General features: G+C 42.0%; 4 protein-coding genes across 5 annotated transcripts in view; 2 read left to right on the top strand and 2 right to left on the bottom strand.

The window, feature by feature from the left end:
* The window catches only part of LOC144708530 (ruBisCO large subunit-binding protein subunit alpha-like), a 6,310-nt gene extending 595 nt beyond the window's left edge, over positions 1–5,715 (top strand). Inside the window, exons 3-9 of the mRNA XM_078581903.1 lie at positions 1,726–1,847; positions 1,953–2,160; positions 2,794–2,939; positions 3,010–3,316; positions 4,328–4,578; positions 5,006–5,206; positions 5,295–5,715. Of these exons, the coding sequence (XP_078438029.1) occupies positions 1,726–1,847; positions 1,953–2,160; positions 2,794–2,939; positions 3,010–3,316; positions 4,328–4,578; positions 5,006–5,206; positions 5,295–5,582 (1,523 nt within the window). The 3' untranslated portion in view covers positions 5,583–5,715. The remainder of the gene's footprint in view (positions 1–1,725; positions 1,848–1,952; positions 2,161–2,793; positions 2,940–3,009; positions 3,317–4,327; positions 4,579–5,005; positions 5,207–5,294) is intronic.
* A 24,926-nt stretch (positions 5,716–30,641) lies between these two features.
* LOC144708225 (fanconi anemia group D2 protein) lies at positions 30,642–54,222 on the top strand. 2 transcript variants are annotated; one of them, XM_078581451.1, is made up of 31 exons: positions 30,642–31,072; positions 31,143–31,590; positions 31,665–31,919; positions 32,000–32,212; positions 32,316–32,447; positions 32,625–32,754; positions 32,829–32,875; positions 32,951–33,052; positions 33,356–33,442; positions 33,780–33,922; positions 34,031–34,125; positions 34,230–34,314; positions 34,410–34,461; positions 34,551–34,631; positions 36,888–36,983; positions 37,084–37,187; positions 38,461–38,923; positions 39,395–39,433; positions 39,594–39,774; positions 39,875–40,011; positions 40,093–40,279; positions 51,527–51,756; positions 51,837–51,932; positions 52,010–52,099; positions 52,180–52,212; positions 52,296–52,427; positions 52,945–53,005; positions 53,072–53,127; positions 53,182–53,238; positions 53,318–53,441; positions 54,046–54,222. In XM_078581451.1, exons 1-31 carry the CDS (start codon positions 30,666–30,668, stop codon positions 54,123–54,125), a joined length of 4,443 nt encoding a protein of 1,480 aa, XP_078437577.1. In that variant the 5' UTR covers positions 30,642–30,665; the 3' UTR covers positions 54,126–54,222. The 2 variants fall into 2 exon arrangements, with proteins under 2 accessions (XP_078437577.1, XP_078437576.1); XM_078581450.1 differs by having other exon boundaries at positions 39,329–39,433.
* Positions 54,223–54,732: 510 nt separating this feature from the next.
* On the bottom strand, positions 54,733–55,015 carry LOC144708226 (outer envelope membrane protein 7-like). Its single transcript, XM_078581452.1, has one exon. The coding sequence runs from the start codon at positions 55,013–55,015 to the stop codon at positions 54,833–54,835; it is 183 nt and encodes a 60-aa protein (XP_078437578.1). The 3' UTR covers positions 54,733–54,832.
* Positions 55,016–70,718: 15,703 nt separating this feature from the next.
* Positions 70,719–71,926, bottom strand: part of LOC144708737 (Transducin/WD40 repeat-like superfamily protein) — a 2,495-nt gene continuing 1,287 nt past the window's right edge. The window contains exons 2-3 of the mRNA XM_078582171.1: positions 71,373–71,658; positions 70,719–70,949 (exon numbers count right to left, since the gene is read on the bottom strand). Of these exons, the coding sequence (XP_078438297.1) occupies positions 70,948–70,949; positions 71,373–71,658 (288 nt within the window). The 3' untranslated portion in view covers positions 70,719–70,947. The remainder of the gene's footprint in view (positions 70,950–71,372; positions 71,659–71,926) is intronic.

The following is a 71,926-nucleotide window of genomic DNA, read 5'->3' as shown; positions in this document are numbered from 1 at the left end:
TTCTTGGTTTTTTTACTTTTTTTTTCTCGTAAAAAATTGAACTATTCTGGTGTCTTGGTTTTCTTGTTTTTTTTTTGGTTTTTTTTCTGCTTAAAGGATTGAATTATGCCTAGAGTGCAGTATTTTCGTGGTATTCATAGACTTTTCATTATTTTTGGGTAGAATTATGGCTATAATTTTTTCTCAATCCATCAGGGATAGTGGATGTCTTAGGAATTAAGGCTTCTATGATTTTTCTTCTCTATGAATTGAGATGAACCTTGATGTTTAAGCAAGTCCCTTTTTACCCCGAAGGTATAAAATATTTTGCCTGGTTGAATATTTGAAGTGATACTGGTGGACTTCCAATGGTTTTCGATTAGAAATGCTGGTAATGGATACTGTTTCAATCCATCATAGGCGTTTAGTCTTTAATAAATTAGGGTCTCATTAACTTACCTCTAAGTGTCAGCATGAGTTTTTTTTTGTTTTATTCGGGCGAAACACTTTCTCATTGTCTCTTTTTAGGCCCCACGTTATGAACCATGATCTCCCATTGAAATCTTCTGGTGATATTTGTGGTCTTACCATGATTTTTTGGCATAAATCTGGGGCGAGGTTATGTTCCAACTAATTTGGGCCATTTGTATTTTTCTGTAAATTGGAAAATTGTGAGGTTATTTACTCCCTCTGAATTTAAGTATACCTCGAAGTGCCGGCCACCATCATTCTATAATCGTATACATCAAAACAGTTCCTTTTTCACTTTCTGGGGATATCGTGTTTTCTTGTAAATCAAGGTGTGAACTATTGTCTCTGGTTGAAATCCTCTGGTGATTTGGTGTGCGTCTGATGATTATTTGACATTAAATCTGTTGCAAGATTCTGTCTGAATCCATTGCGGTCATTTATTTTGTAAATTGAGGAAATTCTGAAGTTATTTGTTCCTCACGAGCTAGATGTATTTTTTGCTGTTAGCATGTCATCTTTTCAATGTTGTGTAAATCAGTATCTGTTAATCGTGTTAATCAAAATTATATTTTTTTGTATTGTGAATCAAAAATACTTTAATTTTTTGCTTTACGCTGAAGGCATGAATTTTCCATATTTTAATGCATACTTTCCTTTATTTTTGGGCAGAAATTATGTTGCTTGCCTGTCTTTCAATCCATCATTTCCATATTTTATTTCATAAAATTAGGCTTCATAAGCAATTTATTCCTTCTTGGAGCGTCAGCATGACACCACTCTGATATCGTGTAAATCTGAAATGATTTTCTTTTACTATCTCTGGGCTAACTAATTTCCTATTCTCTGGTATTGTGTAAACCTAAAACGAGTTAATATTATTCTCTTTAAGCTATCTAATTTCTCACTCTCCTTTTTGCACCGAATGTATGAACTGTTATCTCTGGTTGTAATATTATGGTGCCATTATTGGACTTGATTCTTTGGAAGAAATTTCTGGCGCTTAATTGTGTTTTAATCCTTAAATGCAATTTTCCTTCACATTCTATTGCTTTTGCGTAACTATTATATTGTTGCTTTTGCTTTTCCTTTTGCGTTCCTTAATCACAAGTCATTTTTTTTAGTTTTTTGGTCACAGATTTGATTCCGTTGGTATGGATTTTTCAAAAATTTTTTATGGTTAAATCTGCAGTTCGACGTAGAAAAATCTAAATAAGAATTATGTTTATATGTTTTCTAAAGAATCAACACCCTACTTATCTAGATATTTATTTTCAGGAAGGAATGTTGTTCTGGATGAAGCAGATGTGCCCAAGGTGATAAATGATGGGGTCTCCATTGCCAGAGCAATTTCCTTGTCCGATCCTGTTCAGAACGCTGGAGTCTCGCTTCTTCAAGAGGTTACTTGTTGGTATATATTACTTGGTTAAAATTGTATTTTCCTCATTTTTCTACAGTTCTTCCTCCCTCTTTTCTACTAACCGTTTATGAGTAATCTGTTTTAGGTAGCGAGTCGGACAAATGATGTGGCTGGTGACGGCACTTCAACAGCAATTGTCTTGTCTAGGGAGATGATAAGGCTTGGCCTGTTAGCAGTGGACTCTGGAGCAAACCCTGTTGCTCTGAAAAGAGGAATTGATAAAGCTGTTTCAGAGCTTGTAAAGCGCCTCAAGAATATGTGCACACCTATCAATGGATCATCTGATATAAAAGGTAAATATAGAGCTTATTTTTCTATATTAAAGGTTTTTTATGCCCTTTGTTGGGAGAGATGTTTTTGCGAAAAAGAGTGATGGACATAACTGCTAGTTGGAAAATTCTGATGATTCAGGAACTGTAAATCTATCTCCTATATCCAATACAATCCTCGAACCACTTATCAGGGTTATCTTCATCATTTTACAACGCTTATCAAGATCTTAACTCGTTAGATTATAGAGAAGATTTAATTCTTTCTTTGCAAAAGTTAATGGACCCTCTTCTCAAACAGTCACTCATCGTTCTTGTTTTAATTACCTCCAAATGAGCTGATTGCCGGAGTGATTGCCAACATCCTGCCTAAAACTCGAATGCCTTGTGCACGTGCGTGGTGAAATATGTTAATAAATAAAGTAGCACATTTGCCATCAGGTATAGATTCTAGCACGGCAGTAAGCAACATTTACCGTTTATCGAGACCTATTACTTCCTAATTTATGCCTCTCTTTTTAACTGTCATTATAAGTATATCTAGATTGGGCTAAGCTTGAAGATGAAGGGCACTGCTCCATGCCTCGGTTTCTATTCTATGATGTTCTGTCTCTTGAATAGAACACTTCCAGAATCACATTTTTGGTGTTATTTTAGCTATAGCATCGATTTCTGCTGGGAACGACGACTTTGTTGGTGAGCTGATTGCCAAAGCAATTGATCAGATTGGCCCAGATGGAGTAATCATGATTGAATCATCACCAACATCAGAAACCACGATTGAGATCCAAGAAGGAATGAGGGTAACGTCTCCAGATTCCATAACATACAAAAAAGATACTTTTTTCTGATAAATTTTTGGATCCTCTACAGATTGACAAGGGCTACATGTCACCACATTTCATAACAAACCAAGAAAGAGCCACCGTAGAGTTTCAAGATGCCAAGGTGCTGGTTACTGATCAGAAAATTGGGAATGTGAAGCAACTTGTGCCACTTCTGGAGAAGTCTTCACAGTTGGGTGCTCAGCTACTGATAATTGCTGAAGACATTTCCAGTGATGTATTGACTACTCTGGTTACGAACAAACTACGCGGTGTTCTTAATGTTGCAGTCATAAAATGCCCTGGTTTTGGAGAAGGAAAGAAAGCCCTCCTCCAAGATATTGCTCTCATGACAGGCAAGTCTTAAAAGCTTTGTCTTTCTTTTCCACAGATTACTTGTGAATCTTCACAGATAGGTCTTAACTTTGTTGTTTTCTGTGTGCTTTAATTGTGTCAATTTCACGAATAATACATGGATAAAAACCTAGGAGAAATCTTAGAAATATTTTAATTTTAGTCCTGAGATCTTTAGAGATTTTGTTCATTTTCCTTTTTATGCTTATAATTAGCTTGTTATTTTATTTACATTTCTTTCTTTTGGTTTTTTGTAAGTGGGCCGCGTGTTACAAGTGGCTGACATGACTTGTTTTACTTTGTGCCAGTGGACCACACGATACGTGGCCCACGGGTGTTATGCGGGTCCTGGTCATACCTTTGTAAGCTTGTATTTAACCAGCTGATTCGAGATTGAAAGGTAGGATTTTCTTTTTGTTTCTTTTATCTGCCCAACCCTAACAGGACAGGCGGCGGCGACTGCAAACTAGGAGGAAATATCTATCTAATTTTACTGATGAAACTTTTGACTAGTTGGAGGAGAGAGATAGGAGGCAAGGCGACACGAGGAGCCCACTGTACTGGGAGCAGGGGGAATGAAACCCTAAAAATGCACGAGAAGTTCTCAATGTCATTCAAGTTCTGTCTACCTTAGACGGGCAGCTAGAGTATTTAGGGTGTGACCATTTAACCCTGCAGTCTAACTGTTGTCGTTCTAGGGCTCTTTAAATCTTTGAACCCCTATCCTGCTGCTACTATCTTGATGTGAAATATTGCAAGGCCTGCCTGAAGCCCTGTAGAAATTGAATTACTCGAAAGAAGGGCAATATTCAAAGAGTAAAGTTTATGGTTTTTCTAGGTCCTTATCTTCCTTAGAGAAGCTCCTCTGAGAACCAGAGTCTTTTCCCTGAATATGCAACCATCAGGTTCTACTAGCACACTTTCATCTTACAGGCAGGCTTATAACCAGATAACACGATTTAATGAAATATTATCGGTTACTTATGCCTTTGTATCATGTTCCTGATGAACAGGGGCAGATTTTCTAGCCGGTGATTTAGGTTTGACTCTAGAGGGTGCTACCTCTGATCAGCTTGGCTTGGCCCGGAAGATAACCGTCACAAGCAATTACACGACTATAGTTGCAGACCCTTCCATGAAGGCAGAAATTCAAGCTAGAATTGCTCAAATAAAGAAGGATTTATCAGAAACCGACAGCGCTTACCACTCTAGAAAGCTTTCTGAAAGAATTGCCAAGCTTTCAGGCGGAGTTGCGGTGATCAAGGTGCAGAAAAGTCTTCTTTTCCCTCATAATCTGCGTAATGTTCTAAATTCCAATATCTCTGCTCTGATATACTAACCCGTATAACCCCTCCTTCTCAAGATCATCTGTCTTTATAAATTTTGGGTCCCAAAATCCTCTCTTTTCCCCAACATATATCTCAACTCCTAGATCCCATTACTTTTCCGTGAAGTAAATTCTTTCAACTTCTCCCTCTGAATCTTTACATCCCTCAATTTCTCCCGCAAGTTTTGCCTCAATATTTTCTACCTCCCTCCCAAGATAGGAAAATGTTTAGTTCCACAGTGGAAGAAAACCTAATTCACCTTTTTCGGTTTTTTTGGAAGCTTCAATACCCAAAATTCATTTTTTTTTATGGCTTGAAGCTCTGTTCATTTGCTTATCCGTATTTTCCGACTGCTGGATTCAGGTTGGAGCATCGACTGAGGCAGAGTACGAGGACCGAAAGCTCAGAATTGAGGACGCGAAGAACGCTACCTTTGCTGCCATCGAAGAAGGAATAGCGCCGGGTGGGGGAGCAACCTATGTCCACCTCTCACAGCAGATTCCATCCATCAAGGAATCCATCAAAGATCCAGAGGAGCAAATCGGCGCCGACATCGTGGCGAAGGCAAAACTCAATTTAAAAATGCTAATACCAATAAAATAGAAACAGATCAAACTTGCCAATTTGAACCTTGACTTATTGAATTCTTCAGGCTCTCCTTGCGCCGGCATCTTTGATCGCATCGAATGCAGGAGCTGAGGGAAGCGCAGTGGTGGATAAGATCTTGTCCAGGGAGTGGCAAGTTGGATACAATGCCATGACCGCACAGTTCGAAGACCTTCTCATTGCTGGTGTCATAGATCCTTGCAAGGTCTCGCGGTGCGCACTCCAGAATGCGGCTTCGATCGCTGGGATTGTCCTCACAACCCAGGCCGTGATGGTAGAGAAGATAAACAAGCCCAAGCCCCCCGTTCCTCTTGTTCCTGGTATAACCCCATAGTGTGGGCATAAATGATCATACAATTCCCAGCCAAAACAATTGGTTGGAATTCTACTTGGGCATGGGAAGTTGGGGCATATACATGTAAAAGCTTGATCCAGAATAAAGATTGTGGGTATGATTTTCTTTCGTACATTGTTTGAATGTTAGAGTGGGTCTTGTACTTATGGCAGGACGCAGTCCGGTTTTAGCAATAACCTAAACCTAGACCTGAAGTTCGAATGACAGTGAGACAGGGAGCAACAGCAGGAGAAAATGAGAGAGGGAGAGGGGCAAAATGAGGGAGTAATAGAGGGAGAGTGTGATATGTAGAGGGGGAGAGTGAGAGAATGTGAAAGGGAGACAGGAATAGAGGGAGAGAATGAGATTGTGAGAGTAGAAAGTGGTAATGTGAGAAGGAATGAAGGGGCGAGAGAGGGAGAGTGTGAAACAGGGAGGGAGTGAGAGAGTGGGAGAGAGAGAGAGGGGAGAGCATTAGAGAGAGTGAGAATGAGAGAGTGGTAAGAATTTGAAGACCTAGAGACTGAGAAATAAAGTGAGAAGAGAGAGAATGTGAGAGGGAGAGAGTGTGAGTCTAAGAATGAATGATATGAGTGAGAGAGTGAGAGGGAGATAATTAGAGAGTGAGGGAGAAAGTGTGACTGTGAGAATGAACAGAAGAGCAACAAAGAGAGATAGATCATCGGAGAGAGAGGAAAACTGCGGGAGAGTGAGAGATAGGTATACAGAGAGAGAGAGAGCAAAAAGGAGGTAGAAAGAGAGATAGATCCACAAGGAGAGAGAGAGTTAGAGAGAAAAACAGAGGGATCAAGAGAGGTATAGAGAGAGAGGAAGACAGAAGCCTCACCAAGTTGGGGTGCAGTGGTGGCCGAGCGATGAGTGTTCATTGCAACAATGTCGGCAGTGATGGCACAGGGATTCCTTTCCCAGTATCAATAATATTATAAATGTATTTTATTTTAATAAGATATACTTATTTACATTTTGTCTTTGGTCTTGATCGACAAGCACTGGACTAAACGTTAGGTGAGCCCTAAAAATCCTGACTGACAGTCCACTTTGGTCCGGTTTGAATAAACTTCGTTCAGACCATGGCCTTCTTTAGTTGTAGTTGACCTTCTGGTAACAAAATGGTTCGGAATATTATCTGCTGTGAGGATCCTAGCTAAGGTTCATGTGGGAATTGTGGGCTCAATACGTCACCAATGGTATGCCACCCACAATGGGTGTGCATAGAGTGCATGCACATGCAGGTCTGCATTGGGGTGGTGATGCTCAACCTGGTCCATGATGATAGCATATGTGGTGTTCGTGTGGATCATTTGTGCAGCAATTGTTGACCCCTCTTGTGTGTGTGAAAATATTATGAAGGGAAACTGATGGAGCGTGCCAGCCCACACCATCGGTGATGTTTTCAGAACCATCATCGTCATTGTCGACGGCCCTGCCGGTTCACGTTCAGCCCGACCAGCACGCTGAGGCGAAGGTGAAGACACCCGGGTTCAAAGACCCTGGGTAAAGCACTTCCGTGTATTCGATTGTTTTAATTTTTGTTGGCACGTGCTTGTTATGATTCATCATTTTTACTGTGTTCGTCGTGTTCGCATTCATCATGTTCGTATTCGTGTTCATCTTGTCTCGTATTGTTTTCATGTCACCTTGTATGTGTCATAGTGTTGTTTCTTTATTTTGGTTTTACAGGGGGCCCCCATGTATAAGGGTCCCCCCATGTAAGACCCCTTTGTAAGGGCCCATCATGACCCCTTTATAAGGGCATGGTGGCACCCTATCTAGTTAGACTTGGGATTTTCTTTGTGTTGTGATATCGTGCAAACCCTAGGTCTCATGAGGGGAGAAGAAGAGAGAGGAGGAAGAGGGAAGAAGAAGAGAGAGAAGAAGAGAGGAAGGAAGAAGAAGGGAAGGGCAAGCGAAGAAGAAGCCCTCCTGCCAAGGCCGCCGTGCCACCCTCCGGCTATCGTGATGCACGCGTGCGTTCAGTCAACGTCACATTCCACGACCCGCACTGCGCCGCCTGCACCGTGCGAGCTGCCAGCGCCGATCGGGTGCGGGCCCGATACGGCCATTAGCGACGCCGGACGCGCTCACCACCTGTGCATCAGCGACGCCAATTCACCATTGGTCGTGCGTTGCATCGTGCACGCCCCCTGCTCATGCATGCAACCCACTGTTTGACGTGCAGCCCACATGCCGCGACCTTCAGCCGCTCGCGCCCGTACCCGTGTCACGCTCCGCATCGCTCGCCGCCGCTGCTGCCACCGCTCGAGGCCGCCGCTACCCATGCACGCCACTTGCGTTGCACCGCGCTGTTGTCTCCGTCGTGTGTGTCGTGCCCGCCGACCATCCCGCCCCATCCAAGCTCTGTGCTACCGACGACACTGTTCGCGGCGCCCCGCACGGCGCCGACGAGCGCCGCCACCACACTTTGTGTGCACCAATCCGCTACTTGGTCGCGCCGCTGAGTTCTGCCATTTGCCGTGCTGTCCTGCCATTGCCCTCCCTTGTTCCTCTCCCCCCCCCGCCTTCGCTCTTCGACTCATGCTCCAGCGCTGCGCCCCACTGCCTGTCATGCTCGTGGCACGCCTCTGTGATAGGCCTAAAATTGATGTGTAATTACGTCGTTGTTTGAGCTTTTAAAGTTATGCAATAAAATTTATAATAACCCTTAATCACTAAATATTGTGTATAGAGCAAGCAAGGGATCGAGGGATCGAACCACAGGGAGGCACTAAGCAAGAATTTTTATCCAATTTTAAATAATTTAATTCAAGAATGAACTAAATTTGCACTTAATAAACTTTAATTATGTTTATAATTAATCAAAATTAAGTAGAAACTTAATTTTGATTTTAATATATTTTCAAGACACTCAATATAGGATAATTTTAATTATAATATCAGATTAATTCGGATTACTAATTTCCCAATTATGATACAATTTTAATACAATTTTATGTATTAAAATTGGGAATTAATAATCAAGAAAGGGATTTTGAAATTGGACTTAAAGATGGATGAATTTTTGGATGAAATTTTATATTTAGATTTTTTATATATTGAATTAAATTTCCAAACAATCAATTTCTAAATCTAGTGAGATAAACTAGACAAATTAACCTAGAGAGAGAAAGTAGAAGAATTTGGGGAAAAGTGAAATTCAACCCTAATCAATGTAGAACTAAAGATTAAAAATCATATCTTGTATCAAAATCAAAATGCAATGCTAATTTCATTTCAAAAAAATTTCAAGGGCATGTACATTTTGCCCATGCCATGGCGTTTTAGAATCTTTCAACAAGAAGTTCAAAATACAAATTAGAAACTTACAACTTTTAATGATGAATCAGGATATATCGATTTCCAAAGCAACTCCTGTGTCCTTCTTGGCCAAATCCTCGAGGAGAGCTTCAAAAATAAAATTTTGCCTTCTTCCCTACGTCTATTTAAAAATGCAACTGTATGGATCGTCGAGGGAAAAAAGACAAACATATCCTCAAAATTTCAGCTCAATCATACAGCTAGATCTCAAGATATCACCATTTTACTAGCGTTAATCTCAACTGTTGGATCATTTTATTATTTAAGAAACACAGATTTTTCTTATTGGATGACACCTCTTTTTCGTTGTTTTCACTGCCTTGGATCTCGTTCTGACACGTGTTTGAGCGCTTCCACAGGCCCAATCATTGAAAAAATGATGCTCCATTTAAATAGTTAAGAAAATGCCACGTCGCCCTCATTAGCGCCCTTTTGAATAAAAATAATAATAAAGAGGTAAGCTTACTACAATCTTTTAATACGTGCAGTGTCGATTTCCGTGTGCATTTAATGCACACGAAAAATCCCTGCGCGTGTATTAAAAAATGAGTCCTTTGATTTGTATAAATGCACGCGTGTCAGTAGCCGCGTGCAATCAATGCACGTAGCTACCCAACTGAGCGTAGGAGGAATAATCGTATGTCATAAATGCACGCGGAGATTGATTCTCCGCGTGCATTTATTACACGAAAATAATCAATAAAAAAATGAGTACCTTTTTTTTCTCGCCGACCGCGCCCATTGTAATTTCTGAAACTATCATTTGCTCATTATGGCATCGCGCTTTGCGATGCCATAATTATCCAATAACGCTATAGAATTTTAATTCATCCACTCATTCGCCCAAATTTTGGGCGAGTGACGTGGATGCCACGTGGGATATATATAATGCTTTTAAAATGATAAATAAATAATATATATATATATTCTTTAAATTCGTAAACTCATTTCATGGCTTAATAATTGTCAAAAAATTATAAAAAAATATGGAAAAATTCCATAAAATTAAAAAGATCCTTACCAACCATTAGCCAAGTATTTTAAAACCTGTAAAAATCTTTATCCAATGTAAAGAGGTTAAATACAATGTAAAAAAATACTAAAAATTTAAAACAATAATAAAATCAAGGTGTAAGATATTTATCTCCATTTATATATGATAACATGCAAATATGGCCATGAAGACACATAAATTTAATGTAATATTCATCAATTAAACATTATAATTTTTAAGTTATCACTCCGCCATACCTGCCCGCGGCCATTGCACCGAAGACATAATGACGATGAATGACACCACAGATAAGGTACGCCGTTGGCTTTGCTCATCATTTATATTATCTTCTTCAGTATATTTTCAGCTGCACTCCAGCACCCTTGGGTTAGATCAGGTGAGAGTTCATATTTGGAAAACTACAACTTGAGTGAGTTCTTAGGAATGGGTTGATCCCGTCCATTACATGTGAGCGCCTACAGAACTATTATGTTCCGCGCCGTCGTCGCCATCGTCGCTCTGACGAGAGTCATAAGATCACCGTCACCGTCAGCGGTCACCCCCTCTGGAGCTTGGAGCTTGGCGAAACCCCACGAGTCGGGGCCTGCATATACATCCACCTAGGACCACTACATCACATAGTTCATCACCGTAGGAAATTTATCTGTTGGACGATGTCACCGATGACGTCTGACATCAGAAGCCTAGTCTCTAGCAGAAAAATCATGATTTGTATTTAGGGCTGAGATCAGAGGCACACGGTGTGGCAGTTAGTGTAGGTGCACAATGCATCTTACTCCAAGTGGATGGGATCAGTTGTTTGGCTCCGAATAAAAGGGGGAAATCCAGTTAGGGCTCACATGTTATTATTGTTATTATCATCTCATTTATCCATTGTCTTAAAAATAAACATTATCATTACAATGATAATGTGTAAACAACATCAGTTAGGATGAAAATTTCTGAATAATGATATACAATATCTAAATGATACTGATAATAGTAGCATTGGTGATGCAACTGATGTCATTATAAAGTTACAATAAGTTTAAAATTTTAATCAATAGTATTTTTTTAAAAAATATTTTTATTTTTTAGGAAAATAAAATAAAATGACTCAACAGAGACTAAATATTTCAAATGCAATTCTTACTCAGCAGTATTGATCACTGAAATAATTCCTCAATAATCCCTAACTGTCAATTTGCCACTCATTCAAAGGGAGACCAAGAGATCTTGATTTTGAAGAGGGAGAGGGAGAGAGAGATAATTAATAGTATAATGCTTTAGAGTTTATGATTAAGACTTATCATGGGGGCTGGACGCAAAAGGGACAAGCTATTATTTCAATTTCAGTCCCAATTTTGGCATTATACCCTTAACACTTATAAGTGTCAATGTCATTGTTAATGATCCTAAATAATTATAAGTATACTGTATAATGCTATCGATAACATCATGTGTTACTTATGGTATAGGATGATGATAATGTTGAACATTGTCACTATAAGTCATATTTTACATGTGATGCATTTTTATCATCGTAATTTCTGATGGAAAATCCTTGCATATTACATGTTGGGAGTATGTAGCTCTGTCTCCCTGATAACACATTGTTATACCATATAATTACATCACAAAAGTAGTATACATGTAGGTAATTACCGATTTAATATGTGCATTATCATATGTTTTGATCGTGGAACATGCATTTTGAGTGTATGTCCTAATTACTATAATTTTATTTGAATGTGGTTTATACTAATACAATTGAATTCTTAGAACTCAAGTGGATTATTTTCCAATGATATTTTGAATTCAATGACACGAAGGAATTGGCTATTGAGCTTATCAATTGATGATGCAAATGGAGGAAATACCCAATATTTGAGTTTCCACCAAGGCCTAAGGGGTCAAGGAAGGATATGATCCCATAGAAAAACTCCTGTTAGATTTTTTAGAAAAATATTTATGTTTTCCCTGGCCAAAGAGTCCCCAATTTCTCCTAAAAAGGAGGTGCAAAAGTCAACATAAAGCAAGCTTGATTTTGTAATGATTTAGGATGAGAGATAGGGTTGCATTTTGGAGCCGTGTAAGCCCAATAAATAAACCCTCTGTTGTTTCCTCTCCCCTCAATTTTGGAGATATTCTCAGAACTTGTTGGCTGAATGAACCAGTTCTATGATGAGGCCAGCAAGATGTTTTTAAAATATATATTTTTTGAATCCTTTCTGCTCAAGCACCCTTTCTTGTTTGATGTAAGGTGTCCAGTCAGAGTGGTAGATACAGACTTATGTGAGTGGTTCTTGTAAATAATCACTAGTATTTCACTTCATACACCTATTAAAATATCAACAAAATCCTCTTACCTCCTATTATTCCAGTATTTTTCACATCCCTATGTCATTTCTGTGTTGGGCATTCATCAACCCTTCTTTAAGCAAAACTATGCTCTCACTTCTCCATATCCTCCTCTAATCATTTACATCAAGAAACTTAACTAAACCTTTCATCTCTATCCATAGCATTTTTTAAAACTTCACGCAATTTTAAAACATGTCATCAGTCTTGTTGCATACCCGCCCTCTTCGTGTCCATCTCTTAAACCCTATCCTCAACTTCCTTGCCTATGCTCAGATCAGATTTCAATTTCTCACTCCTTGAGGGTGGAACACTTGTTTTTCATATATGTTGAGTTCTAAAAATCATTTTCATTTGCAAAATATCATTGCATTAGTTATGAGTCTGTTATTAATCATTTAACATAATACAATAAACAGTTCTTGTGTATGGCAGATTTTATAAATACAAATTTTCAGAAGGTGCTACAACAAAACTGTCACACAGACCTATAGCAAAAGCAAATTACCCCCAGCTTCACTAGGCGAACCATGGAGGAATTGTTGTGCCAACTAGCAACAAATCAGCAACCACCGAACACGTCATTTTAGCAACATTCATCTCACCAAGCTATAGAGTATTAGAGTTAACACACATCTCATTCTACACTCCTATCTCCAATGTGGTTGCCCAAAAGGCATTTCAAACTCTGTAATTTAACTGTCATATCAATGGGAAAAATGTAAACCCTATTTTTGGCCTTATCACTATCAAAATAAGATGTAAAGGAGAATGCATGTATGTTGATGGTTGACTGACTGGTCAGTCAAACCAAACTGACACAAAAAAAAAACAATAGTTATAATTTTAAATCCACATCACTCGTGCTTTGTCATGATTGAGAGCATAGAACAAAATTTGTCAATACAATTTGTGCCAAAACTATATGATCCGTTTGGATGTAAATATGAAATTTGGAGTAAATTTAAGGGGTTATATTAAAAGCTAGCTGCAATATCAAACTGAAATCTTCATATGCATACCAAATTATGATGGGGGGAACAAAAATTATTCCCCTCAATTTGATAAATCCACTGGTTTCCTTTGATCAATCCACCTGCGAGATGGACTCAACATAAAGGGAAAAATGGAATTGTACCCTGATTTTGGCAACAAAATGTCTGCTTCTTTGGAACCTGCATGAACAAAATGACATGTTCCTACGGGTAACAGAACGTATGCTAATGCTTATGCATACCCACCGCACAAGCATGAGGTTCACTGATACAGTAAACATCATGATATGTGTAGTAAATGCACATTGCATGGAATGATGTAATGAATAATACATGTTGACTGAATAAAAAATATGTGAACTTTTAAAAAGAATACATAAATTATTCACTCTTAAAACACTATGTCAACTCTGAAAACTTAAATGTGATAAATGAAATCTCCAACATAGATAGTAAAGAAAATGAAACTAAAAGGAAGATTATATAGTTGGATGGCAATAACTAAAGGAAAACGTAATAAAAAATTCCTTCATTCAGTTTAATAAAAATTGAAAGTATTGGCTGAAAAAATTTTAAAAATTATTCTAGAAATACAAAATACAAACAAACATGAGCCCACGATGGCAATTTTTGGTATTCACCCTCTTCCACATATTTAACATTGTGTTTTGAGCCTCATTCTCCTCGTGAAGCAAGAAATTTGTTCTCACTAACATAGAATTTTTATTTCCCTTCAATGAATCTCAATTAAATGTTATGACGGACCTTCCAAATGAGAACACAACTAAAACGCTGCAGTCGTGTTACAATTAGACATGGTTGTTCTGTTCTCTTCTTTTGAAACAAACAAAAAATTTGCACAAAAGAACCGCGCAGGGTATTGTTCTTTGTTCTGTTCTTTTTTTGTGTGAAAATTTGAACAGCTTTTTGCACATCTAGAACAATTTGAACAAAATTTGCACAATTCGAAAAAAAATTGCACAATTTGTAAAAATTGCACAAATTGCTATAAATTTGCATAGAATTTGCACAATTCACACAAATTCGCAGAAAAAAAAATGTTTAGAGTATTTTTTTCTTACCAAGTGTGGATGTATTATTAAAGAAATAATCTTAGTTATTCAAATGATCCTAATAATAAGATTAAGTTAAGGCGATTCTTGAAAATGAAGAAAGGAAATCACCGAGCTGCCGAGGGAGAGAGGAAATCCCTGAGGAACTGAGGAAGAGAGGAAACAGCTGAGCTGTCGAGGGAGAGAGGAAATCGTCGAGGAACTGGGGAAGAAAGGAAATTGCTGAGCGAGAGAGGAACCGTTGAGGGAGAGCATCCTTCGAAAGTTCAAAACCAAACAAAGTAACAATTGTGTATATATTTTATATGTTTTTAAAGAATACACATATGTATAATAATAAACATATGTTTATTCTTTAAAAACGGATAAATGTTTTTGCACAAATCGAAAAATTTGAACCGCACACGGGTGTGTGCGATGATCTGTGCGAATTTGTTGATGTTCTGTTCAGAAAACCTAACAGAATGAACAAATCGCACAGATTCGCACATAATGAACCGAACAACCATGTCTAGTTACAATCAATGTTTTTTAGGGAAATGATACTGGCTGGACTTTTTCCATCAAGATAGGGAATTGATGATGATGAAATCATTGTTGAAGTATTCTTCTACTTCATTAACAGACACGACTTTTGCTCAGTTTTCAGATTTCCTCATGAGCCTACTACGACAATAGTGTTTATTTTTGGATTTCTATGGCAATAGTGTTTAGTGTTTATTATTTCATGGTGATGTATTTTCCTAGATCATCCCATGCAAGAAGTTTGACTTTTGGGGATGCTTTCTTGAGCCTAAAAGAATGGATCGAGGGCTATCACCATGAAATAATGTCATTTTACTTATTTAACTTTTCATTCGTTGCTTTGTATGCATACCTCAAGGATTCCAAATTATAATTTTATAAATGTCAATCTTTTGGGGTTCTTATCAGTCCCTAAAAAAGTTCATTTTCTTATACCATGTCTATGAGGATATCAACTATGTATAAGACCCCTGAAATAGAAAAATTGAGACAAAGTGACATCATCAAATGGAAAATTAATGTTCCAGTGAGGAATGCGTAACTGACAAAAATTAGTAAACCACCTGAAATGGAGACTGCTATCAACTCACTAAGTAGATCTGTAGAATTGGAAAAACTCCAAAACACTTGAGCAAGTATTTCCTCCCAATCCCACCTCTCACTTGTCAATGAATACATTTTACTGGTCTTGTACTATAAATCAAGATACATCAGGTCCAACTCTCTATTCACTACAATTTTTCCAATGAACATATCCAATATAGAGATTTATCTTGAGGGGTGTCCACCTACAGCTTGTTTTAATGTTTTCTGAGATAACTCGGGTTTTGTGGAAACTTCCTTATCACATCAGTTGTTCTAAAATAGGAAAGAAATTGCATAAGGTGCTTGTACCAGTAACATCTCTCATCACCTATATTCCATACTCTATTAATATAGTAGTCGTAATGCTGAGTTATTTTAGATGTTTTGACATCTTAATTGAGGGTGTACAATTAAGTGGTTATGATGTGCTCTGGTCTGGTAAATGTGCTGTTGTTGTCCTGTAAGGTTAGTAAAGTATGTCTAAGCATTGCCATTATATTTCTTGCATTATCAGTTATCACGACATGAATATGCATAACATTAAAAACATAGTAATATTATATTAGAACAAATCTATTTGTATAAAAAATACAACACGAAAGTCTCACCTAGTCCACAATTTCAAAGGAATTTAAAATTTTCACAAAGTTCTTCCAATATCAACACATGCTGAAGCATAATCCATTAATTTCCAATCCAATGGATAGTGAACCCAAAAAGAGGAATCTAGTTTTTTAGGTCCAGACATGACGGACCAGAGAAAAAATTTGTACATGATATAGTATGCTAATTTTTTCCCTATTTTTTAGAGGAAAAACAAGGTATCACATGTCATTATGAAATAGTGGTATTCGTTTAACAGTCACAGCAGTTAATTGAATATTGCTTTCCACCATAGTAGGTATTATGCTTATAATCAAATGATGAGTAATAGTGGTAGGAACACCTGAAGCTATGACTTATTGGGCAGGATGATAGTTGTTTAAATGATGACATCTCTTTAATGTGCATCCTTGCTTTTCTCTCAAAGTGATCACATATTTTGGCCGTGAAGTGATAATTTGAAATAGCTCATAATTCAGCATCTAATATTTACCTCATCTTCCAACATTGGTTCAATGAAGTGGTTATGGGTCACAAAGAGTAAGGAAACAATTTCAGATAGACCGATGCACTCTAATAACTTTTGGAGCATAAATATAAATCAAACAGTACAAACATAAAAATTTATCATGATACATGATTAATTTGATGAAAATTTTTAACCTAAGCTAAAACTTATAAATAAAGAGAAAACATGCATCATAAAGAAAGAATAAATTTAATAGCATGCGCACAACAGTAAGTTGCACAAAAAAGTTAGACAAACAACTGAACATTAAAATTGAGAAATACAAATTTTATATAAAAATAAATCTAGATTAAGTAAAAAAGAGGTAAGATTTTAAATACATATTTGAATGTTAAAAATGAGAAATATAAAATGTAAATAGAAATAAAATAATTCCAAAAATGAAGCCTACAATAATAAGTCAAAAGGAAAATAAATCAGAATATGTTGGTGAAGTGATTGATATTATCCATCCCATTCTGGCTGAAGAGCTTGAATTTTGAGCTTGAGCTATCGTTCAAGTAGCTACTGAAACTGTTTGAATATGGTGAGTAGATCACTTTTCTTCTTGAGCGGATATGGTCAGGTGTCACTATTGTAGGCCTCTATAAAAGAGACATAATAAAAGAAGCCAAGGGGGGAGATAACTGGAGAAGGGCCCCAAAGGTCTAGGGGCTTTGAGAAAACCTTGTTAGATAAAGAAAATGGAAGATGTTTGGCCTTAGAAACAAAACATGATTCACACACATGCTTCAAATAATTCAGCAAAAGGAAGACGAAAATGTCAATCTGGTGGTGCCACACTTCGGATGACGCCATTGCGCTAACGTGAGCCGACAGCCATCGCCCCTTAAGGCAGTAAAGACCTTGATAAGTGTTACCCTTGATAAGTGTCACTCCAGTCATGTGATCCTTGACAAAGCACATATGAGGCTGCAATTCAAAAGGAAGACGAAAATGTGAATTTATAGGTTTCAAAATCCCAAAGGAGGGATGTTTTGTAAGAGCTATACTTTGATGACTGATAGATAATAAAGTATTTATGTTAGAGAACTAGGCAAAACTCATAGCTTTCCAACATACAACTTATGTGGTTCATTGTAGGGATTTTGTAGATGAAGAAGATGGACATGTAGTGTGACATGATCAAATGCTCCACTATTTGGATACCAGTGAGGTGTTACTGGGAATGACTTACATGTTGGAATCATGGAACCATTTGTGTTGGAATAGTCTGCCTGCAAACGTGGTGGCTAAGTAGTAAACTGTGGACTTTGAGGTATGACACTCTCTCTTTGTGATGGGAGACCATCCCACTACCAGGACAACGGTTTGTAAACGACCTCGTCGTGAAGATTGAGCTGACGCCCATGACTCAACTTCAAGTACACAGCCTAGCAAGGGGTCATAATGGTTGATATTATTTTCATGTATTTCATTTTTCTGAATTATTGGATGGGCCATCGTGTTCGGGCCTCATCCGTTGATATTTTACATTTACAAGTATTTTTGTACGTTTAGGGGAAATCTCTCATTATGAGACAGCTTCCCCTATCTCTGCCTACTTGGACATCCTCCTTACCCTATGTAAAGGGAGGCATGACCAAGGAGCCAAGTGGAGTTCACTTGGAATTAAAAAGAGTTTTCTCATCTGGGTTCCCGCCTCTTCCTTTGGGAAGTTATTTTACAGTTTTTTTTCTAGAGGTAGAAAGTGGAAGCCGCACATCACGCGTTGTTAGATTCACCACTTGAGCCTATCCCGCTGGAAGAATGTCACCGTTGCCACTACCGGCTCGTGGTTTGTTGCTTTGTTTTCTTGGAGCTTCCTCCACGATTTGCTTTCTTCGATGCCCACTCGCCTTCAAGAACCCACGAATTTGATTCTTGCAAACCCATGTTGCCCTGCATCATCGCCCATGGGAATGCCTTGCTTGGCCAGCGCCCATTGCATCTCCAAGAACTCAGTTCTTGAAATTGTCTCCAACCTCTACACATTGTGCCCGTGCAGGATTCGTTGGGCTCGACCGTGTCTTTGGCACTCGCCCGCTGTGCGCACCTCCACATTCATGCCCCATTGCTCAGCGTCATGCGCACAACATCAGCGCCTCATGCCTTTCCGCGTGCACAGTGCCAACGCCCCATGTCTTTCCGCGTGCACAGAGTCAGTGCCCCATGCCTTGGTGCATGTTGTGCCAGTGCTCCGCACCTTGCCACGTGCATGGCACCAACGCACGCCCCAGGGACAGAGAAGTGTGCGCTGACTGCCAGCCATGGTTGCATTTGCCCAGCCGTCAATCACTGCCTCCACCTGCTAGTCGTTCAACCCGGGCTCGCAGAGCACGCGGGGGACCCAGGCGACACGCTACGCGCATCCTGTTGCATCTGCCTACAGCACCGTCCACACCACTGACATCACGGGTTTCGACCCTTCCAGGTTCCTTCGTTCCCCCTTATTTTGTAGTATTGTTATTCCTTCCGGTGCCATTATCGAATTGCTCCTCTGCCTAGGGAATTACACAATATTAGGACTAGCCACCACTTCTCGAGTGGTATGAATTTCATTGGGATATCAGCTAGGATCATTAGCAGTGGAGGTTGAGGACGCCATTTGACACCTCATTGTCCCTCACTTCATAGGTCATCTAGTTGGTCGAATCGGGTCATTAAGAGTCTGATTGTTATTTAGCCCACTCTGACCATTAATTGATTGTCAAACTATTCAGCAAATGGCGCATATTTCCCATTGAATTTTAACGCTTTCCCTCCATTCATACGTAATTTTTGCATTCATATCACCATTCTCCCCTGTGGTGTAACACGAGTCGACCAATCCCAACAGTCGTGTTACCTCACTTTGCTGATTTTGTCGAGGTCCAAAGTGATCACAGCATACATCGACTTGGTGTTTGATCCTGAAGCATATTTGACACTTCAGACCTCTATGATTTTGTTGCCCCAAGTTGTTGAAGCTGTGTCCTCTATTGCCTCAGCCTTTTCCACGACCTATACGATCATGTTGAGTGCCATCTTCTCTATCCTATGCTTGGTTTGTTGTTGGGGGAAGCTCTTCATCCTCCTATTCTCCAACGAAAAGCATGTTCTCTCTAAACATATCATGGAAATGATGGAAGTGAAAGAAATGAGACCTGTGTGGGTATTCACACTTGTTTTAAAGGCTTGATATTTTGGACTAAGTCCTTTGAGCAGGACATACTTTAGACGTCATTCATTCAATGAGCATACAACATAACCTAGACAATTGGCTATATTTCATATATCTTGAACAAATTCATCTATGGTTCTTGTTCATTTTTTAATATTGTGGACTTTGTTCTTTAACACCAATTCCGAACTCAGAACTGGAGGAGAGTTCCCTGTTTAGAGTAAGCCACACTTTGTGGGCTTTTATATAGTCTTGAATAATGGGTAATACTTTGTCCATCATGGATGACACGATGGTGGCCCTGACAGCTGATAAATGCAAAATTAGGGTAAAACTACATCGTTGAGAATTGAGTTTAATCGATAAAATTTATAAACCTATACTCGTAAATAATTTAGTTAGCTAGTGACAAGTAAGGGTCGTCTCCATAGGGAAGGGATGTTAGGGAAGGAACGACCTCAATTGGGTGAAGTCACAAAGATGAGAAGAGTTATGTATATCATTCACGGTAGTGAATGGTAACAATAATTATCACGATAGTGATAGTAATGATGTAAGAAGAGGGACAAGTATCATGTTAATACTAGTAGTGAAAGGTAGAGAAAGACGAGAGGATGAAGGTAGATGTGAGCGCTAGCATGAAATAAGATTTGAGCGAACAATAAGATGAGAGAGGGCTAATTAGGGTTTTATTAGTTGGGGTTTATGATAGATGAAGATGGATAGACTAGATGGGATCGTGGTGGCGGCGGTGTAGTGACGTGGAAAATAGTGGATACGGTAATGGAGGTAGTGAGAATGAGGTAGAATGAGAGAGGTGGTGATATGTTTTAGCCCAAATGGGAAGGAGAGAGGTAGGCGACGAGATCATCAAGAAGTAGGAGACGACATGAAATGGATGAGAGTGGATGATAATTGGTGATGACGGAGTTGTATGAATGATGGTAATGGATGATGGTGAATATGTTTAAACTAACTGAATGTGTTGGAGAAAACTCAATGTAAGGAAAGATGCTAACCTTAGATCCCTATATTCCGCAAGGATCAAGGCGTCTTCCTGCCACAAGTCAACCTCCTCACTTCTCTATTAAACCTCTCCAAGCGCTAGAGACACCAAAGAACACTTGATGGACCTTCAAAACTTTACTTTCTTTCAATCTTCATGTGTGTGCCACGTATACATGTGCACCAGGTGATGGAAATATGACATATGTGCATCACGTGTACACGTATGCACCACGTGTACACGTGGCGACATGTGGCATGTGACAACTCAATGGGTGCTGGAATGTTTGACCATTCCAAGGAAAGAAAGGAAAAAATCATCATTTTTTAATTTATTTTCTCCTCGGCCCACACACACATTTATTGCGAAAAAATGCTCTTTTTTCTGCTGATTGGTCCATATCACCTGTGCCAAGAAAAAGTAAAAGATAATTCAGTTAGCATTACATGTAATTATGGCATTGCTATTCGTGATGCCATAATTGCTTAGCTAAATCATTGGCTGATGTGACTCATTAAGCGGGCGAATGATTGGCTATTGCCAATCATTATTGCTAACTCTGATTTGTTGCTGTTTGATAAATCAAATGAGGGCGCATTGAGTCACGAAATAAAAGATTTAAAATAAGTTCTAAAATTTATATTTAATAAAATAAATACATATTTTGACTTGGAAAAATCATATCTTTACGAAGTACATGTCAAAAAATTCTAGAAAATTATATTCTGACTTAAAAAATTATCAAATTCTTTTAGAATTTGATGTCAGAAAAATCCCTAAAATATGTAAAATGCTGAAAATCAGAATATCATTCTAAAAATAAATTTATCATTTTAAAGCTTGATAACAAACATAAATAATTAATTTAATGTAAATAAGCATTTAAATATGGTCATATTAAACTACAAAAATGCATGTTATCAACGACCATATCTTTTTTCCATCACGAGTCTTCAAAATTTGAAAACATGGCCACATACGCTGGTTTTTCATGAGTAAGATGCTTACCTAGACAGAACGTTTCGACATAGGATGATTGAGCTTGGTGAGCTTGATTCTCACTGGTGGGATGTGCTTGGACGACCAATCCGGTGACTTTATTCTTCGTCGTCTGGGATGTTGCATAAAGAAATGGCCTGACTCTAAATTTTCTTGTGCATCAAAGAGTGGCTCTGATACCATGATGAGAAATATATCACATAGCAATAGACATTGTTGAAGATATTCAAATCTTTGAGAAGGTGAAGCAGGAGGAGGAAGCGAATATACTTGAATAATGGGGATACAAAAGCTGAGAGAATGTGTAGATATAATCTTAACACTGATGACCTATTTATAGGGTAGGATATGAAACGAGGATTGGAATCTGGACATTGGCATCCACGAGGTTAGAATGTTCAAGAGGGAGAAAGGACAGAATGACAAAGGTTGCCAATGCGGCCTTATCAAGTAATCATGAGATTTTCTGCCTAAATGTGTTCTGCATCTCTACAACAGTTAAATCCCCAAATGGGACGCATCTGATGGTGGCAGGTAAGACAAACTGTCATATTGTCGTTAACATCTCTATCTCCCTCTTATCTCTCTCAGTTTCTCTTTCTCCTCTTCTCTCTATCTTCCCTCTTATTTGTCTTAGTCACTCTCTCTCTCCCTCATATCTCTCTCAGTCTCTCGCTTTCCCTCTTATCTCTCTTTCCCCCACTTCTCTCTTGGCCTCTCTCTTTCCCTCTTATCTCTCTTGGTCGCTCTCTCTCCCTCTCCCTCCTCTCCCTCAGTCCCTCTTTCTGTCCTCTCTCTCTCTAGGTCTCTCTCTTTCTATGCTCTCCTTCTCTTGGTCTTGCTTTCTGTCCTCTCCCTCTCTTGGTCTCTCTCTTTCTATTCTCTCGCTCTCCCCCCTCTTCTCTCTGGTCCCTCTCTTATTCTCTTATATCTCCCAATCTCACTCTTTCCCTCTTATTTCTCACGGTTTCTCTCCCATTTTTCTCTCTTGGTCTCTCTCTCTCTCTCCCATTTTTGTCTCTCTATCTCCCTTTTTTCTCTCTAGGTCTCTCTTTGTCTCTCTCTCTCTCTCTCTCTCTCCCATTTTTATCTCTCTGTCTCTCTTCCTCTCTTTATCTCCTCTTCTCTTTCTCAGTCTCTGTCTCTTTCTCTCTGTCAGCCTATCTCTCCCTCTTCTCTCTCTCGGTCTCTCTTTGTCTTTCTTTCTCTCCCATTTTTCTCTCTCGGCCTCTCTTTCTCTCTCTATCTCCCTGTTCTCTCTCTCAGTCTCTCTTTGTCTCTCTCTCTCTCTCCAATTTTTCTTTCTCAGTCTCTATTTCTCTCTCTGTCTCCCTCTTCTCTCTCTCGGTCTCTCTTTGTCTCTCTCTCTCTCTCCAATTTTTCTTTCTCAGTCTCTATTTCTCTCTCTGTCTCCCTCTTCTCTCTCTCGGTCTCTCTTTGTCTCTCTCTCTCCAATTTTTCTTTGGGCAAATACTACGAAAGAGCATGAACTTTCGTTATTGTCAGCCAGGCAGCATGAACTTTCATGCTTGTCTAAAAAATAGCAAGAACCAATAAGAAGACGCTAAGTGGCGTCTTCTTTTTTTCCCCCAGTGGCGGTCAACTCATGACGTGGCTTCCACCATGGCAGCCAGGTGGACTCCACAGTGGCATCCACGTCTCCGGCCGCCGCGGACGCCACCCATCTCCGTCCGCCGACGCCGCCGCCCGTCTCCGTTCCCCGCCGCTGCCCGTCTCCGTCCGCCGCCGCCGCGCGTCTCCGGCCGCCGACGCCGCCGCCATCCTCTCCGCCCATCTCCGCCGCTACGCCGCCCACGCCCACCTCCGCCCCGCCGCCTCCGCCTTCTCCGAGCTCCCCTTCCCTCCTCCCCCCCTCGCCTGGAACCTCATGCTCCATGCCCTCACCCTCGCCGGCCGCCCCGCCGACGCCCTCCGCTGCAACGCCGTCACCTTTTCTTCTTCTTCTTCTTCTTCCGGCAGCCGGATATGGGCGGCGTCGGCGGCCAGAGACGGGGGGCATCGGCGGACGGAGACGGGCAGCGGCGGGGGACGGAGACGGGCGGCGGCGTGAGCGGCGGCCGGAGACGTGGATGCCACCGTGGAGTCCACCTGGCTGCCATGGTGGAAGCCACGTCATGAGTTGACCGCCACTGGGGGGAAAAAAAGAAGACGCCACTTGGCGTCTTCTTATTGGTTCTTGCTATTTTTTAGACAAGCATGAAAGTTCATGCTGCCCGGCTGACAAAAACGAAAGTTCATGCTCTTTCGTAGTATTTGCCCTTTTTCTTTCTGAGTCTCTATTTTTTCTCTCTATCTTCCTCTTCTCTCTCTCGGTCTCTCTTTATCTCTCTCTCTCTCCAATTTTTCTTTCTCAGTCTCTATTTCTCTCTCTATCTCCCTCTTCTCTCTCTCTCGGTGTCAGTCTCTCTCTCTCTCTCCCATTTCTCTCTCTCGATCTCTCTATCTCCCTCTTCTCTCTCTCGGTCTCTCTATGTCTCTCTCGGTCTCTCCGTCTCTTTCTCTCTGTCAATTTATCTCCATCTTCTCTCTCTCGGTCTCTTTGTCTTTCTCTCTCTCTCCCCTTCTCTCTCTGCCTCTCTTTCTCTTTCTCTCTATCTCCCTCTTCTCTCTCTGTCTCTCTGGTTATCTATCTCCCTCTTTTCTCTCTCGGTCTCTCTGGTTATCTATCTATCTCCCTCTTTTCTCTCTCGGTCTCTCTGGTTATCTATCTATCTCCCTCTTTTCTCTCAGTCTCTCTCTCTCTCTCTCAATCTCTCTTTCTCCCCCTATCTCCCTCTTCTCTCTCTCAGTCCCTCTCTGTCTCTCTGTCCTATTTTTCTCTCTCTGTCTCTCTTTGTCTTTCTCTCTATGTCCCTCTTCTCTCTCAGTCTCTCTTTCTCTTTCTCTCTGTTAATCTATCTATGTCCCTCTTCTCTCTCTCTTTCTTCCTCTTAATCTATCTATCTCCCTCTTCTCTCTCTCGGTCTCTCTTTGTTTCTCTTTATCTCTCCCATTTTTCTCTCTCGGTCTCTCTCCCTCCCTGTCTCCCTCTTCTCTCTCTCGGTCTCTATTTGTCTCTCTCTCTCGCTCATTTTTTTCTCCGGTCTCTCTCTCTTTCTCTCTCTATCTCCCTCTCAGTCTCTCTTTCGCTTTCTCAATCTATCTATATCTTATCTCTCTTTCTCTATCTATCTCTTTATTCTTTCTCTTTCTCTATCTATCTCCATCTTATCTCTTTCTCTTTCTCTCTCCCACTTCTCTCTGTGTGTCTTTCTTTCTCTCTTTCCGTCCTCTCCCCCTCTTCTTTGTCTCTTAGTCTCTCTTTCTCTCTTTCCCTCCTTTCACTCTTCCTCTTCTATCTCTCCGTTTTTATTTCTCTCTTTCCCTCACATCTCTCTCCTTCCCTCTTCTCTCTCTCAGTCTCTTTCTCTGTTTCCCTCTTTCTCTCTCCCTCTTCTCTCTCTCAGACTCTCTTTCTCTGTTTCCCTCCTCTCTCTCTCTCTCCTCTCTCAGTCTCTCTTTCTCTGTTTCCCTCTTCTCTCTCTCAGACTCTCTTTCTCTCTTTCTATGTTTACCTCCTCTTCTCTTTCACCCTTTACTTTCTCTCAGTCTCTATTTCTCTCTTTCTCTGTTTCCCTCTTCTCTCTCTCAGACTCTCTTTCTCTCTTTCTATGTTTACCTCCTCTTCTCTTTCACCCTTTACTCTCTCTCAGTCTCTATTTCTCTCTTTCTCTGTTTCCCTCTTCTCTCTCTCAGACTCTCTTTCTCTCTTTCTATGTTTACCTCCTCTTCTCTTTCACCCTTTACTCTCTCTCAGTCTCTATTTCTCTCTTTCTCTGTTTCCCTCTTCTCTCTCTCAGACTCTCTTTCTCTCTTTCTATGTTTACCTCCTCTTCTCTTTCACCCTTTACTTTCTCTCAGTCTCTATTTCTCTCTTTCTCTGTTTCCCTCTTCTCTCTCTCAGACTCTCTTTCTCTCTTTCTATGTTTACCTCCTCTTCTCTTTCACCCTTTACTTTCTCTCAGTCTCTATTTCTCTCTTTCTCTGTTTCCCTCTTCTCTCTCTCAGACTCTCTTTCTCTCTTTCTATGTTTACCTCCTCTTCTCTTTCACCCTTTACTCTCTCTCAGTCTCTATTTCTCTCTTTCTCTGTTTCCCTCTTCTCTCTCTCAGACTCTCTTTCTCTCTTTCTATGTTTACCTCCTCTTCTCTTTCACCCTTTACTCTCTCTCAGTCTCTATTTCTCTCTTTCTCTGTTTCCCTCTTCTCTCTCTCTTCCTCTTCTCTCTTTCCTTATCTCTCTTTCCCTCCTCTTTCTTGGTCTCTCTTTTTCTCTCTTCTCCTCCTCTCTCTTGGTTTCTCTTTCTCTCTGTTTCCCTCTCTTGCTCCCTCATCGCTCTCTCCCTCCTATATCTCAACTTGTTCTCTCTCTCTCTCTCTCTCTCTCTCTGCTCTGTCTTTTTCTCTCTCCTACCTATCTCTCAACTTGTTCTCTCTCTCTCTCTCTCTCTCTCGCTCTGTCTTTTTCTCTCTCCCGCCTATCTTTATCCTTCTTCTTTCTATCAGTCTCTCTATCTCTCTCCTTCATCTTTCTCTCTCCCTCTAATCTCTCAACTTTTCTTCTCTCTCTCTCTCCCCATCCTCCTCCTCTCTCTCTCTCTCTTTCATTATTTAACAATCGATCACCACCATCCTATGTGACATATAGGGTTCTATGACGCTGATCTGGATGAAACACTCTTTCAATGGAAAACTTGGAACATAATTGAAACGACATCAAGAAAATAATTGATCAATTTTTCAAACACACATCATATCCGTGTTCTGTTGGATTATAGGGTGAGATGTATTAATATACTCAATTGTGCAGCCTCTAGATGTATCTACACGATCCTTGGCATAACAAATTTCCTTCTTCACTTTGACGAGCTCCGTTTATGCTCCATCATTGTCGTTACACTAGGTTTGATCACATCAAAAATGGAAAGGAACCATGTGGATAGAGTGGAAGAAGGGAAAGAGCCCTCAACAATTTTGGCATGAGTGATTTTTGTTGAGGGTCTTTTATTAATTATATTACGCGGATATTTATCATAAAACTCTCAAACTTTAAGTATATCTACCGACGTCTAAGAGACCATTTGAGCAAGGCCTTTTATGCCCATGTAACAATGTCCTTTGATTAGGAATTAACAACCTTTAGTGATCCAATAACCTTTATTCGTCTTCTAATTAATTAATTATCTCATCATACAAATAAATCAATAACAAATCAATCTAACCTAATCGATAGGTTGAGACTCCAACTTGTGGCATGCCAAGCTAGACCTATTGCTTTGGAAGATAAAAATGAGTGTGCATAGACTCACCGTGGAACTTATTTGTCATTGATTACTGTGTATTAATAGTCCCTCATCTATTTAACTCTCCTAAGATGACATAGGGTATGGTCTACTGTCAAACTTGAATTGGTCATCCGAATTAGTATTGATGCGTTTGGAAATCATCATAGAACTCATCTCTGATATTCCGCTACCTTGGCCAAGGACTTCACCACAATTTTATCTTCACCACACCTCTTATATGGTGGTGGATGATCCCATCTTGATCACTCTATCATCTTTTTGAACATCTTATTGTACCCAAACTAAGACTGTTTATAATTCTTTGATTAGGAAGTATCTGTCCACAAGACATATTTGGTGTCTCAGGTCTAAGGTCCATTTACGTAAAAAAGACATGGATCAAACTGATTGAGAATTTGGTATAACACCATTTAGGGATTTGTATGGATAAACTTAGTAAACTCTTTCAGCTGAAGAGTGCCCACGATCTACTCTTAATGTCTCCACACTAATGGCTATGAGTAAAACTAGATAGTGTTATTCTATAAGGAAACTTTGAAGCCCTTTTCAAGTATCCTTCTAATAAGAATATTTAGAATAAAGGCTTAAAACAAGTTATATCCATATGATGATCTCATCATAATTCACAACTCATATCATTTCTTCGTAGATTTTTATTATAAGCATTACATATGCACTATGATGAATGCATCATGTTAAAGAACAATGAATATAATGTGGAATGTGTTATCAGCTTGCCAACCACAAATCCCTCTCCCTCTTCTCTCTCACTCTGTCCCCCTGTTATCTCTTGGTCTCTCTTTGTCTCTCCCTCCCTCCCTCTACTCTCCCTTAGTCTCTCTTTCTCTCTCATTCGACCTCTCTTCCCCTCTCTTCCCCTCTCCCTTTTATCTCCCTCGGTATCTCTCTCTCTGCATCTTCTCTGTCGGTCTCTCTTTCTCTCTCTCTCTCTCCGTCTTCTCTCGCTTGGTCTCTCTTTCTCTCTCTCCCTCCTCTCTTTCTCTCCATCTTCTCTTATTCCATCTCTCTTTATCACTCTCCCTCCTCTCTTTCTCTCCATCTTTTCTTATTCGATCTCTCTTTCTCTCTTCCTCTCCCTCAATCTCTTTCTCTCTCCCTCCTCTCTCTCTCTCCATCTTCTCTTATTCGATCTCTCTTTCTCTCTCTCCCTCCTCTCTCTCCATCTACTCTCATTTGACCTCTCTTTCTTTGTCTCCCTCTCTCTCTCTCTCCATCTTCTCTCTCTCGATCTCTTTCTCTCTCTCCCCTCTCTCTCTCCTTCATCATTTAACAATCTGTCACTAAGATCATCTTTGACAGTCATCCCATCACATGACCCAGCTAACAGCCTCCATCACTGTCATGTCATCTGCCACCAAAAAAATTCATGTCGCAGTCACAAATGTCTAAAATATCATCTATCAGACCTCCCTCACCGTGATGCATGATGTGACGGATGACGTTGCAATTCCCTATGTGGAGTGTTACCCAGTGATCAATGCCTCGATCATGTGATCACCAGCGCACACAATCATACCTCTTTAGGGACACCTGATATAATTGGAATGAGACAGAGAAGGTTACCATTAGAGCTGTTGGACGTAAACAGATGACGATCTTGGACGGATGGAACGAGACTGAAAGGACTTCCGTTCAGTTATCCGTCTGGGGCATTTTGGTTCATCCGATTTGTCATTTGTCCCAATTTCTTCATCGTCACAAGTCCGTCATCAGTCCCCTTCCGATATTCGTCCGTTACAGAAAACAAAACGGATAACGGACGAATGGATGATGAGGTAAATCAAGATCGAGAGAGAGGGAGAGAGAGGAGGGGGAGCGATGGAGAGAGAGAGGAGGAGAGGGAACGATCGAGAAAAAGAGGGAGGAGTGATCAAGAGAGAGAGAAAGAGAGGGAGGGAGAAAGAGAGGTTGATTGAGAGAGAGAGGGAACGATCGAGAGAGAGAGGAAGAGGGAGTGATCGAGAGAGAGAGAGAGAGAGGGAGAAGGAGAGGGAGAGATGGAAAGTCGGGGAAGAAGCAGGCCGGATGACAAACGGCCCCCAGTTTGATGTTTACGCGGCATAATCTGAGCTGTTTCCCAGAAATCAGAGAACCCAGCGAAACGAAAGCTCCGTGTGTAGAAAGTCAATGGGGAGACAGGAGGGAGAGATAGAGAGAGGAAGAGAGCAAGAGGGAGTAAGACGAAGAGAGAGGGATAGAGAGAGAGAGGAAGTGGGAGTGATCAAGAGAGAGAGAGGGAGGGAGAAGGAGAGGGTGATCGAGAGAAAAAGAGAGAGGTGTTAAGACGAAGCATGTTCTTGAACAGTTGAAAGAAGAAGAAGAAGAATTGGAGAGAGAGAGCGAGAGCGAGAGGAAGAAGATAGACACAAGAACAAGAAAAATGTTTAAGATTGTGTTATATTCCACAAAGAATTACATTAATGTTGGTTTGTATTTATATTGTATATATAAAAATTATAGTTATAAATACTATAGTTAGTTTGTTATAATCGTAGCCGTTATACAAGTTATAACGGCTAGTTTATAACAAATAATGGCCGTTGGATCTTATCGATAAATGTGAGACCTATCTATATGTATCCTATCTATGTGTATCTTATCTTAAATGTATTCCTATCTATATTTAATCCTAAACTATGTTTAAACTTATATTGAATCCTACATCTATTTCTCTAACGAGTATATGGGGTACGTGTTTATTTCTTACTAGCTAATCTTTTATTAAAGTCCCTATTGGTCCAGACTCTGTTCTTCTGTTCCCCCCCTTTGCTGATGTGGCATCCGAGTGCTGATCCTACGTGGCAATGACAAGAAAAACTCCTCTTATCAAGGGGAAGAGGGAGCGATCGAGAGAGAGAGGGAGAAGGAGAGGGAACGAGAGAGAGAGAAAGAGGGAGAAGGAGAGGGAACGAGAGAGAGAGGGAGAGAGAGAGAGAGGGAGAGAGGGAGAGAGGGAGGGGGAGAGAGAGAGAGAGAGAGACAGAGAGAGAGAGATAGAGAGATAGAGAGAGAGAGGGAGGAGAGGGAAAAGGAGCGTTCGAGAGAGAGAGAGAGGGAGATGAAGAAATATTTCTATCGCCACCAAAAGTCATCCATCTGCTCTGTCATTTCCGTCATCTATCATTCGTTACAGATGACGGATGACTAAAAGCTCTCCTTTCACTCATCCGTCCGTCACTCTGAATGATGATGGGTGACGTTTTTTGAACGGAGGATGATGAAATGGCATCCATCCTCCAGCTCTGGTTACCATTAGGGTTCGCCCAACTGATATCCGTTGGTCATCTGGTATCGGACAATCAATATCTGATATCCGGGAAAAAATGGGACGGTGCCTTTCCGGTATCCGATACAGCATCCGTCCCGGTACCGTCATCTAGTACCGGTATCGGGACGGGCGAACACTAGTTACCATAACCTGATCAGTGAATGTGCCTATTTTTGGCGCCAAAATGGCTCCGTTTGAATGTGCCTATAAATAAGACCCCCGGTTTGGAACTGTGCTCTTTCTCATTTTCAAATTTTTGCGCTGCTTGGTCGATCCTTTCCATGGGGTTTCTCCGGCGAATCCCTCCCTCGGCAGGTAGCCGGAGAGACGCGCCTACGGAGGATGTTGAGGCCAGCGAACGAGATCGGAGAAGATCGAGCGGCGGATCGTCAACAACTTCTTCACAGCTTGCGAATCCGCGAGATCAGATCGGCCGATTTCAGTCCGATAATCGTTGTCGATCGCAGGACGATGCTGATGGAGGAGATGATCTTCGCGTGGTGTTTTCCGTGCTCGCCGATGCAGGTTGCACGCTCTGTTCTTCCGGACCTCCTCTTCTTCCTGCAGACACGTTCGAGTTCCGGCGTCGGCTTGATCGCTGCTTCACTTCTTCTGAGGAGAATCCACTCCTCGAGCAGTTCCTCTCCGGATTGTCCACGTTCCTGAGCAGCCGTCTGAATCTGCGCAGGTATACGTGCGAATTCGTGGAGTTTCTCTTGGAATGAGGAGTTTTGATGTTGTTTCGCTGTCGTTTTTAGGTTTCTTGTCCCGGCGGCGCGGGAAGCATTATCTGGTACGAATGGAGTGTCATCGAAGGCTGATAGCCTTGCTCGTGTTCTCCTCTTGGTTGCATCGCTCCAGCCGCGACTCCAGCACCTGCTTCTCGAGCGGCTCCCCGAGTATTTCGACGCTGCCGAAGTTGCTGAGGATAACATACCGCGGTTGATTGTGAATCAGTTCAGGTGGTTGGACTTTGTTGTGGATCTGGAGGGGCTCTGTGAGAAATTGATGGAAGTGCTCTCCATCTGCCCGTTCCCTCTTAAGAAGGACATCATTGGATTTCTGCCAGAGATAATTGGTAACTGTGGTAACTCTTTGGGTGTAGTGGAGGCCCTGGAGAAGATGCTTCAGGAAGACTCGGAACTTGTTGTTCCCATCCTTGACGCCTTCTCCAATCTTAACTTTTCAAGCTCACAACTTGAGCAGGTGATTATGTTTTAGCGCCTTTAGATCCCATCTTCTCGTTCTTCTAACATTTGTTGTCTCTTGCATTTCTGAAGGTCGTCACTGTAGGTTTATCTTGCATTCGGACAGTACAAGCAGAACACTTGCCAGATTTGCTCAGATTTCTGCTGATCTCGTCAGATAAAGTAAATGTTGGTAGGATAATCTTGCATATACGGGAGCAGCTGAAGTTTTTTACCTTGCCCGATTCGCTTGCCTCCAGGCACAAGAAGCTCAAGGGAAAATCTGTTGCTGATGGGACAGAAACTTCAGCTCTTGAGGTTCTGAGATCCAGCCTCCGATTCAGAAACGTGAGGGATAGTTGATTAGGCTTAAATTTCTCAACTTTATGATTCTAATGGTCTAATGTTGTGTATCTTCGTGATTGAAGGTCCTGTGCGACGCCATCTTAAAAGAACTCAAGGGCCTCAATCAATCGAGAGATTGCAAAGTAATTGATGTGTGGTTTCTTGTTCTCTTGCACATTAATGGTGGCCCATGTCAGAAGGCTGTTGAGAAGATTCTGAAACGGAAGATAGTCGATGGTTGCATACTGGAGAGCCTCTTTGATCAATGCATTCAGGGACAAAGCAACCTTGTTAAGGTCTGTCTATCCCCCACATAATGAAATAAAAGCCAATTTAATTCATTCTTTGGTTTGCAAACACATTAAACTCCGAAAATTGCCCGTTATTTTACGCATGCAGGAATACTTTCCATCATTTTTATCATTATCCGAGCATCTACTGACATGCAATGAAGAGAAAGCAAGAAAATTTGGAATTCATTTGTATACTTTACTCTTTGGTGAACTCACAGACTCTTATTCGAGGCTCGAAGTAAGTGTGCTGTTGAATCATGGAAACAAGACATTTATCAGTCATAATTCTCTATTTTTCCTCGAATTTCATTTGATTGGTGCAAATATACGCGTGTCCAGTTCATTGATATCAGATTTACTCCTTTTTATCTTCAATTGTCAGAGCTAACCCTGATGTGAAATGCTGCATGCTCAGGTTCTCAGTTCATTGGTCACTCATGTAGGTTCTGGTGTTAGAATAGAAGTCAGTTCTGCCCTAGAAGCCATGACAATACTGGCGTCCAATTATTCCTCTGAACTGGTTGCGCTCTCTTCTCATGTAAATGGTACTGCATCTCCACGATACTCATCCATTTCCAGACTGCCATTCTTTGCCTCAGTATTGTCAATTTATGTTTAGGTATTCTGGACTATTTGGAAACGTTCGATGATCAAAATTTGAGAAAGGTAGTGTATATCTGACTTATGGTAATGTTCCTTTGCCCTCATGAAATGTTTTTTCAATGACTCTTCAATCCTCAGGTCTATGAAGTTTTTTGCCTGTTATCATTTTCGTGCCGCTTAAATGGTGATTCCCCTGGATCATCAATTTCTCGTGAGCTTATGATACTTGTCCGGAAACAGGTACAACAAATCGTTGTATTTTTCAGCTTCTAGATTTAATTGACTTCTGTTGGAGTTCGGGGTATTATATAATTTGCCTTTTTCAAGAGTTCTTTTCCATTTAAAGTATTTGGAACCCCTAGTGTTAACTTGCCCACTCCCAGGGAAGTGAGTTCTCCCATGGCCCCATCTTCTCCCCCTTCCTCTCTCTCTTCCTGCTTCTCTCTTGCTTCTGCTATCTATAAATCCTTCCATATGGTGTTCTGCAACATTTTTAATCCAATCATCTCAAATAATGGCAATGATATAGTTTGTTTTTTTCAGCTTGGCAATCCAGATATGAGGTACAGGAAGATGGGTATCTTTGGAACTTCAAAGATTGTCTCTGCACTTGGGGACCTGAGTTCTTCTGTAAGTTTTTTTCTTAAATATATCCCTGTATAATCCTGGGAAACAAAATTTGTCTTGGTCTTTTCATCTGTGTTGCTATGGTTTTGTCTTGAAAGCTAAATATCATTATCACTTGACCAAGTTGAAGAAGGCTGGGTGCTGACTCATGTATTACAAGATTGTGGAGTGGACATGCTCTAGAAATGTTAAATAATCTGTATAATCTTGACCAGAATATGAAATCTACAGTTGAATTTTTCTTGAATGTTCTGAATGTCATACTTTCCTCTGTCACAAAGAATTTATTTTAATTTAGTGACGAAAGTCATCTAAAAATTTCTCAATATTACTATCTCAGAAGGAAAATGTAGATGAAGCTCTGGAATTCTTGAAGGTTTCCTTTGACTCTTGCAAGCATGAATCATCTGCTTTAATATTATTGTATGATGAGTTCACAGCTTTAGTGAAGCATGGCAAACTGCAGACAAAAATTATGGAATGGTACTGCACATTTATGTTTGCAAATTATTTTATCCCTGAACTTCATAAAAAGATCCAAATCAAACATAGCTCCTGTACATCAAACTAAATGAATATTTATCTTTGTAGGATTGGCACGCGTCTTGGTGATTTTGAATCAATTTTCATAACTGACCTTGAAAGAGGCCAGTTGGTGTCTACAGAACCTTACATCGGTCTGGAAGGTATCGTACCCTTTTCAGGAAATTATTAGATCTCCTGGCCACAACTTATCTAGGTCTGAACGTGTTCCTATAGAAAAATTGATGCTATTGATATCTCTTTGCAGGTGATCCATGGATGAATCTAGACGGTGATACATCTGTCATATGCTTGAATATATTGCCAATATTGTCATCTTCGCCAGAGAAAAGGTGCGCTTTTCACTCTTGGCAACACCATGTCATTGTGCTGAAGTTTGTGTTGTGTTGATAAAACATCTCCACCCATTATTACTTATTGTCTTCAGCGGTCAGTCTAAGATGCAAAGTCTTCCTGCAATGCTTCAACTATTGTCCTCTGTGGGTGATGTCTTCCTTATCGCTTTCATTTCTCTTGTCTGTATGTTTTCAAGCGACAGGTTTCATGCCAATTATTTTAATTTGAATAGGTTGAAAGATCGGCAAATGGCGGTTCTCTTGAAGGCATAGATGCACTTCTTGGCTGCCCTTTACTTCTCCCTTCTCACAAGGTGATTTCTGATATGCTCCACCTTGTATGTAAAGCCCACTAAGGGTATTTAATCCTTACACTCTTTTCTGTATTTCCCTCTAACGATGCAGCCCTCCTTGTTGTGGGCAGCAATGAAAATTTGGTTTGTTTGTCTTTCTCAATGATGCCCAACCTTTTGTGACCCTAATGGCGACTTCCACTCCGCCATAGCTGTATACATTTCCTTTGATCTCTACTCTACCAAAGCCATCCCTGTAGGAGATGTCCATCCCACCAACCCTTTTCTTCTCATTCATAGATACACTCTCGCTAGAAGATCATAATGAATGTAGCTTTAAGGATGAAAAAGTGAAAGAGAGCTTGATGTAGGTTAGTGTCAGGGAATTGATTATGGAAGAAACAGAAGAATAGGTTGAGAATTTGGAAGGTTTGGAGTGACAGTGGCGGCTACTGGCCTGGATATGCACCTGTGCACCTCTAGGGAGCATTTCCTGGACCAAATTAGCCTTCTAATATAATAGGGAGCATCTTACTTAATGAATCAGCTCTCTCGTAGGGAACATCTCCCATATCAATCGACACATTTGCTACATCTCATGTTCCTTTCTTCTTCTGTCTTTTCTTGTCAAATCGGCGAAATGCTTACATCTCCTTGCCTGCCCGAATAGGGGGGCTACATGTATTTAAATGGAAACAATACCAGGACAAATGATAGAAATACACCTGGCAGAGTTTGGGGTTGTATAATATGCCCCCTTTAAGACCAGCTTGTCCCAAGATAGTATTTAGTCCCATTTTTGCCTGGTTAGCCCAGACCTAGTCCTGAAAGGAACATATGCTGGATCGGTGCAGTGGCTGAGTCGTGGGATGGACTGGAAATCTGCGGCATCTGGACTGCAATCTAGACTAGCGTGCAATGAACGCATGACAAGCAGTTGAGGCCTGGAGCACAGCTCCCAGCAGCAGGATATTGATGGTGGGTGTGGCGGTCACATTGATTGTAGAGATGAGTTGCAGGCGGCTGGGGGGGGTTTCTTATGCAGATCCCCCTTTCTGTTGCCTCTTCCATGGCCATCAATTAGAGATTTGTTTCTTTCGATTAAAGGGTAAAACGTCCCTACTTCTACTTCCCAATTTATAATTCACGGTCTAGTGAGTGACTAACAACAAATCCATCACCATAAGGGAGATGAAACGACTGCATCTGGACCACGAAGAAGCATGGAAAGAACTGTTCCTGTGGCGGTTGCCTGGCTTCAAAAGTGTCTGTCATTGGGTAAGATGGCTGGTTGTTGTATATGCTTGCCATCAGTTGTCCATAATTGTCAGATGTCACTCATGACCACTGGTTACCGCCTATGATCACTGGCTGTGAAAAAGTGCCAATATTCAATCATGATCGCCTGCTACCATCCCATCTGGCAGTTAACTCTGCTACCATGTCAAGGCTTCCACAGGAGGGAAAAGATTCAAATGTGGAAAGGAGGGGCATATTTATACAGCTGCGTGCTGGGCCTGTTGGTCAATGGGCCCGTTTCAAATGATTGCAATGGATATCTTGGCTATAACTGTTTAGCAAATGTATATCAGGTGCTATGCCGTAATAGAAATAAAGGAGAAAAATGATTACACATAAGAGGTGAGGCATAAGGCTTGACACTCCTGATTGTATCAAGGCATATTTTTGTCTAGTTATTATTTGAATTTAATTTTTAGGCACAATTCAATTTATTTCAATACATATTTGCATATGGTTTCTTATACGATCCTGCTCCCGGAATGTATCGTGGAACACTTGTAAACCAACGATCAATAGAAAATATTCAAGATCCAATGTCAATAACAGGGGGAGAGGAGGTTCCCCGGGTAGAGAGAGTAAAGGAACTGGAATGGTCGGAGAAGTGCGGCTGTCGGCTTGAACTGCAAAGATGATGTGTTGACCTACGATCCACGAGAGAGAGAGTGAGGGAAACCCGGAGAGGGAGGTAGGGAAGGAGAATGGGTAAGCCTTACTGTGTGAATGCATGCCTCCCTCGGTCGCGGGAGAGGTCCTTAAGTAGGAGTTGATGTGGGTTGGCCGGGGCGCGCGTCATGGGCCTGGCCCGTGTCTTCCTCTGAGCGTAGACCCGCTGCCGGAGCATATCAGTTTCACATTTGAAAGTTTCTGGAATTTTTCATTTTGTTAGTATTTGTCTGTTATTTTTAATTATTTTTTTGCCCTGCTGAAGAAAATTTGAAGCAGTCTGTTGATTGTGTCATATTCGATGTTCCACAGTTCTTATATGCTTCAGCTTGGAATTCATTGAAAGAAATTCAGAAGAAGACAATAATCTTCTCTCTGTATTATGCGGTGAATTGGATAAGGGAATTGGTACGTTGGTTTTTATTTATTTGTGTGTCAATTGGGAATTTTTCAGTTGTTGGACATTCTCTATGCTCGGGAATGTGTCTGATCCACAGATAACTTGCAGTTCAATGCTTTTGGTTCGCAAGTTACTACAGTATCTGGTTGTCTAACTCAGGGGCTGAGAGAAGAAACAACTGAAAAACTCCTGAAACGATTGAGAAATATTATGTAAGTGGATTCTCTTAAAAATTACTTTTAAACTTGAAAACCATGCTGGAAACTTTCCAATTGCATCATGAGTGAAACAATTGCAGTTATGCAAGTAATAGCACATTTTTTTTGTTTACGCGCACAAGGTATTGTCTTATGATCTTAAATCCTGACAACGGGTTCAGTAGAGTAGATGGTATGGCCCCATGGAAGATGGCTGAGGTGGACATGCAGGAAGGTAACTTTATGGAATGTCTGACATTAACTTTGGCTTCTTTCCAATATGGATTTGATATAGGCTTTTTCAGAAAATCCTAAACTATATGAAATAATATGGAAATTAAGATAAGAGGGAAAGCCTACCAAGTGGGCCCAAACCCACAGGTCCGACGATCAAAACCTTGCTCTGATGCCCAATCGCTACAAACCTCTATGTAGGTTTGCTTAGGGGAGGAGGGATAGAGAAATGTAGACATTCCAAGGGCTGGAGCGTAGAAGGGGAATGGTCAGAAGAGACGTGGAAACTACTGATTTACTCTTGCTGTTCCCCACACCAAGACCCTATTCGACGATAAAGGGGTTGAAGCCAAATAATACCCTCCTTAACATTACTCTAAAAATCCCATAATACTTGTGGGATTTCAACTGGGACACAGTGGTTTAAGTAGCCCTATTTTGGCCTACATGAGATTCTCATATATTGATCTCATAAGGGAAGTTTACAAATAATGATAAATACAGGGTAGACATAAAAGCATGTCTTCGACTGACACTCATAGAAAAGAATCTGATATTGATGCTAGAATTATGATTGTTGATGTTTGAGAATCAGGCACCTACGTTGGTGCTGAACTATCATTCACCGCCAAAAATATTGCCTCTGTATTTAGTTATTGAGTTGTGATGCGTCATAGATGTTCTTAAATACGCTTCCTGGGGGCGGACTGAGTATTCATCTGTAAATTTTCAATGACTTTTGTTGTCTTTAAGTTTTTCTTATCTCCTGCGATCTGGCTGGAGAACTAGAATGGTCTATCGTTGTTAAATATTTTTAGTTTCATTGATTTGCTGGTGACAAAACCCTAGAACACCTAGCTCCATTGGTCGATAATTTTCGCACAACACAGACGGAATAAATTCAATTGTCTAAGGGGCACAAACCTAAACCTAGCTATCTCTTCTGTGCATTAAAGCCCTGATCGGCATCTAAGAATTTTCTTCTCCATTGAGATTGTAGTAGTCAAATGCATCCCTCACGTAATGTTTTGTTCTATGTGCTGGCGTTATGCAGATTTCTGGAGAATTTACTGAATTACCTTCTAAAATTGCACCATGTATCCCTTCCACCGTTGAATTTTGACGCCGACATGCCTGATGCTCTTCCTACAAACCATAAGCAGCCTTCAGAAGAGAAAGAAGGTTGTGCTTCTGGTATGGACACTGCTTCAGTCAGCAAGAAAAGGGGACGCAAAAAGAAATTTAATGCAACAGGAAAATCTGGAAATGACAATATGAAGCAACAGACAATAGTTGACGCATTTGAAAGATCCGGAAGCCTTGAAAAGACAGTCAGAGCTTCTTCCACTTCATCATGTACTGAAAAGATATCCCAGACTGTCAAGCACGAGGGATCTTCTCATCCTGATCATTTGGATGCTGTCGAGATGTCTGAAGTTCCTACAGTTTTGTACTCACAGGAGTCAAAATTTAGAGTTTTGCATGCAGATTGTTTGACTTTACTTTCATTATCTAAGGTACATTTTTTCTGTCCTCTGATTTTGTTTTAGTTTTTGCCACGTCTTTATATTCCTCTGTATTATCCTGCGTTACCTCCCAAGGAAAACAAATTGTTAGACAAAAAATCCACATCTTTCTAAAACCTAAAAAATTCATGTTTCTTTATCTCTAACAATTTCGTATCTCTTATAAACCTAATTCGATTTTATTAGTGGCCATGGAGGGGTATTAAATGTTGGAAAATTTTTGAAGATGAATGATTAAGTAATAGCTGAAAATTTACAGAAAAGTAATAGCAAGGAATTGTACATTTCGTCATCCTCGTCATTGTGCCACCAAAATAATTCTTTTATGAGCTCGTCATTGTCTCGTTATCACTTCATTGTTGTCTCAACATGGTCTTATCATTTGTCTTGTGCCAGAGATGGATTAGGATATCTGAGGATGATGATAAGTTACTGAATTCCATTATATTTTCCTTCTCGCAGCAAAGTGAAGGTTCATGCTGTTCTGATCCTAAAGCAGAGGTGAATCTTGATATTTACTTTTCCCCTCCCATTAGTTCTGTAATTCAATTCTTTTTCTTATAATCTTATTTAAATTAAAGTAATATTTTCTAGTCAGCATTCTACCCCCTGTAGATAATACACTTTCAAACTGATTTCTCTCTCTCTATCTCCTTACTAGCTGTGCTTGCATCTCTATCTCCTTCGTGAGCTTCACAGAAGACTTGATTCATTCTGTCCTACGAGAAAACCGTCACCTGCACATCATGTGACGATGGCTACTGATTTCTTGGGGAAAGTCAGGCCGCTCTTTCTCAGCCTAAGGAAACATCTAGACAATGCTTTATCCCTTCTGACGAACGGTAAGAATATATTATATATAAATTTAAATTATAAATTTTCTTTACTGTCAAGAAATCTAATTTTATTTCTGGTTGTGTTTGAACTGGTGGATTCGTGTAGGGAAGAACGCCGCTTGCATAGAACATTGGAAATGTCAGCATGCTTCTGCCGGGAACCCCGACTTGCCATCTTTCTCACTTTCCAATGCCTTGGTCGGAAGCTTCGTCTGTCAAGAAATCTTTTACTGCTTTGGGAAGGTTAAACTTAATTTTCTTTTCTTTTTCCCTGTTGTAATTTCTTAACACACGATATTTACGCAATTCCCCTTCTTTATCCAGATAATGAATATGAGAGAGCTGTTTGATTACACAAACATCCCGGTTCTTAAGGATCTTCTCGGTATTTTGCAACCCACATCAATGCCGGGTGACTTTGTCCTCAGCATTGAACCACCCCCTTCTCCCGGAAATATAGATTTTCTTTACTGTGGCGCTTTCTCATTTCTTGAAGAAGTTTTTAACACAGGTACCAGAAAGTTTTTTTTAGCATCTATTAGACCGTTAGTCGGCCCTAGGGTGGCAGACGATGACGAATTCATCATCGTCATCTCCATCATCATCATCATCATCATCGTCATCCATGTTTGAGCTTAGACAAACAATGACGACAGTGGTAATTCGGCATCAACCTGATGATGGCTCTTGGAAATTGGATGACAATGGTGATTCAAAATCCTCATTGTCATCGGCATCTCCAAATATCGTCATCGTCCTCATCATCCATGTTTGGGCTTGAAAGAATTTCCAAGAGCCATCGTCAGGTTGATGCTGAATTACCGTTGTCGTCATTGTTTGTCTAAGCTCAAACATTGATGATGATGACGATTCAAGTTCCTCATTGTCATCATCATCCATAATTTGGGCTTGGATGAATTTCCAAGACCCATCATCTGGTTGATACCAAATTATGTTGGGGAAGAGAAGAAGAAGATAATGACATAACTTGAACAGAGTACATGTAAGGGTATATGTACCCTAAGAGGGAGAGAGGATAATAGGGCTAATGGGCTTATAGAATAGGGCCCATTAGCCCATGAGGGATAGTCTATCACTAACACCCCCCATGGCGAAGTATGGATATCTTCCATACCGAGCTTGGAGACGGCACGTTGAAGAGGGCGGGAGAGTCCTTTGGTAAGGACGTCCGCTGCCTGGTCGGCGGATGCAACAAAGTCCAGGTCAAAGATCCCTTCGTCAACTCGCTCCTTGAAGAAGTAGCGGTTGCGCTCCATGTGCTTGATGCGGCCCTGTTGTCCAGGGTTCTTGGCCAACGCGATCGTCGACTTGTTGTCGCAGAAGAAGTGAATTGGGCCAGCATACTCCACGCGAAGATCGTGAAGGATGCCGTAAATCCACTGGCCCTCAGAGGCCCCATCGGCGAGTGCGCGGTACTCAGCTTTGGCGCTAGAGCGGGAGACTTTGTCCTGCTTGCTACTTTTCCAGCTGACGAGACTGCCAAAAACAAACGTGCAGTAGCCCGTGGTGGACCGATGATCCACAACGGAGCTGGCAAAGTCAGCATCAGTGTAGACTTTCACTGTCTGGTCAGTGCTGCGAGGGAAGAGCAGGCCCTTTCTGGGGCAGCCCTTCAGGTACGCAAGGACCCTGTGGGTGGCCTGATGGTGAATCTCCTGTGGGGAGTGCATAAACTGACTGAGCAGGTTGACGGCGAAGGCGATGTCGGGCCGAGTGTGCGTCAAGTAGAGGAGCTTCCCCACCAGCTGCTGATACCGGTGGGAATTCGTCAGCGGCGAATCCTCCCCTTTGCCCAACTTCACGTTGGGATCAATGGGAGTGCTCACCGGCGCACAATCGGTCATTCCTGTCAGTGCCAGTAAGTCGACGGCGTATTTCTGCTGCGAGACGAAGATCCCACGGGGGGAGTAGGCTACCTCAAGACCAAGGAAGTAGCGAAGAAGGCCTAGGGCCTTGATCTCAAACTCCTTAGCCAAGGCAGTGCTGAGGCGGACAGCTTCGGCAGCATCAGATCCCGTGATAAGGATGTCGACGACGTACACGGCAAGAATGGAGACACCGTTCGGGCGGTGACGGAAGAAGAGAGAGGCATCTCCATTGCTCTAAGTGTACCCTTCGGTCTTCAGAACAGAGGAGAACCTCCCAAACCACATGCGCGGGGACTGCTTGAGTCCATAGAGGGACTTCCGCAGTCGGCACACGTGACCGGGGGGGCCGAGTGAGTAGCCCGGGGGTTGCTGCATGTACACCTCCTCCGTCAAGTCGCCGTGCAAGAAGGCGTTCTTGACGTCGAACTGGCGGATGGCCCAGTGGAAGTGCGCTGCAAGCGCCAGAAGAAGCCGGACATTCTCCATCTTCGCCACGGGAGAGAACGTCTCGAAGTAGTCCACGCCATAGGACTGAGTGAACCCCCGAGCCACAAGCCGAGACTTGAGGCGTTCGAGAGTACCGTCCGCATGATGCTTCTTGGCATGAATCCACTTGCAGTCCACTACCCTCTTGCCGGAGGTAGTGGAACGGCGCCCCACGTGTGGGTCTTGAGGAGAGACTGCATCTCCTCGTCCATCGCCGCTTTCCAATGGGGAGAAGCGATAGCATCGGCTAAGCGTCGAGGAACGGGATCCGACTCGATGCGGGTGAGGAACAACCGGTAGGGAGGACTCAGCCGGTCAAAGGAGAGGTAATGAGAGAGGGTAGAGGGGGGCCTTAGTGCACTGACGGACCCCTTTCCGTAGAGCAATAGGCCACCCCAACTGATCGTCACCATCGACAGGAGAAGAAGCGGAAGCAATGGGGGACTCCCCGGGAGGAGCAGTAGACGACACATCGGGAGTCGTAGGAGACTCACCGGAGGCGAGGGTAGTCCGGGAGGGGTGACGAGGTTGGTCACCGAGAGAGGAGGAGGGTGACGCACCGGGGTTTGACAAGGATAGGGGGCCGGAAGGAGGAACGGAGACCAATGGGAGAGGGAGAGCTGCCGAAAGGGGAAGGGCAGGTAACGAAGAAGAGGTAGAGGACACGTCCAAGGACCCCGCAGGAGGAAGTGAGGAAGAGGAATCAAGGGGAGAAAGATCCGGAAGTGAGGAGGGTGGAGTGGGAGTGGTGGACTCCACGATGGGACTTGGCCCCAAGGGGGCCGAGGAGCCTCATCCAGCGGAAGGCGTGATGAGGTAGAGTAGTCCCAAAATAGGGTTCATGCTCGGCAAAGGTGACGCGTTGCGAGATGAAGAACCGCCGAAGGCGGATCATCGCACCGGTACCCTTTTTGGAGGGAAGAGTAACCCACAAACACACACCGGAGTGCGCGTGCATCAAACTTCGTGCGTGTGGGAGAAGTATCATGGACGTAGGTGGTGCAGCCGAAGATACGAAGCAAGAGTCCCGTTCGCAAAGAAGCATTCGGGAATGCCACAGTCATCCGGTCCAAGGGGCTGGAGAACTCCAGGAGTGGGGTGGGGATACGGTTAACGAGGTGAGTACTCGTCAAAACCGCCTCTCCCCAATAACGCCCCGGCGCCTTGGAGTCCAACAGCAATGTCCGCGCCGTCGAGGTAACATAGCTGATGCGACGTTCAGCCATGCCATTCTGCTCGGGCGTGGCTACACAAGAGGACTTGTGGAGGATGCCCCGGTAGGCAAAGAAGGAGGCGAGGTCAGCGTTGAAGAAGTCCCGAGCATTGTCGGAACGAAAACGCTGGATGCCTCGACCAAACTGTGTCTGTACCATGGCGCAAAAGTGTCGAACATTCTGGGCAACCTCCGACTTCGCAGTCAGGAGGTAGACCCACGTATAGCGGGTAGCTTCGTCCACAAAGAGTAGAAAGTAGCGGTGCCCTTTCAGACTGATCTGCGGTGCCGGCCCCCAAACATCACTTTGGACTCGGAACAGCAGGGTCGATGTGTGAGACAAGGATGAAGTAAAGGAGGATCTGCGGTGCTTGGCTAACTGTCAAGGAGGAAGACAAGAATACTCGTTGATGGTTTAGGGAGTTACAAGAAGAGGGTATTTATACCCTAAGATAGTTGAGGGATAAGTGGGGTTAGTGGGCCTTATAGAACAGGGACCCACTAACCCTATGACGTCACACTAACAGCCCCCCGCAAGTGAGGTGTGGATATCATCCATGCCGAGCTTGGAGACTGCACGGACAAGTAGGGGGTTGGACAGCCCCTTGGTGAGTACGTCGGCAGCCTGGTCGGATGAAGCAACAAACTCGAGATCGAATATCCCCTCGTCCATCCGCTCCTTGAAGAAGTAGCGGTCGCGTTCCATGTGCTTGATTCGACCCTGTTGACCGGGATTCTTCGCCAGGGCAATGGTAGACTTGTTGTCACAGAAAAAGTGGATCGGGGCGGCATACTCAACTCGTAATTCGCGGAGTATCCCATATATCCACTGGCCTTCCGAGGCCCCATCGGCAAGAGCGCGGTACTCGGCTTCCGCACTCGAGCGTGACACTTTGTCTTGTTTGCGGCTCTTCCAAGTGACAAGACTGCCGAAGATAAAAGTGCAGTACCCTGTCGTGGATCGGTAGTCGGTCACCGACCCAGCGAAATCAGCATCGGTGTAGACTTTGACGGTCTTGTCGGAGCTGCAAGGAAACAATAAGCCTTTCCCGGGACAGCCCTTCAGGTATGCAAGAACCCGATGGGCTGCCTGTCGATGGATCTCATGTGGCTCGTGCATAAACTGGCTGAGAAGATTCACGACGAAACTGATGTCTGGCCTCGTATGAGTGAGGTACAGGAGCTTCCCCACCAACTGCTGATACTGGCGATGATTCACCGGGGGTGAGTCCTCCCCTTTGCCCAATTTGACGTTTGGGTCAATAGGAGTACTCACCGGTGCACAATCAACCATGCCTGTGAGCTTCAGCAAATCAACGGCATACTTCTGCTGGGATACAAAGATACCCCGAGACGAGTACGCCACCTCCAGGCCAAGAAAGTACCTCAAGGGTCCAAGGGCCTTGATCTCGAACTCGACAGCAAGAGCAGCAGATAGGCGGGTTGCCTCCTGAACATCTGACCCGGTGATCAACATATCATCGACGTATACCGAGAGAATCGCAATCCCTCCTTGTCCATGATGGAAGAAGAGAGTCGCATCGCCATTACTCTGAATATACCCTTGAGCACGCATGACGGAGGAGAATCGACCGAACCACATCCGGGGAGACTGCTTTAGTCCGTAGAGAGACTTGCGCAGGAGACAAGCTGTCCCCGGTGGGCCCGGATACCCAGGTGGATGCCGCATGTAGACTTCCTCTGTCAAATCCCCGTGCAAAAAAGCATTCTTGACATCGAATTGCCGAATAACCCACTGGAAGTGGGCCGCCAGTGCAAGCAACAGTCGAACGGTGTCCATCTTGGCCACCGGAGAAAATGTCTCGAAATAGTCAACACCGTAGGACTGTGTGAATCCCCGCGCTACAAGTCGAGACTTGAGGCGCTCAAGTGTGCCATCCGCATGATGCTTCTTGGCGTGGATCCACTTGCAACTCACGGTTTGCTTGCCTGGTGGTAGTGGCACGACATCCCAAGTATGATTTTTGAGTAAGGCATGCATCTCTTCGTCCATCGCCGCCTTCCAACGAGGAGAAGCGATAGCGTCAGCTAGGCAGCGTGGTACGGGATCCGAATCGATGCGGGAGAGAAACAGCTGGTAGGGAGTACTCAGCCGTCCGAAAGACAGATAGTGCGCAAGAGGGTAGAGGGGAGTGCGGGTGCACTTTCGAACCCCTTTTCGGAGAGCAATGGGCAGATCAGCATCGTCGTCGTCGTCAGATAAGGACGAAGCAGAGGGATCACCTGACAGAGGAGCGGAAGCAGGAGATGGTGATCCATCAAGCATGATAGACTCATCAGGGGGATGAGAAGAAGGGGACGGCGAAGTCGATGAAGATGGTGAGAAGGGTCCACGATGGGTGCCACCGAAGGACTCTCCGACGGAGGAGCAGGAAGGTCAAGTGAGGGTGGAACAGGAGGAGGAGATAGGTTAGGAACTGTGGGTTCCTCAGACGTAAACGGAATGATCTCCAAGTGGGGAGACAAAGGATCCTCACCAAGCGTGAGTCGGGTGAAGAAGAGCTAGCTGCAAAGGGTGAACTCCGAACGTAACATTCGCAGAGACAAAGAAGCGTCGAGAGGACGGGTGGTAGCAACGATACCCTTTTTGGGTGAGTAGCCCACGAAGACACATTTCAGGGCCTTGGCGTCGAGCTTCGTCAGGCCCGGTGTAGTGTCGTGGACGTAGGCGATGCATCCAAAGACTCGTGGAAGAAGATCCGTGCGAAGTTTCACGTTCGGGAAGGCCGCTTCCATCCGATCAATAGGAATGCCGAACTCAATGCTCGATGATGGAAGACGATTTACGAGGTGAGATGCCGTAAGCGTCGCCTCACTCCAATAGCTCCATGGTACATTATAATTCAGCAACAAGGTGCGAGCCGTCGATGTCACGTAGCCGATACGACGTTCAGCAATCCCATTCTGCTCCGGAGTAGCAACACAGGATGACTCGTGAAGAATGCCCTGAGAGGCAAAGAACGAATCTAGTTCGATGTTAAAGAAATCTCGAGCGTTGTCGGAGCGGAACCGCTGAATTTGACGACCGAACTGTGTCTTGATCATCGCAACAAACTGCTGAACAGTCGCCGCAACAGCCGATTTTGCCACAAGAAGATACGTCCAGGTATACCGAGTGGCTTCATCCACGAAAATCAGAAACCACCGGTGTCCTTTGAGATCGGTTTGTGGAGCAGGTCCCCACACATCACTATGGATCCGATATAGTGGAACTGTCGTGTGAGAGGTGGATGGAGAGAAAGAAGCACGGCGATGCTTCGCCAACTGACAACTGTCACAAACAAACATCTTCGGGTCCAACCCCTTACACAAGTCCGGAAACAAACGCTGTAGAATAAGAAAAGGCGGGTGTCCCAGTCGCTGATGGGCAAGGTGGAGGCGACCACGTCTCTGCTCCGCAGCATCACTCAGGCTCCGCTGTATCATCAGACACGAACTGCCCCCACCGTCCAGCAGCAGCAAATCTCGATCCCGTCTAATCGTAATAGTCCTCCCCACCTTGTCAGACAAGAACATTCCATCAGGCTGAAGGTGAAATGAGCAATAAAGTGAATCAACAAGTCGCTGAGGGGACATAAGCACAGCACGAAGAGATGGCACATGCAAAACATTCGTGACTACACCGAGGCCGTCCACATGGATTGCCCCAATACCGGCTACCCGAAGTCTGCCTCCGCCCGCTGTAAGAACTGACCGACCCCCAACATGCTTCGTGTAGGACACGAATCTGTGATTGAACGGAGTCATATGCTCGGTAGCTCCCGAATCAATCACCCAGGTGGTATCCGACAGAAGTGGTGCGGTAAGAGCAGACGTCCCACAATACCAATCACTAGATGAAGAAGGAGATGACCCACCGAAGTTGCCGAAGGAAGCCGTGGACTGGGACTGCATGGCTGACACCATGGCGGTGAGCCGGGCTACCTCTGCCGTCAGCTGGTCGACGGAAGTAGACCCAGGAGACGATGTCTCGGCAATGAGCTTTGTCCTTTGCTTCCTTAGGTTCTCTTTTCTTGGGCGGTCCCCGGGACTCGCGATTCAGGCGCTTGAAACAGTTGGGTTTGATATGCCCAAACTTTCCACAGTAATCGCACTTCGGAAGTGCCTTCTCCGGTCCCGGTCCAGTGGGAGTCGTAGACGGTCGGGTGAGAAGAGCAGAGGAGTCCGATATAGGGTCCACGGAGTGGACTGCCGAAACTGCGAATGGCTTTCCGCTTCAGTGAGTTCCTGGACAAGTGAGTCGAAGTCTGGAAGGCCTTCGGCGCGCTTCAGGGCCTGACTGCTGATGGCATCATACGCAGGGTTCAGGCCGGCCAAGAATCCCATGAGACGGAGCCGTACGGTAACACGTCGATCTGCATTGTCCGTCCCTTCACCCGGAGCATAATAGTCAATATCATCCCATTTCTCCCGGTGAGCCATAGCATAGACGGCGATGGACATAGTTCCCTGAACAATCTTGCTTAAAAGTCGAGATCCGGAAGAGGCGCCAATTGTTCTGGTCGGAACCTCCAAATGAACGTGCTTGGTCCCAAAAAGCTTTGACGGTTAGACGGTTCCTGAATTTGGAGTAAATCTCCGGATGCAGGGTCTGATTGAGAAGCCAACCGCGGATAAAATGCTCCTCGGCCTGCCATGCGGAGAAGTACGGGCACGTCTTCGGTATAGGTGGATGCTTGTAATGCTTGAAGAGGAGCCGAGCCTGCAGAGTGGTCTCGACAAACGTCATCCATTGTAGGATGTTCGGACCACGAAGACGCTGACTGTCCACCGGGACGGGAAGTGGCGTGCCGATTTTGCTTGAAGGGAGCTTGTCCGCAAAGTCCGCCTCAGTATAAATAAGATCAGCAGGTAAATTTTCGACCTTCGAGGCACTAGGCTTGGGTTCGGCCATCAGTATTGACACGGGCAGCAGAGACGTCGTCAGACGACAGGAGAAACGAGCAGTCCAGATGACGAGGCGGGGCACAGGCAGCAAAATTAGCGTCGGAGGACAGAGAAACGGGCGGTTGACGGTGGATGACGCGACTGGATGACGATTCTGGCCTCGGGATGATGTCACAGACGGGCGGTTGACGAATCGGTCCGTCCGGTTGACGGTTAAGCCGTCCGGATGACGGATAAAGTCGTCCGGTTGACGATAAAGTCGTCCGGTTGACGCGAAACCCGTCCAGTTGACGGACGGTTGACGCCCTGGGACGCGACTGGATGACGTCCGGCGCCGTTTTCGTCCGCGACGGTTGCTTCCGGTGGGGACGGCTCCGGCGGTCGATCTGGGCCGTTTTCCGGACGTTTTCCGGCAGGTGGCTGGCCGTTTATCACCTTCAGAGATGACTACAACAGATTGACGACGGGATCTGCAGAATTCGAATGAATCTGCAGATCAACCGCTTGAAAAAAGAACCGCCGATGAAGAAAGCAGCGGACAGCGACGCTTGAACAAGGAGAGAAAAAAGAAAAAAAAACGCTGTGGGAGATGTCTTCCACAGGGACCAACTCGAGTAAGAGCCTAGGGCTCTGATACCATGTCAAGGAGGAAGACAAGAATACTCGTTGATGGTTTAGGGAGTTACAGGAAGAGGGTATTTATACCCTAAGATAGTTGAGGGATAAGTGGGGTTAGTGGGCCTTATAGAACAGGGACCCACTAACCCTATGACGTCACACTAACACTAACTGACAAGGTTCACAAAGCATAGTCTTAAGGTCCACGCCCAAACACAACGAGGGAAAAAGACGCTGTAAAGTGGCGAAAGGTGGGTGTCCAAGTCGCTGATGCATTATCAGAAGGCGTCCCCGACGCTGCTCAGCCACCGAGAGAAGAGTCTGGTGCACCATGAAGCACTGGGAGTGGCCTCCATCGTCCAGCATCAGCAGTCCGTTCTCCCGCCTAATCGGTGTAGTCCGGCCCACCTTGTCAGACAGAAACATGCCGTCAGGTTGTAGGTGGAAGGAGCAGGAGATAGCATCAACTAAGCGCTGCGGAGACATAAGCACGGCCCTCAGGTCAGGGACATGGAGAACGTTGTGGACCACACCGAGGCCGTCCACATAGACTGCCCCGATTCCGGCCACACAGAGACGTCCACCCCCGGCCGTGAGGACAGTGCGGCCACCCCGATGCCGCTCATATGATACAAACCGGGCATTGCTCGGGGTCATGTGTTCGGTAGCCCCCGAATCAAGGACCCAAGTCGTATCGGAGACGACAGGTGAGTGGAAGGCCGTATGGCCACAGTACCATGCATCTGAAGATGAAGGAAGGGAAGACGCACCAAAGCCGCCGAAGTAGGCCGTGGGAGTTCTGCAGGGCAGCCTTCTGGTCACGGAGGCGGGCCAAATCTGCCTGAAGCTGGTCCATAGTCACTGCGGAGGGGCTGGCGGAGGAGGAATCAGAATGGGCCACCATGGCCTTGCCTTCTGCGGCCTCTTTCTTCTTTCGCCAGTCATTCAGGCGCTTCTTGCACTTGTTCTTCCCGTGGCCCGGTTTGCACTGTCGAGCAAATCGTCGTCCCAGCTGGAGGAGCGGCGGAGGTGGGCGTAGGGAGGATCGACGGTACCTTGCCGCCTGAAGGGAGGGCAGAAAGTAGTGCGGTCGACTCACCCGGGGGGCCGGAGGAGGGAGTCCCATGGAGGAGGAAGTGGCTTTCCTCTTCTTGAAGCTCCTTCACCAACTCCTCGAGGGCAGGAGGACCTTCCTTGCGGTGCAAGGCACGACGGCACGCGTCATCATACTCGCGGTTCAGGCCATTGAGGAAGCCCATGATCCGCAGAAGAAGCACATTCTGGAACGTCTTGGACGTCAGATCGTCGGGCGGTAGGTAGTAATCCACTTCATCCCACATCTTCTTGTGGGCAAGTGCATATTCAGAGATTGTCAACGTCCCCTGACGGAGATTGCTGGCCTGACTTGCAAGGGAATAAAGACGCCACCAGTCGCTTTCCCGGCCACAGAAAGAACGCACCTGATCCCAGAAGCCTTTCACCGTTTTCTGATGCGGAAGACGGTCGCGGAAATCTGGAGCCAGGGTGTACGCATACATCCAGCCGAGGATGAACTGGTCCTCAACGTCCCACGCTGCATAATGTGGGTGGTCGATGGTAAGGGGGTCTTCAATGCAATGCTTGAAGAGCTGGCGCGCCTTCAAGGTGGTCTCGACGAAGCGCATCCACGGGAGTAGATTCGGGCCCCATAAGAGTGTCGTCTCGGGGACTGACGGAAGCGGATGAGCCTTGTAGGACAGTGGCTTCTCCAGGAAGTCGGTCTCGGTGAACGGCATGGTGCTGTTACGGCGCTGCTACGGTAGTGCTGCGGCTGCGGCTGTGCATGCGCGACGGCTTCGGGCTGCGGCTGCTGTGCGTGCGCGGCGGCTGCGGGCTGTGGCTGCTGTGCGTGCGCGGCTGCTGTGCGTGCGCGGCGGCTGTAGGTGGGCGATGTCAAACCCTAGGGAAGGAGCTCTGGAGCTCTGATACCATGTTGGGGAAGAGAAGAAGAAGATAATGACATAACTTGAACAGAGTACATGTAAGGGTATATGTACCCTAAGAGGGAGAGAGGATAATAGGGCTAATGGGCTTATAGAATAGGGCCCATTAGCCCATGAGGGATAGTCTATCACTAACAAATTACCATCACCGTCATTGTTCGTCGAAGCTCAAACATGGATGAGGATAAAGATTTAAAATCCGTGCCGTCATTGGCATCCTCAAATCTCGTCATCATCCATGTTTGGGCTTGGATGAATTTTCAAGAGTCATCACTAGGTTGACGCCCAAATACCATGGTCTTCATTGTTTGTATAAGCTCAAACATGGATGACAATGGCAATTCAAGATCCTCATCGTCATCGGCATCCCCAAATCTCATTGTTGTCATCATCATCCACGTTTGGGTTTGGATGAATTTCCAAGAGTCATCGTTAGGTTGATGCCGAATTACCATGGTCGTCATTGTTTGTCTAAGCTCAAACATGGATGACGATGACAATTCAAGATCTTCATCATCATGGGCATCCCCAAATCTCATCATCGTCATCATCATCCATGTTTGGGCTCGGATGAATTCGCCCTCATTGACGCCAAACCTTTACAGGGCCTCGGCTCATTTCTCATTTTTCTTATTTAATTTTTTTATTTTCTTTAATTGTAGCATGCCAAAACTCACTCAAACTGGCATCAGAAGTCGTGATCACTCTGGAATCGCTTATAAAATCAATTGCTATCTTCCTCAAGTTTCTAGAAGAAGGCGGCAAAAGCGTATCTATAACTTTCAGCAAGCAACTCTCCCCGTTGCTTCAACACAGACTGGGAGCTTCCGCATGTAATTTGCTGGCGCGTGATTGGTCGGCGGATAACCCGGAAAATCCCTTTAAAGATAAAGTCGTAACAGTTTCCATTCCCATTTTCCGAAATTACAAATAATTTAATAGGAGATGTTAAAATTGAAAGCCTTGCTCCAGGGAAAAATCTTGCCGCACATAATTCAAATTTACCTCAGAAATACGAAATCTAGACGCGAGGCGTTGTTCGACTTGGCCTGCTCGATCTTGCCAAAGGTAAAACCAACCCAACATTTCTGTGTTTTTTTTTGCCTCTTTTTTTAATATTTTAAAATCTGGATATTTAATTTCAGGCCTCTCATGGGAAATCCAGAGAGCAGGAGCCCACTTACGGCGTCCCCTTTGTGTGCTCCTCCACGTTCATGGCATGGTACAGGACATTGGTGAGAGGCCTTTTGTTTCCAAGGACCGCTTGTGAAATTTCCCCCTCCATTTCTCTTTCTATAACTTTTCCATTTTCCAGCACGAGGAAAACATCTCAGAGCTTGAAAACCTGGTAAGTTGTGACTATACCTTATCCATGGACCAGCCCTCCTTTTCAAAACTAAAATTATAACATTAATTATATTGGTATTCCAGATTGGAAGAATATGTCCCTCGAAGAAAAGGAAAGAGAACAAGAGAGTAGATGCCGACGTCATCTTCGAAGGGCTTCAGCAGTCTGTCGACGTGTCCGTGTCGTTGGTCCAGCTGTGCAAAACCCAGAACAAGGTGGCAAATATAGTTCCGGATCATCCCGGACATGGACGATGGACGGCATGGGACGAAGATTGTTCTGTTCGACGTCTGGATCAGTCCAGGGACGCGGACAGGACGGTTTTTTCTTCCGAATCGACGAAAACCGTCACGTCCTGTTTTCGTCCAACCTTGCGGATGGGACGATTTTTTCGCCCTGGGACGAAAACACCGCCCCGTCCGCGTCTCTGCACTGGTATAACTCCGGATCGTCCAGGACTTGGACGATGGACGGGACGGGACGAAGACAGGACGGTTTTTTTGTTAGAGACCTCCGGACGGGACGGTTTTTTCGTCCGAGTGGATGAAAACCGTCCCGTTTATTCGTCTCAGGACAAATTTCCGTCCCGGTTTTCGTCCAACCTCGCGCACCGGACTATTTTTTTATCTTGGTATGAAAAAACCATCCCGTCCGCGTCCCTGCACTGAGGAAATCTTCTCTCTTTTATGACAAGCTTTCATCTGTTCACTGAGGATACTTAGCGCAACGCAGGTTCGCGTGCACGCGCTGGCGGTTAAGTACGGGGCCAAGTTCGTGGATGCTTTTATAAAGGGTGAGCTGTTCGTGGAAGAATTTTATTTTATTTTTCACGATGATACTGATTAAGAACCTTACGCAGCATTCGACTTTTTGGAGGCTCATTTTCTGCTCCACGGCGATATTATTATTCAAATGGTACGTAATTTTTAAATATTTATTATTGTTATTTTCTGATTTTTCTACTGGCAGGTAAAAGATCTCCAGAAGGCAACGCGGACGATACAAGTTCTGTGTTCCGAGGCGAAGGTGGGGTGGAAAGTGGCCGGTTTATTTTTTTCTGTTTTATTTTAATCGAGAGGTTAAAAAAATTAAGAAAATATTTTAGAGGGGCGCAAAACAAACGATGGTCTCGGGCAGGGTCCCGGCCGCAAAAAGGTCCTTGGAGCGGTTCCTCTTCCGGGTCAAGGCCATGCTCCACAACACCTCCAATGGGCACAGCTTTTGGATGGGTTCGTTGCTGTCTCTCAATCTCTCCTTTTTTTATTGGAAGAAAAAGATTATTACAACCGCAATTTTTTTGGGATTTCTCATAATGTTTTTTTTGAAAAAATCTCTTTTTTAGTTCCTCCCAATCTGAGATCTTTCTTTATTATAATTTTAACTGAAAAAGATGCCGAATGTACGTAAAATTCTCAGTCTTTGTTTGCTCGATCTCCCCCATCTGAGATTTTATTGTTTAAATTTTCTGAACTGAAAAATTTTGAATCCGCGTAAATTTCTTTCTTTGGTTTTTCTCAATCTCTCCATTTTTTCTCGAAGAAACATTCTAAATTCCCCGAAATTTTCTTTTTGTTTGGTTTTTTTCATTCTCTGCATTTGAACTCTTATTGTTTACGTTTTTCGAAAAAAAACATGCTTCTGAACCGAGAATTTTCTATTTTTTATCTTCTTTTAATATCCCCAACTGATCCGCTATTACAATTCATTTTAAGCAAAAAAAATCTCTTTTTTGGATTCCTCTCTCTCTCGCCACGTGAGCTCTTATTGTTACGTGTTCCGGAAGAAAACAAAAATCTGAAAATCGAAATATTTTATTTTTTGGAATAATGGCAGGGAATTTGAAGCACAAGGACCTGCTTGGCCAGGTTGTGAGCTCACAGCTGTGCGCCGACGAAGAGGTGAGTTCGCCTTGACTTTCGAGTTTTTGGGCCGACGAAGAGAGAGAGGTAACCTATACAAGTGTAAAATGCTTCTTGCAACAACGCGATGTGAGAGAGACAGAGACAGATATGTAGGTAGATTGGTGGAGAGATAGACGTAGGTGGATTGGTAGAGAGAGAGAGAAAGACGTAGGTGGATTGGTGGAGAGAGAGAGATAGATGTAGGTGGATTGGTGGAGAGAGAGAGATAGATGTAGGTGGATTGGTAAGAGAGAGATAGATGTTGGTGGATTGGTGGAGAGAGAGATGGATGTGGGTAGATTGGTAGAGGGAAAGAGATAAATGTGGGTAGATTGGTATAGAGAAAGATACATGTAGGCATATTGGTAGAGAGATAGATAGATGTAGCTAGATTGGTAGAGAGAGATAGAGAAATGTTGGTAGATGGGTGGAGAGGGATATGTAGGTAGATTGGTAGAGAAATATGCAGGTAGATTAGTATAGAGAGAGCTGTTGGTAGATTGGTGGAGAGAGAGATGCAGGTAGAGCGGTAGAGAGAGAGATGCAGATAGAGCGGTAGAGATATATATATATATATATATATGTGGTGGATTGGACGAGAGATGGATATAGATGTAGGTAGACTGGAAGAGAGATGTAGATAGTTTGGTAGAGAGATACACACGGAGACATAAGGTTGGATAGAAATGAAGATACATGGGTAGAGAGAGACATAAAAGTTAGGCGCGTGGGGTGGGAGGCAGAAGCTGGTAGGAGGCGTCGTCGGGGTCGTAATTGGGGTCGAGCGCGCGGTCGATAGCGGAGCGGCCGCAGTCGAGGCAGGGCTTGCACGCGATCTCCATGGTGATCCAGCCCAGAACCACCGCCGCCACTCCGATCAGGACGCCCACCAGCGCCCCCATCTCGCTCTCTCCGATCTGATCTGATCTGATCTGATGTTATCTGATCTGCCGGATCCAACAACCAAACCTGCTGATTAGAGAGAGAGAGAGAGGGAGGGAGAGAGGGAGAGACGTCCCGCTGCCCGAGTAGAGTTCTGGGCTCCTTGTCTGGCCAATCAAGAGGAATATAGTTCGGGATTTTGGGGTGTATTAAATCATACCCCCCACGCCCTCTCTCTCTCTCTCTCCCCCCCTCTCACTCTCTCTCACATACTCTTTCTCTCTCGATCCCTCTCCCTCTCTCATACTCTCTCTCGCTCTCTCGATCCCTCTCCCTCTCTCATACTCTCTCTCGCTCTCTCGATCCCTCTTCCTCTCTCATACTCTCTCTCTCTCTCTCGCTCTCTTCCCCTCTCTCATACTCTATCTCTCTCTCTCTCTCGCTCTCTCTACCTATCTCATACTCTCTCTCTCTCTCTCTCTCTCTCTTTTTCCCTCTCTCATACTCTCGCTCTCTCGTTCTCTTTCCCTCTCTCATACTCTACCTATCTCATACTCTCTCTCTCTCTCTCGTTCTCTTTCCCTCTCTCATACTCTCTCTCTCTCTCGCTCTCTCTACCTATCTCATACTCTCTCTCATATGCAATCTCTCCCTCTCTCATACTCTATCTCTCTCTCTCGCTCTCTCTACCTATCTCATACTCTCTCTCATATGCAATCTCTCCCTCTCTCATACTCTATCTCTCTCTCTCACACACTCTATTTCTCGCGCTCTCTCTCTCATACTCTTATCTCTCGTTCTCTCTCTCTCTCTCTCTCATTCTCTATCTCTCACGTTCTCTCTCTCTCCCATTATCTCTCTCTCTAATACTCTTATCTCTCGCTCTCCCTCTGTTTCTTTTTCTCCCTCTATCTCTCTCTCTCTCTCTCTCTCTCTCTCTCTTTCTGGCACAGTCAATCTCTCTCAACCTCTCTGTTTCACTCTCGCTTTTTCTTCGTCTCTCTCTCTCTCTTTCCTCTCACTCTCTCCCTCTACCAACCTATATATCTCTCTCTCCCTCTCAATCTCTCTCTTTCTCTCTCTCTCTACCCACTTATCTATCTATCACTCTCCCTCTCTAATTCTCTCTCTTCTCATCTTCCTCTCCACCTCTATACATTTCCCTCTCCCTTCATCCACCTCCCTCTTTCACTCACACTCTCTCTCTCCCTCTTTATTTCCCACTCACTATCTCCCCCTCTCTAACTCTTGATCTTTCACTTTTATCCATCCCCCGTCTCTCCAACTCTCTCTTTCCCTCTCACTCTCTCCCTCTCTTTTACTCTCTCCGCCTCTCTGTGCATTACACTCTTACTCTCTCCTCAGAACTGTCTTTCACTTTCACTCTCTCTGCCTCTCTAACTCTTATCTCCTTTACTCTCGTTCTCTCTCTTGTTCTATCTCTTTGCCTCTCATTATTTACTTCTCTAATTACCTCTTTCCTCTCTCTCTCCTCTCTGGCTTATCTCTTTCCCTCTCTCTCTCTCTCTCTCTCTCTCTCAATCTTCCTCCCTTTTACCCACCCCCCCAAATATATTTCCCTTTTACTCTCCCCCTCTCTCCCCCCTTATTTATTTTCCTTTTAATCCCTCCCTCTCACTCTCTCCCTCTGTCCCCCCCCTTATATATTTCCCTTTGACTTCTCCCTCTCACTCGCTCCCTCTATCTTCCCCGTTATATTCCCCTTTTTACTCTCTCCCTATCCCTCTCTAATTAGAATCCCATGTTTCTGATGTCCTTATAGTCCATAATTATATATGCTTTTCTATCCAGCCTGAAAAATGTGGTATGCTTTGCAAGGGAGGCCAAGTTTAGTGCTATCCATTGAAAGATGAATATCATGTTTTCCAAGATTGACTTGATGTATTTTATAACACATTATTCTTCATAGTGGAAACTCATGTCAAGTTTTTATTAGATTAATTGCATTGCTCCATGAGCAGTATTTGGGGTTCATCTTTTAATATTAACTTTGAGCTCCTAATTTTTGTTCAAAGCCATGAGATTGACTTTTCACTTTGACATTGACTCGACAACATGACCTGGGCCAAGACTGGATCAAGACAGACTAGAACAAACTTCAGGTCTTGGTTTAAATTTTATTAAAACCAAACCAAGACTGAAACATGACGCAAATCCATGTGAAAGAGGTAATCGTTCATATACTTTGATTCATTTCGCTTAAAGCTGCAGCGTAGTGAAAAAGGTCACTGGAGCATCACTACTGAGGGGTGACAACTTGGAAACATGAATGGTCATTCTATATTGCCCATAAGAAATCCTCTTATATTTATTATGTCTTGTATTTTTTGGTTGTGTTTTGTCTTCTCCTACATAAATTTATGTTACATATTTCTTGAATTTGCCTACTTTTCCAAGAAAACTTCCAAACATTTTGAAGGGTTTTCAGCTAAATTAACTTAAGGTCAGAAAAGTTTTTCCTATATCTAGATATCATTACTGAAAATTTTGCTAATATTTCTACAAAAAAAATAAATGATATGTTATTTTATTATTATTATGGTTTTGGCATCTAAAACATCACTAGAAACAATCACTGCATTCATGAAACTTATACTTTTATCATTTATGCTTGAATGAAAATTTTCTACTCGTACATTTTAAATGACTATATTTGTGTGCATCATCTAAATTTTTTAATCATATGTCCATGGATTTAATTTAAACTACAAAAATCTGATTCTGACTAGCCTAAAGTTCCATGGATTTAAGTGGTCTTTTATAATACCTTTTTTAGGTTTAAACATGCTGGTATGAACTTTGGTTTATACCAGCATACCTTACTAAGTCGACAATTAATGATCAGAGGAGACCAATGTATAATGCTTGTATTTTGACCCATTATGGAGTTGGAACATGGGCTTTGGAGTATATGTCCAAGGAAACTCTATTATATTAGCCTTTATAGAGCAGAAGATCAGGACCTAGGGTATGTTGCATTCTGACCATCCATCCATATCCAAAAAAGAAAGCTTAAAATGCGACAATGTTGGTAGTATAAACTGTAAGTATATGATTGAAAATAGTGCTTAATGGTAGCTTATATTTCACTGCTGAAATTTAATGCCACCAGATGTCAATGTCTTAAGTGTCCAAATTAAAAGTCACAGTCAGACACCACTCTCTGCATAATTTTCAGAATTTCAAAGAGAACTATATAATATTGTTCCTCCATCAGGGGCATTTATCATCTCCAACTCCATCACATTCTCTTCTGTCCCCTTCCAGCAATCTCCCTACCCAAAATCAGTAAGCCCCTTACCAGTTATAATGCAAAATATTTCAAAGTGTCCACCTTAGCCTTGATATCTAGGTCATTCCTGTTTTGTTTTTGTTGTTCTCTTATACTTCAAGGTTAATATCATATCAATGCTATGTGCATTGGGTTTTGACCTCTGATAGGTTCTAACGCCTTCCCCCACTAATAATGGCTCTGGCGTCTCACAAAATTTGTTAAATGTATGAGCACAACTACTTCTTGTACCATAAAATGTGATTTCTCAAATAATGACTGACCTTTCTGAAATAGTGAGTGTGTTAATCATCAACTTGTTCAAACTGGTGAGGTAATTATCAAATTTCTGTTAAATGCTGAAAAATCTAATAAATAGCCAAATTTTTATTACAAGATGGCACTCATGTGCCTCATAAATAATTGGGGATTATACTTGTCATTGTGAATAGGTACAATAAGGTCACCACTTTTTTTATTCTTGATCACGAATATGTACCATAATAAGGTTATAACCAAAATATTTTTCAACTACCAGTCTTTGTGATCTGGTCAATGAATGAAAAAAGGAAGTTTCCTTTAGTTTTAGAAACATTCACGTATTACAATCAACGCATACTCACCACTAAATTGGCAAACAATTTTAGATCAGTTCTCCTGTCAATTTCATAAAAGTGACTCCATATTTCTTTGTTATCACTCCAACGGGGATAACCCATGGAATAACTAAAATGGGATAAATAATGTCAATATTTAATCACTTAATAAACTCTAGGTTTCTCTATCAGGTCTAAGATTCTCAATAAAAGTATATTGGTGCATGTGGGTCAAGACCTCAAATATCTAAAATAACTATTCCGTGGCCTTTGGACAAGTCTTAAGTATATAAATCATTGATCTAACCATTTAATCTAACATATTGATGTCATGCAAGTTATCACAGAACTATCATGCATAAACATGAATTTCTGCTTCAAAACATCCATATTTGTATGTTATCATGGTTTAAATGGTTAACATTGTCTATTCCTACAATTATTTTTTAAATTTTTTTGGAATTAAATTCAGTCCTTAACATATTTTCCAACTTAAACAAAAATTCTCTTGCAGTATTAAAGACACATTGATTTTTATGAAATTCCCTTTATTTTTCTCAAATTCGGGGAAATTAACTTTTAAAGGGGAGAAACTGTTTCTTAATTTATTTAAACCTTTGATATATTTTCCCGTAGTTAAATATGGGTCTGCATGTCATTTCACTACTCATAAGATATTATTTTTCATGTAATTTAATCTAAAATTGGTTTAACTAATCAGTGTGCGCCACAACATTTTGACGTCACAATTTGGAAAGTCAAATTGTGGTCTTCCAAATTATTTATTAATTTTTATCTAATCATGCTTAATTTAAAGTGTTCAGGAACATGTGGCTGAGAGAGACTTAATTTATCAGAACCATATTTAATCAAAAAGTCATGTTGGCTATTTGGGCCAATGAAAAAAATGTCACCATTCTTTGTGCAATAAATAAAGAATTGATGTATTAAATGGCCCCCAATGCCCAATGCACACAAGAGCAAAAGGTGCCTTTTTTTTGGGTTCTAGAGGCCTAGATCGGGATGTACAAATCAAAATGATACGCAGCGGAAGACATTTGTGAATTGAACGACATCATTAAAAACATGAAGCGGATCACCTTCATACGGATCGCATCTGTGATTTCTTGGATCCCGAAGTTAGACGAGTCGAGCTGCTCACATGTGCAGCCTCTAGACGTATCCATGCGATCATCGTCACATCGAATATACTCCTTGACGAGCCCCGTTCTACCTCCACTATCGTCGTTACGTCGTTCCAATCACATCGGGCATGGAGAGGGGTGTGGGGAGAGTGGAGAAGAAGGGGAAGGCCCCTGAACAATTCTGGCCTAGGTGAATTTCGTTCAGGGCCTTCCCTTATTTATACTAAGTGGGTGTTTTTCATAAAACCTCCAAAACTTAAGTATATCTTCCAACGTCCAAAATACCATTTGTGTGTGACCCTCTAGGCCCATGTATCAATCTAGTTAATGTCTCCAGCGACCCAATAACCTTTATAGGCCTTCCAAATTAATTAACTATATCGTCATATAGATTAATTAATGTCGGATCAATTTAACCCAATCGATACGTCGAGTCTCCGACACGTGAGGTGCCAAGCTACACCTCGTGTTCTAGAAGATACAAAGGAGTGTGTATCGACTTACTCTTGGAACCTGGTCTTCATCGGTTACTGTGTATGTACAATATCTCATTCACTTGATGCTCCTTGGATGACTTAGGGTATGGTTAATTGTCGAACCTAATCTGTCATCCGAGTTAGTACTGATGCATTCATAAATCATCGGAGAACTCTTCTCTGATATTTCACTACCTTGGCCAAGGACTTCATCGCATCATCTTCCTTGAGCTGTCATCTCTTATACCGAGGCTGGACGATCCCATCTCGACCATTCAATTGTCTTCATGAACTTCTTGATGTACCCGAACTAAGACCATGAACTAATCCCATGATTAGAGGCTCGTTGGTCATAGCCAAAGTACAATTGTCTGTCCATCAGACGTCTTTGGTGTCTTAGGTCTATGGACTACTTACACAACCGTGACGTGAATCAACCTGATTGACAGTTAGGTATAATACCATTCAGGGATTCACACAGATCAATATAGTTAACTCTTTCCACTAAAGAGCACCCACTATCTATCCTTTGTGTCTCCCACACTAATGGTTATTGGACCGGCCATACTCATCATATGAGTGAGGCTAGATAGTACTATTCTATCCGGATTCTTCGATGTCCTTCTTGCGTATCGTTCGAATAGGAATGTTTAGAACACATGCTTAAGGACTAGTGATATCCATATTACGATCTCATCATAATTCACTAAGTCTGATCATGCATTCACAGACTTCATTATAAGCATCACACATGCACTATAATGAATATGTTCTATTGATGAACATGAAACGAGATGTTGAATATGTGATTGGCTTGCCGGCCACATATATTTCCATCACTTTTACCATCAACCAGGTATATTCGATTTTGATTTCTTTTCTTAATGACACAAGAGACATGTGGATGTGCAGATTCTCACTTATTAGACTAACTGATTTTAGTGATTCTTGCTCCAATCAGGCTGCACATTTTTGGCCAAATCAGAAGCATGGAATTCCCAATGAACTAGCAAAAGCACGGAGGAGAGAGAATGAAATGATAGTACAGACAGGATTCATCCATTTTCAATCCCTGACATCTCAACATCCAACCATCAGGTCAAGCTCAAATTTTCAGAGTAGCATTCTCTTTTCATCCTCTTCCCATCCATATTGCTGGACTGTTAAAACAATGATTATAAGGGAGAAAAAAAATTCTAATTCCCCCCTACCCTATTTGGCAAGAAAGGACATAGTAGTAGGTTATTGAAGTTGGAAAATTCTTGCATTTCTTCTATTTTTGAGGGGTGGTTCTTTTTCCTTTGTTTCTGAGTTTGTTTTCTGCAAAAATGACGAGTATGATTGCAATATTCATGGTGTAGGAGACAGAATTTAGGGAGAGGATTATCACATCTAAAATTGCATAAAAAATCCAAAGTGGATTTTTTATTCCAACCCTTTGATCTTGTGTATCGATACCATGCATTTTTAATACCTTAATCTGATCATATTTATATGTTTATTTGCATTAAGTTAATTATATTTGCATGTTATCAAGATTCAAATGATTAAATCTAGTTTTAGAATGATGTTCTGATTTTTCTGCATTTTTTTGTATTTTTGGAGATTCTTATGACAATAGATTATGAAATAACATAATTTTCTGAGTCATGAAATGATTTGTCGACTTTATTGTTGCCACGTGTCATTGTTTGGTTTGTCAAAAGTCGACAAATCACGGTGAGTGGTAATGATTGGTGACAACCAATCATTAACTCAATTAATGTTTGGTGCCAACCAATCATTTAGTCGAGCAGTCATGGCATCGCGGTTAGCAAAGCCATGGTTGAATTTATGATTAATGAATCAAGTTTTGAATTTTTCAGGCAAAGCGCAACTCGGACCAATCAAAAAAGGAGGCCTTGTTTGCAATAAATGCATGTGCGGGTCGAGGCAAAAAGGACACAATTTAACTTTTTCCCTTTTTCTTTGAAATAACGGCGGGCGACGTGGCCGCACAACATGGCGCCACGTGTTCATTTGGCGATCATGTGTCAGGTGCTGATTAGATTAAACAAATGAAAAAAGCTGATGTGGCGCATGCTGACACGCCACCACATCAGCCACGGGCTAGTACTTTATTATATATAATAATAATAGTCTTAATCGCTCTCTTTTTTCTTTTTCTAACTGCAGGTACACGTGGCGACGCCGAAAGACGTGAGCATGGAAGACCATGTGGCACAGAATTTTGATGGTATGATGGTTCAATGGAAACAGAAAAAGAGGAAGCGTCAGCGACGCTGATGAGGGGAGAGAGAGAGAGAAATCAAGGGCTAGGATTTCTCCAACTTCAATCGGTTGTATCTGACAACCTACAGCTCCAATTGAGCTAAAATTTTTGGCATTGCTCACTCTCCCCCTTCTCTTTCCATTCATACCCTCTGATCCATAAATAGATGCATGTATCACTGTGAAACTCATCTTGAAGTTGCTTCATACTTGTGTGGACTGATTCAAAGACAGTGAGTTTTGAGATCCATCAACTGTGTTCTTGGTGTCCTAGGTGTGTGGGAAGAAGATACACAGCTTAAAGGCACTCATAAATTTCTGTGATCCTAGAAGAACATGAGGATCTAAGATAAGCAGCTTTGCCTTACATTTCTCTTTTCCTGACATCATCGTTAGCTTAATTAGGATTTATTATTATCTTTTCACTGTTGTCTCACTCCCATATCTCATCTCTCGCTCTACCATCACATTGTTCACGTGCTCGATCATTGTCATATCCGTCACGTCCTCGACCTTATTCTCGTAGCATGCCCCCTAATTCTACTTTTACTTCCTCTTTTGTTTGTTAATTTTAAGATTGGATTATAACTATCACAACCTTTTACCAATTTCACTATCTCGCATATTCTATTCTCGTCTTAATCTTTTCTCATATCATTAATCAACATAGTAAGAAACTTAAATCCGTATACTGACATCTTATATGGGTAACTAGGTAGGCCAAGGACGAGGAAATCATCATTCTCAGGTATGATTTTTTTTCTTCCTAATGATGAAGATATCTCGCAGATGTCTTTTTACTAGTTTGTGTTGGATAGCATATAATGATTTCAAATCTTCCTAAACGAACTTGTGAATCTTATGAGAGGAGATTAGAGAGAAATTTCGATCCACATTTAGGTGAAACTTTTCATTTTGATTTTCAATCCTCTTGACAAAAATTTATTGATGTTCCTAGTTGTTTTAAAAATCATGCAACTTCTTATAGTGATGTTATTCAATCTTGCCATAATGGTCAAATGCATGAATATTCAAAAAATAGGCATGATGCTTGTGCATCAATTCAAAAAAAAATTGACAACTTGATGATTCGTATAAAAGTGATTAATATTTAATATAGTATTTCAAGAAGTACAATGATCAATTTAAATATAAATGTATTTTCAAAATGAGAGTACTTCATAATATGGTTAGAAATATATTTCATGAAAGTGATATTTATGAGAAAGGAGAATATTTTCAAAAAATTATGAACTTTTTACAAGATGTCAATTGTTTATTTCTGATATTGTTGGAAGAATGTAGTGATATTGAGAAATTTTATTTCATAAGAAAAATGAACAAGATAAAAATGGACACTTATTTTGGTAAACCAGAAGATTTGGTTGACTGTAATGCAGCCGATGTGTTAAAATTTATGATCATCTTGTTGACAATGAAATTTCTAATCAAAGTGATATAAGCCCAAATGAATAAAAAAATTTGGAAAATAAAGATGAAATTGTTTCATTTCCTTTTGATGAAACTGTGAACGTTCAGATTCTACTTTCAGATGTTCCTTATACGGATAATGCTTGGAAAAATGATAAATGCTCAACAAAAGAATATTTTGATGAAGATATTTTATGTGCTTTTGGTGACACTAATGATATTCAGGTGTTATTTTTAAATGTTCAAAGTAATAATTCTATGGGTGAATATTGCGATCAACATATAATTATAATGGAAACTAATAAATTTTCTTATCAATTTCTTCATGAACTTCAGGATCATGAAGTTCAAACTTTGAATATTTGAAGAGATATAATTTTAGGAAAAAGGGTATCAAGCAGGAGTAAATAGAAGAAGTTTGAAGAAAATATTTTTTACTCATTGGGATGATCATTTGTTTCACTTTAAAAAGAGTTTCTTCAAGTACTTATTATATTGAAAGGAAGCAATTGCAGCGTATAGCTTGAGAAAAGTATGCTTTACATATTGGAATTACCATTCCATGGATTTGAAAAATATACCTAGAATGTTGGGGTTGCACTTGCTACATATCAATTTTTTGTCTGAATTAGCAAAAAAGTCAACCTTGAAATATAAATTCGTGCACATGGGTGTTAAAAATCTCATAGGCATAATGGTATCCTGATCATTATGATTTTTTAAGGATAATTTGAATGTGATCCTCAATCCAATATATTGATCAGAAGGTATGGATGGAAAGAGGGGGTGAAGATGAAGCATCCGTGAAAATTTCAGCTGAATTGGACCTCTGAATTGTCAGATATCACCCTTTGAAGTTGGACCAATCCTAGTTGTCCATTTTTTCTCTCTCCTCATCATCGAAGCTGACACTTCCTATTTTTATATTATCAGTTAATTAGTCCAATCATCAGATTATTAATGATTGGTGTGATCTCATCATCATCTGCAATTGTGTGCTCCGCGGATGCCATGAGCACTTGTAGGAGAAAAAGAAAAATTGACTTTAAATTTATGTTTTTTATATTTGTGACATGGCGGCGTGTCGCGGCATATCACGTCACAATATTCCCTTTTTCTATGAATGACACCTTGACGCGTGTCATTCTCACCAGAAAGAGGGGAATATCCTCTCGTTATTGCTTGACGTGCCATGTAATTCACGTATCATGTCAGAATTTAGTTCATTTTTTAATCATTTGTAGTGGTACACGTGCGCACCACATGTATCGCTCATCAACTTTTGACTTTTCTCTTCCCTTTTTTTACTATTTCTTTTTCTCAGTTCAGAATCATATTTATTGATATTTAACTCGTGCCTTTTTTTATTGGTCCACGTCGCCTCCTGCAAAAAAATAAAGATAGAATCAGATAGTGATAGGTGCATTATGGCATCATGATTTGCTATTCGACGAATAAAATGGCAACATGTGGCATGCATTAATGAACCCTAAATGTAGCATGCAATTATGCGTATTTAAAGGCCATTTTGGGATGATTTTATTGATATCATCTTCATCTTTATATGAAATTCAGCTTATGTATTAAATATAGTAATTGGTTACAACAAATATATTTTAATGTAACTTTTGCATAAATTAAAATATTTATATTCATGTAAAATAATTTTAAAAATTATTAATGGGTTTTATTATTTCCAGTAGTTATTCCATAGTTTCCAGGACAAAAAACTAAATGAAAGAAGTAAAAAATTGGGTTGAGCCAAGCACTAGTAGTGGCAGCATTCAAGCTGGCCATAGGTTGCGCAAGGGGAACCAGACATCAAATGCCCTTGCGAACTATGTGGTATGCTCTCATACCCATAACTCCCTATTCCTTACTTGGCAAGATCTCCGCTGCGTGGCTCAAGGTTGTCATCGAGTTGAGCGCCTCGGCCTACTAGCTCTTCGCACACGTCGCACCCTAACAAAGGATGGTCCTCACGAGTGGCGTACCGCATGGAGCACTGAAAACGTAAGCTCTTGCTCTCTCACCTGATTTCTGTACCTGTCACGCACCTCAACGCTGACACCTGATGAAGACAGGTGGATCAAGCACACTCATGCACCACCATCACTACGGGGCACCAACACTCTGGGGGCGTCAAGCAACCCTCTCCAGAAATACCTAGGTACCACTACTGTATCATTTCTTTTATTGCACCATGGGCGTGGGCAACTAGGGTTGTTCTGTAATTGGGACATGTACACTAACTTTACTCCTATAAACTCTGATAAACACTACTATTTATATATAAACCCCCAAGGTGGCAAGCAGGGCACAGTTTGATCAGTCTACGGGCACAACCCTAGGGTTGGACATACCCTGCCCCGTGTTTCTTGCAAAAAAAGCCTGCCTACAGCCAGCGAGCTCTACCACGCCTAAGGAACTGCATTAGGGCCCCCTCAGAGGCTGGTGCAAGCAAGCCCAGAAAGAGACATAGGGTCCATAGATGAACATGAATGCAGGCACAACAGGAGAAGAGTTTAATTAATTCAAAGGGTATCCTTAGTTTATATGCATGTTTAGGCAGTTGAAATTTATATACATGTTTCACTTTTCAATATTATTGATATGGGATAATAGCTAACACACTTCATTCAGCTCCGCATGGGGCAGGGCCAAGGAGATAAGAAACAGATCACGGCCCAACGGCCCATGATCTATTTAAAATTAGGAAGAAATTATGATCAAGCTTCGAGCCAACCTAGCCCGAAACCCGTGTCATATCTAGCCATTTTAAGTAAGCAAATATAATATTCGCCACCCAATCTTCTTAAGGAAGATCGAACAGTGAGATCCGCATCATCCTTCTAATTCTTGTTCCTTTTTGCTTTCCAGGCTCTTGTTTATCCATGACCGCTGACGTGGACAGTGGGGCCAAGCATTGGAAGAATCAAGATTTAGAAACGGTTGACAGGGCGGCTGACCAGGCCATTGATGTGGCAAGGATAGGTAAACTACTTATGAATGGGTCCGTCGTTGTGACTAAATCGCATCCATTAATCCATTCTTGTAGAGATTGAGTGGTCATGGGGTAAAAGACGTCAGTCGTCACCCTGATCATCATCCCGGTTGCCCGGCCAGTGGAGGCCGGAGACGGGGGGATCATATGGTGATTCAACGTCTTGGAGACGTTATTGGATTAGGAGGTAGTGTATGAAGGGTCGAGAGAGCTTCTCTCTCGACCTTATAAATGTGATTTTTAAAGCTTACCATAGGAGAAGCAGAAATGGTGGGAGATCCATTATGGCCGCGGGACAAATGAGAGGAAAAGGGTGACACTTGTCCAATGGCCTTCACTGCTCAGGATGGCTCCTGGAAGAGTAGAGGAAGACTCTAATTTGCACCAACACTGAGGAAGATGAGTAGGGACACATACTAAAGCTACGGGGTGGTGATCAGCATCCCTACTCCTGCTCGCCGGAATCAAGGCATGTCTGGTATCTTCCTTCCATGACGCAATCTGGATGATATATCTGAATACAAAAAGTTAGTTTACATTGACTTTGGTTAAAACACGAATCGAGTGGATTTCACAGAAACTTCACAGATCGGTTTCATCTAGGCATTCTATCTAACATTTGGTGTGCATTCAAAGGTTTTCTTTCAATTATCTCTTATAAAAAATATTTTATAAATACTTATTAAATACATTTACATATATAAATCATAATACTATCCTTCTAAGATAATCATAAATATAAAAATCCTAAAAATACCCACAAAAATTCATCTTACTAATCTTCTTAATTCTTCTACTTCTTCTTAATCTCTCTCTATCTATCTTGTCAACTCAATGATCTTTAATATCCTCCTTATCTGACTAATCAGTTCTCTTCTATATTAGATATTATCTACTCTAATATCTTTCATACTCTTAAATTCTAAGCATATCTCTTCATACATATACGTCTGTCCTCCATTAATATATATCATAACATATAATCACATGTTTCCCCTATCATAAATATAACCTTCCTCTCTTCTATCAAGAGTAGTATATTATTATTCTCCCTATCTAAAACATTTTATGTACATCTTCCAGTACCTGCATTAACATCATCCTTAATTATTGTACCATTAACTCATTTCAGTATCTTACTTTTTTATTATCACTAATATTTTTAAAAAGACACAAATAATATATTTTATTATCTCTCTGTTTCTCTTGTTCTCCCTCACACCATTTACTATTCCTTCCTCTTACGTATTATCTTATTTCTCTCATCAATTAGATGCTTCCTTCCACCTACTATTTACTTATCTTTATTTATATTTTTTCATTATATTTATAATTAATTTTGTTACTTCTATTACTCAACCAGAACTAATATATTTAATTACTCTAATTATCCTCCTAAATTCTCCATCACCCTAACTCAACTACAAGATCAACTTTTAAAGTCCACTCCCTGTGTAGATGACCTCACTCCCATCATCCAATTCTGAGTGAGTTTTCTATTTTAAAAAAAATTATTTGATTTAGGCAAATTAATCTAGAACGACACTACAATTAACATACTTAATTTGCTTTTATCAGGTGCATATTCAAGCCAAACAAATATTAATAAATCATTATAAAATAAATACAAAGTCATAAAATATAATGAAAATATTTTTTCGACTTAGAAAATCCATATCTCCCTGAATATAAGTTCAAAAGGTTCATAAAAAATATATTATGAATCAGAAAATTAATTTCTTTAAGCATACGATGTCGGAAAAATCCTTAAACATATAATTAAATCCAAAAAATCAGAATATCAATTTAAAAATAGTTTTAATCATTTAAAGGCTGATAACGTAGTTATAATTATCCAAACATCGAATCCCAAGAGAACAAGTGAAAAAATAGCATTGTTCAAGGTTAGAAGAGAACCACAGTTCATGAGAATATCTTGTAACAATAAAATGTATAAGACCTTATAAAATACTCAATGAATGACTGACGTGGATTATGACTACTTAGAATCTCTTAAGTGAGTTAACTCATTAACCAATGCCCAAAGTCAACCATATTATAATTAAAGTAATACATGAATTAAGGGATCTTGGCGCATTGATATACTGTCCCATAAAGATCATCTGCATTAACTGTGTTTCGAACCATAGTTAATAATGGTCAAGTCCTTTTGAACAGTCAATTCTTGGTAAACGAAGACAATGTTAAATTCCATCACCGATGATTCAATCAAAAGGAATATTGAACTAAATTTCATAGGGATAAAGTGAAAATTGGAACTGACACATAAAGGCTACAAAGTGAGCAAGTGGTCATTAGCCTAAGAAGGGGACATAGAAGTCTAACCGTTACAGCCCTAAAATTCCATCGTTAGATGCTCGTATCTGGCAGTGAACATGTATAAACCCATTTTCACTGTGCAAATTTGAAGATTAGAGACTCCAAATTGACTTAAAAATTGAAGACTCTCAATCCTAGGTTTGACAATAAGAGGTCAAAAATAATCTGTGTATCAGTATAGTACTTTGACTTTAAGGTAGTAGCTTAAAAACCAGATTACTATCACCTTAATCAGTAATCATACATTTGTGCATGTAATATCACATGTTTTAGTTAGTCAAAGATTTTTCTTGTTTTTAAAGTTGGGTCGTCTCTTTTCTGATTAACAATAAATAATGTGCCTATGACATCATTTTTCAAGTCAACAACACTATCAAAGATTTTTAACGTCACCATGCATGCAAAAATTTGATCACACCAAACCCCTGTGCGTGGAGATTCTGATTGCACATCGCATAAAATAGTATGATCCTCGTGGAGAAAGAGAGGTGTGTTTGTGTGAAAGAGATATATATATATATATATATATAGAGAGAGAGAGAGAGAGAGAGAGAGAGAGAGATGGAGAGAAGATAGTAAGATGGAGAGAGATAGAGAGAAGATCGAGCCAGAGAGAGCAATCAAGAGAGGGAACAGCAGAGAAAACAAGAAAGAGAGAGACGACAGCGAGAGAGAGAAAGATTGATTGAGAGAGATAAGATAGAGAGAGAGAGAGTGGCAGAGAGAGACTTGACAAGAAGATGGGAAATAATTGTTTATATTTCTTTTTTAAAAAATCACACAGGGCTTTGTGTGATGTGCAGTGCGGTTTTCCAGGGGACTGTGCAATGTGCAGTACAAAATTCAAATCACCAAAATCACACCAGTTGAAAGAAAAACACTTATTGTGCTGATTTCTAACGCAAATATTGAGTAACGTTCTAAGGAAATCAAGTTCTTTTCACAGGCCTGATAGTTGCTTTGTCTTACACGTCAATTCTCAGCATTTATTCTAGACAAAAGATAATGAAGACAATAGAATACTTCGAGCTGACCAGAGTCACCACAACCCTGATAAAAAAAATTGCCTGAAATCCAAAATTAACCACAAGTCTATCTTATATTAAACTGGAAAACCAGAGCTTAATTATAGTATTCCCTCAAGAGCTGACCAGAGTCATTCCTTCCATTCAAAGAAAGAAAGAATCAAAATAGAGCAGGCAGGTCTTGCAGCTAGAATACTACTACAAAAAGATGTCGTAGCAGCTATTGGACACTAAGATGTAACATTGAATTTCGGAGCCCAGAGAAGAGAAAACTCTCTATAATTAGATATATATTACGATATGCATGAAAGAATCCATATACTCCTGTCAGCATCCTTCAAAAGAAGCAGACCTCCACATTAAGCTCTGGTTTCCTGCAGTGGAGAAAGGATTACATGAGTGGATTGAAAGATAAACAGACATATAGGTGGACAGACAAACAAATGGATGGATGAATGGATAGATAGATAAATAGAGGGACAGTCAAATTGTGAGACAGAAATTGATGGATGGACGGATGGACGGACGGATGGATACATAGATGCATAGAGAGAGATATTGAACACCCGGATGGAGAGATGGAGAGACGGACAGATTGATAAATTCATTAAGATTTTAAATAAAGGAATGAATGGATGGTCAAAGATAGAAAGTGAGGAATCGGAACACCCGCATTCATCAAAAGCAGAATATCAGATAGACAGATAAGCAGGTAGGAGGACAGATAGAGAGATAGACCGATAGAGAAATAGATAGGTGGAGATAGAGATTGTTTGTTGGAAGAAAATGGGACTTACAGAGCTTGAATGCAGGTCCAGCAAGGCAAGTGAGCCTAGACTTTGTCCTGATCTCAGCCAAATGCGGAGACGGCCCCGTCCCGGCCACCATCCTTGTGTCCCACGCCCTGACCACACCATCACTCGACGCCGAGGCTACAACAAGACGGCCCTCACTACCCATCGCTACCACCCCCTTCACCCTCGCCGAATGCGCCGACCTGATACAGAATGCTGCCTTCCCACCAGACTCCAGATCCCACGCCGTCACGTCCCCGCCCTCTTCTCCTGTCACCACCACCTTCTCCTGCCGCCACCACAACGAAAACAGTAATTCAGATACTCGGATAGAGCATTTGATCAAACCGGGTAAAAACTAATCACAGAGCAATTCATCATGCAATTTAAAAATGATATGACAGAGGATAAACTAACCACAGAGAAACCCAGAAAGCAACCCAGAAATCAAGCAGACAGAGGAAAAAATAAGTCGCAGAGGATCCAGCTAACAAATAACGAGTAATTCAACAGATAATTAATTAATCAGACGGAGGAAAACTGATCAAGTAGGGGAA

The sequence above is a fragment of the Wolffia australiana genome, chromosome 10 (genome assembly GCF_029677425.1).
Source record: "Wolffia australiana isolate 7733 chromosome 10, ASM2967742v1".
In the NCBI taxonomy this organism is placed as follows: domain Eukaryota; kingdom Viridiplantae; phylum Streptophyta; class Magnoliopsida; order Alismatales; family Araceae; genus Wolffia; species Wolffia australiana.
Note: the sequence above shows the minus strand (reverse complement) of the source record. Positions and strands in the feature narration are given on the sequence as shown.

Coding starts and splice junctions, on each gene's coding strand:
- LOC144708225 (XM_078581450.1), top strand. CDS start 30,666: ATGGGGTTTCTCCGGCGAATCCCTCCCTCGGCAGGTAGCCGGAGAGAC. Junction 34,315..34,409: donor TCATCTTCGCCAGAGAAAAG/GTGCGCTTTTCA, acceptor TATTGTCTTCAG/CGGTCAGTCTAAGATGCAAA. Junction 34,462..34,550: donor TGCTTCAACTATTGTCCTCT/GTGGGTGATGTC, acceptor TAATTTGAATAG/GTTGAAAGATCGGCAAATGG.
- LOC144708226 (XM_078581452.1), bottom strand. CDS start 55,015: ATGGGGGCGCTGGTGGGCGTCCTGATCGGAGTGGCGGCGGTGGTTCTG.